The 72,089-nt window shown below is 42.2% G+C and overlaps 1 protein-coding gene and 1 long non-coding RNA gene across 3 annotated transcripts; one reads left to right on the plus strand and one right to left on the minus strand.

Moving 5' to 3' along the window:
- Positions 1–20,046: 20,046 nt before the first annotated feature.
- Positions 20,047–41,445, minus strand: LOC149868614 (uncharacterized). Its single transcript, XR_016441294.1, has 3 exons — positions 40,674–41,445; positions 22,228–22,287; positions 20,047–21,445 (listed from the first exon to the last, which is right to left on the minus strand). It is a non-coding gene; the product is annotated as an uncharacterized LOC149868614 (long non-coding RNA).
- A 120-nt stretch (positions 41,446–41,565) lies between these two features.
- On the plus strand, positions 41,566–46,213 carry KLF4 (KLF transcription factor 4). Of its 2 annotated transcripts, XM_090038900.1 has the most exons (5): positions 41,566–41,725; positions 41,829–41,946; positions 42,027–42,855; positions 42,949–43,113; positions 45,009–46,213. In XM_090038900.1, the coding sequence occupies exons 1-5, from the start codon at positions 41,721–41,723 to the stop codon at positions 45,182–45,184; spliced, it is 1,293 nt and encodes a 430-aa protein (XP_089895026.1). In that variant the 5' UTR covers positions 41,566–41,720; the 3' UTR covers positions 45,185–46,213. The 2 variants fall into 2 exon arrangements, with proteins under 2 accessions (XP_089895026.1, XP_089895025.1); XM_090038899.1 differs by having other exon boundaries at positions 42,027–43,113.
- Positions 46,214–72,089: the final 25,876 nt, after the last annotated feature.

Below are 72,089 nucleotides of genomic sequence, written 5' to 3' on the forward strand. Positions count from 1 at the left end.
CACAGAATGTGTACCAAGAATGGTAGGCGCAGCTGCTTGGTTTGATATGTAGCAGATCCAGTAGGGAGCAAGGAGAACAGCAGCAAAAAAAGGTGCTGGCAGGAAAGAACAGAGCACTAGATTGGGCAGGGAGGAAAGTACAGAGCTATGGATTGGGCAGCAAGAACACAAGCAGACAGGGCAGGGAAGAGAGAAGAGTAACAGATCAGACAGGAGAAGGGAATCTGGCTCTTTTGGAACTAAGGCTCTGTATGACTCTAAGCCTACCTTTGGCAGATGCTGCCCCAAATACTGTGCATGGACACATCTGGCAGGCAGTGCTGGAGGGTTCCAAAGGGCCACACAGAGTAGACAGGGAGCACTGAAGAGATATGAAATATCTGTTATCAAAGGAGAGAAAGCAAGGTCACAAAGCAGAAAGTCCCACTGCCATTACTGAGCAGGCAGATTCAGGAAGAAGAAAGAAACCTCCAGGAACACAGCAACCTCTGCAGGGTTTTCTGGGTGGGTGGTTGGGGCCACACCCTTTCTGATTTCTTTTTTCATAGTATCTTCATAGTGGTAACCCCACCTGGAGTAAGAAGCATCAGGGCATTCAGAGTGCCTTGGAAAGGATAAGAGAACTATTCTGAATGAGCTCCCTTTCCTATCTTCACCATTCATTAGTTCCACAGTAGCCATCCACAGAGCAGCCACCCAGTCTGACCTGCTATGGACTGGTTGATCCATTGCAGAACTAGCTTTCCAGGAAGGAAAGGCCTTATGCATTCCTTATTTCAGTGAGATTCTGAACCAAGATTTGGCCCTTAAGCAACTATGACTTCAACAAGAGTGGCTTCCTGGAGGTTAATTACTGGGCAGGAGTTGACAGCCTAAATCATAGTGTAAAACCATGGCTATTAATTCCTCTTCATAAATGCCCCCATACAGAGGAAGTAAATGGTGTTATTTTAAAATAGAAACAAATAAGAGGTATGTGGATTTCTGTAATAGCCATTGCAATTTCAGTTCAGTCTGTGCAGAGCATTTCTGGGGAAGTAATGACCTTTACATTAGCTAGTTAGATTGCTTGAATCATCTCTGAGCCCTGTATTCATTTTACAGGTCCCAATCCCATACACGAATCAAGTAAAGTAGCAAGAATAGCATTTTAAAATGTGAATCAAGTCTAATGACTGTTTTAAAGGTTTTGTTTTAGCTTTTCTGTAACATGAGCTTGGTTTAAATTGATGAGCTGGATAAATTTGCAGGGTGTGGGTGGGAATTGAGATTCCTCACAGCACAGAACTTCTTGGGACTCCTGTTATCAAATCCTTTAACTATGAGATACCAAATATGATACTGTAGTCTAGTTGCCATGAAGTAGGCAGCTTGGCCTGACAGCTATAAAAATGGCTGCTAAATGTTTTGTTTGAGCATTACATAGAAGGGAAAATACTTGTAATGAGCTGCAATAAACTAAATGAAGTGCAAGAGGAATTCAGAGCGGGGTTTTAAATCACTAGTTTCATTCACCAACATCAAAGAAACAAATCATGTCTTCTTCCTTTGTGTCATTTGGTATTTAAAATCAACTAACTATGGTTTAGTTTAAACATATTGAAAGGAACTGTAATCTTGCTTCTTATTATTTCTTATATTTCTTTATAAAATAAAGATTAATTCATAGATATGCGGAAGATTCAACTCCCTGCTGATATTTTTCTTTCTTTTTTATACGTCGGTAGACAGTGTCTGAACTGCTGACCTGGCTGTATCTGTAGTCTATAAAATCCTGAAAAATGGAGCAATTATTAATAATTTAGCTTAATTGTAGACCAGTTTCTTTGACTATAGCCCACTCACAGAATTTCAGTGAGTTTTAACTATATGGAAAGTTTTGAGAACTTTGTATTATTATCAAGACTGGTCAGGATTTAAAAAAAGAAAAGATCTGACAGAGTGCCAAATATAACTTTGCAGCTAACCAATTTTTTTGGTCACTGGCAATTCTGAAAATGGATTTAAATAAAATAATGTTTCCAGCTGGCACAAAAATGGCCATATTGAAAAAGAAAAAAAAAAGAAAAGAAACATGTTTTAGTCAAACAGAATTTTTTGTTTGATCCAGAGTAAAATGTTTCATTTTGAATTTGAGCAATTCTTGAAAGTGCCTTTTAAAAAAATAAAATGGGAGGAAATCTCCAAATTAAATGGTTTCAAATAGAATAATCAGAACATTTTATTTTGACTTGCCTGAAAATGTGTGTGCTTTTTCAACATGAACAACTCAGCAAAACTGAGACAAATATGGAAAATGTCTTGTTGAATCTGTATTTTTCACGGAAACAATGAAACTCATGTAAGTGAAACTTCTGTAAATGATTCTTTTTAAAATCATTTTTACCTCATAAATTAATTAATTGATATACTTGTTAATTGTCAAAAGGTTCATTCTACACTAAAAGAGTAAGTGCTACAATGTTGTAAAAGTCTCACTGGATTCTGGGGACTTAAGAAACTGATGCAAAATTTGGTTCTCTCTTAACTAGGGAACAAGGACTGGTTCTTTACAATGCAGATGAAGATGGAGCAGGGTTGTCCAACTGGTGGCCTGCAAGCTACATGCAGCCAGCAGGGAGTCAGCATATGGCCCACAAGCCCTGGTGGGCATCTCTCCTGCTTCTGTGCACAAGGAAAGTCCTGGGGGTCCATATATGCCATCACCACAGTGGGGTGCAGGGGGATGGCAGGGTGCGGTTGTATGCAACTGGTGCTGCCTTAGTCGGGGGGGCATGTGCCCCTCCTGCAACTTGCCAACTGGTGGGGGGGGTCCCCCTGTGGCCGATCTCACTGCCAGCAGGGGGTCTCCCCCACAGCCAATCCCATGATGGTCAATCGCTGCAGCTGCTTCCAGGAGTGGCTGTAGCTGCATCTGGGAGCAGCTGTAGCGATCAGAAGGGGGGCACCGGTGCTCCCGCCTGCCCCCCCCCCACCCATTGCCTAAGCAGCGAGTGCAGCCAGTCAGGGGGTGCACCAGCACTCTCGCCACAGGGGGCCACATGCCATTGGCACAGCATGGAGGGGCAGGACCATGTGCCACTGGGCACTTCTAGGGGCTGCCTGCCACTGGCACAGCCTATACAGCAGGTTCAGGGAGCTGTGTGCTGCCACTGAAACAGGTCGCCTAGTAGGGGGGTCCTGGGGGTCTACCCCCACAGCAGTATGCAGTATGCAGCACAGGAGTCACATGCCAGCACCATGTGTGGCTGCCAGCCATGCCAAAGTTGGACAAATCTAAGATCTAGGGCTTGATCCTCATTTACAATAGATGTCAGATCCTATGCCAACCTATTAGATATATAAATGGACTTAGGTGCCTGGTGTTCCCATCCCATCCTGCTTAGGTTCCTGAAGAAATATTAGCATACTTATTTTTGTAGCATACCATCATCATGGCCTTAAGGCTAGCTCACACACAGCAGCAGGAGGCAGACCATTTCACTTTTTGTCCTGCTGTTTTTCAGGAAGGTGGAAGGCAGGGGAGAATCCAGCCTGCTTTGCCTATGTGTAGCTCCTCCTTACTGGTTTATAGAAACCAGAATCAGGTAGTCCAGCATAGACTAGTTTATACTGCTGCTATTGAGGAAAAGGACAAAGTTTAACATCTCTTACTTGTCCTACTACCTCACTGACTCTACCTCACTGACTACCTACCTCCCCTTATTCATAATACAGCAGACGACTGTGAAGTGCTGAGTTTATGGTTGTGCTGAGTTTGCCACCTCCCCCTAATGAATGTTATCATAAGGCAACGTAGCATCTTGCACCTAACGCTGATAGCAAAGAAGACTTCAATTCAGATATTCATATTTGTCTAGACAAACTAATAAGGGCTTCCATTTCTTGCAGCCCAGCCTAATACAGCAAGTATAATGTCATGAGCTCTGGCATGCAACATGTGGCTATTCTAACAGCATGTGGCTATTCTGATTTTCAGAGTGGTGTTTCCTACCTGCAGGCAGGCAGCCCTATCCCTGTACACCATGATATTGTCAGATTGCAGCAGAGGAAGGGGTTCACTACATGAGCGGGATACCTCGTGTGCTGTATTAGAAAGTGCTGTTAAGAGATTCAGTAGAGTCCCAGTATCTCAGCATGGTACTGGCAAGTATTACACCTCTAAATATGCCTTTTAAATGAGTCTTTACACTGAAGTAGTCAGGGTGGTTGACGCATATCTATTACCTTCAGTCTTTGCATTGAATTGTGGTAAGTTTTAACTTTGAAAATGTCCTGTGTTCCACAGAAGCCACGTCAGAAGAGACTTCTGATGAGGTGTTTTGAACCAGAACATTTCCCACTTACTGTGGCCTCGCCCATTTTCTGGCCCCTTTTTTCAGAGAAGTACCAGCTTTCTACAAAAAGCCCCTTCCCTCTGAAAAAGCTGGGGTATAGGTCTTTGTGCCTCTGCAACGTCTTTCCCTGCCACACTTGCTGCCCCTAAGAACCGACGCAAAGCACTTCAAGCTGGGAACATATTTGGTAGCATTCCTGTCAGGCTATTGCCCAGCCTTAGTGCATAGACTATAATACATTTTATTTACACAGACATTTTGTTCCCTGGTTTTATTGCCTATTTTATATTTTGTGTGAGGTCAGAGTCATGATTACAGTATGTGCACAATTGTCTCCCTGACTTTAACCAAGAGAGGACTACAGAGGAGAGAGACCCTGCATACATAACAGTATACAGGGTAACCAGTTCCCTCTGTTAGGACACATCTACACAAGACGCTTACTGCAAATTAGCCTAAGAACACTGTGCAGTCATGTGGTGGTTAAAAACTATGCTAATAGCCTACTGCGCAGTTTTATTAGACTAATGCCCAGTAAACATCACAAAAAAACATGTGCCAGTGCTACTGCAGTAACTCTAGTTGCTGCAAATGTAGTTAGTACTTTATTAAGCAAGTACTAAAGTAAATGCACAGTACCTAAGGCACATTAATGAACATGTAGGCACCCCATTATTGTAGGAGATTCCAATAAGAACATAGGTAGGCATCGTCAGTCTGGACCACCGTTCTGCGTCAGTTTGTTACCTGCCCACATATTTTAATTGCAGGGGGAGAAACAGCAATTTCATCTCTTTTTTTTCTTTCTTTCTCTTTTTAACGATTTCAGCTGCTTTTCTGCCCCAAATCCTCTAATGACATATAAAGAGTTTCATTGTTTAAAACAATATTTTGTGGGACTCTAGTGTGTTATGTGGATTATTACTGTCAGTGGTTAAAAACATTCAGCTACATTAAATTACCTTGAAAAAGCCATTGCTGGGCAGCTTTTGACAAGATTTAAGTATTAGAAATGTTGCCCAATGCAGCTAGCTTAATCTTGTTAAATCCATGCAACACTCTCCTCCCCCATGTAGATACATTTAAATCACTTTGGTCTTTCTTTAAGTTGATCTAGCCTGTGTCGGTAAATTACTAAATTAAACTGTATCCATTTAAGCAGTGATTGAATTGAACACTATTAAGGATTTTCACCAGTATCACTTAAAAATCATTTCAGTTGAACATTGAAGTCTTTCCCTGTAAGGGCCAGGTGAGCAAAAATAGCCATAAGAATTCCAACCACAGATAGACCTGACACAAAACCCCACAACATGCCAAACCCAAATACTGCAAAACTTTGTGAGCTGATAAAGACAGATTCGTAGCATGAAAATATCTTTAGCCTATAAGGGCTCAACAATCCCTCAACTCTGGAATGTATGAAACTGGAATCCCTGATCTGAAAGTAGCAGTCTTGGGCTTTTACACATTTCAGTGTAGTTCTTCCTCTGTCTCCTAATAGGGATCAAACCGTTTTGCAGAGATATAGGGACACCAAATAAACCTGCACTTCATGTCTCCTGGACACATCAAGATAAAGTGACTTAGATTAGTCACCCCTTATAGTCAGAGAACATTTCTACTTTCCAAAGAGATAATAAATTAGTAATAGCTGTTTATGACAAAGTTAATCAATTCCTTTATATTGTTGCAGAGTTCTACAGATCAATAAGTTGTCTATATTACTGTGCCTTATTACTATCTATAATACCTTTTACTGATGACTTTATAACCTTCTGTTATACATAATACTCACGCCTGTATCATTTTCATTATGTCTGTTAATCATTTTTTAATATGTTATAAGCTATAAATACACTGTTAAAATACAAGGTGACTCATAAATTATCACAGTGATAAGCCTCGGAATACTAAGGTTTAGATCCAAAATTTAACTGACACGTTGTCTTGTTGTATATTAAAATCCAGTTACGTTTTAGACATATGGAAGTTTCAGAAGTGAATACATCTATTGTCTTCAATGTCCTTTCCCTTGTGCCCAACTCTCCTTTTCTCACAATCATGATGAATTTATTTATTCATGTTTCATAGTTTCATAGTTAGTAGGGTCGGAAGGGACCTGAGCAGATCATCGAGTCCGACCCCCTGCCATGGCAGGAAAGAGTACTGGGGTCAAACGACCCCAGCAAGGTGTTCATCTAACCTCCTCTTAAAACCCCCCAGGGTAGGAGCCTGCACCACTTCTCTTGGAAGTTGGTTCCAGATCCTAGCTGTCCTGACTGTGAAATAGCGCCTCCTAACATCTAGTCTGAATCTACTCTATGCCAGCTTGTGACCGTCACTCCTGGTCACTCCTGGTAATACTTGGGGAAACAGGCACTCCCCCAATGCCTGTTGGTCCCGTCTGACTAGTTTGTAACAGGCCACTAGATTCCCCCTCAGCCTTCTCTTGTGGAGGCTGAACAGGTTCAGGTCCCGTAGCCTCTCCTCATAGGGCCTGTCCTGCTGCCCCCTGATCATGCGGGTGGCCCTCCTCTGGACCCTCTCAATGCTGTCCACATCCCTCCTGAAGTGCGGCGCCCAGAACTGGATGCAGTACTCCAGTTGCGGTCTGACCAGTGCTGCATAGAGGGGGAGGATCACCTCCTTGGACCTGCTCGAGATGCATCTGTGGATGCATAACAAGGTGCAGTTGGCCTTCCTGACCACGTCCTCACACTGCCGGCCCATGTTCATTTTGCCATCAATGGTGACTCCAAGATCCTTTTCTGCCTCTGCACTGACGAGAAGGGAGTTTCTCAGCCTGTAGGTATGGTGCCAGTTCTTCCTCCCCAGGTGCATCACCTTGCCCTTGTCAGTGTTGAAACCCATCCTATTCTTGTCCACCCACCCCTGTAACCTGTCTAGGCCTGATTGTAGCCTATTCCTTCCTTCTAACATGCCCACATCCCCCCAAATCTTAGTGTCATCAGCAAATTATAAAGAGAAAATAACTAAAAATATATCTCACACTAGTATCTTGGCTTTATCAAATCTACAAAGACATACCCTACTGAGTGGATCAAGGCATTTTATTGTGATCTCCCACAATGAAAATGATAGCCACAGAACATAAAATTTGAAGGCTTCACTGCTATGAAACTCCCATGCGTGTCAATAGAAGGGTTACATGAGGAATGGTTGGAGGAATAAGCTTGTAATATTGTTTTCCCGTATTTTTCTCATGCTTAAAAAGACACACTGGACCTGGCAGTTGTTCAGGGTTTGACTTCAGCTCTGAGTCTTCAGCAATGCTGAGCAGGAGCAAGGTGACTTGAGGACAGAGCGGTAGCCTGAGCCCTGACTCGTTGGTGGGAACCAAGGATCGAATCTGAGAGTCTAACCCTGCTCCCCTTAGAGTCCATTACAACTTCTTTTTTGATTCAGTGTTCCATGGCCAAATCTTTAACATTCTTTAATTTGTCTGAAAAAGTTTGTCTGAGGCCCATATCCCCATCTCCCTTCCATAGGAAGTAAACAGTTCTTTTATTATACACACACTTGACCCCTAGGGATGACTGAATTTCCACCCTTCACCTCTCACTTAGGTGTATGTGGATTTCCAGGGGCACTGTGTGTCTAAATGTCCTTCCTTCTCATGCTTTATGCAAAGTCCCTGTCTGCCTGTACAAACCAAGTGTAAGTATTTTACAACCCCTTTGCAGCAGTAACAGTGACTGTCCCTGGTGTAAAGCAGTGCAAAACTTGTTTCTATCACACACAGGGAGCTGTACTAAAATCTTCCAGTTCTTCTTCTTGAGATGGCTGGAGTTAAGTTGCATTTGAGGTCAGAGCATGGAACTACCTACAGTTCCACTGAGATAGATCTGAGCCACAAGAAGAAAGCTGTTGGACATGATAAACTTATAAGTGGCCATCAGATCACCCCTGAGCCTACGCTTTTCCAGGCTAAAGAGTCCCATGTCTCTCAGCCTATCATCGTAAGATCTGTTTTCCTGACCTCTGATCATGCGTGCGGCTCTCCTCTGGACTCTCTCAAGCTTCTCCACATCCTTTTTGAATTGTGGAGCCCAAAACTGGATGCAGTACTCCAGCTGCGGCCTCACCAAGGCCAAGTACAAGGGGAGAATGACGTCCCGGGATTTGCTCGAGAAGCATCTATGGATGCACGCCAGCGTTTTGGTCGCTTTACTAGCCGCAGCATCGCATTGCAGGCTCATGTTCATCTTGTGGTCAATGATGACCCCCAAGTCTCTTTCTTCTGTAGTGCTATCCAACGTAGCACTGCCGAGCCTATAAAGATGCTTCAGGTTTTTCCTCCCAAGGTGGAGAACCTTGCATTTTTCGGTGTCAAACACCATCAGGTTCTCAAACGAAATGAAATAGGACAGTGTTTCAAAATGAAATGAAATGAAACAAAACACTGTCCCTTTGAAATGGTGAAATGGACATCAAAACAAAATGAATGTGTTTCACACAGCCCTACAATGTGCACCCTCCATAGGGCCATTGTTTCCCTTCACGTGCCAGCTGCCAGTGTTGAGGAGTGAATGAAGCCTTGGCATAAAGGAGAAAGGAGTTTGCTCCTGTGATAAAGCAAGTATAGAAGGGCAACGCTGCTGACCCTGAGCCTATTCCTGGGGGAAGTGCAGCTACGTACTGTCTTTTATTCAGTCCTGAAAGAAAGATACGAATGAGCCTTCTTTCTTACTACAGCTCCAGCATTCTCCACTTAAATGGATCGTCATTCCCCTCCCCTTAAAATGTAAACTTTTGTTTGAATTAGCTTACAAGGCTTGACTTAACCAGAAAATAAAGCATCCTACATCTTCTTTAAGCTCTGTGTTAAAGATCTTCCCAACTGAAGGAAACACGGCTGAAATGCCAAATACATATTAAAGGAGGCAAACACTTATTTGCACTTTACTTGGGTTGGATTTGCATTACAGTTGGTAGAAGGGAATTTTATGACATGTAAGACATCACTACCAAGAACACTTGTTCTGTTTCCTTGTCTACTTTGTAGAATTTCCCTATATGAGGCTTCAGGAAGGCCCTTATCATTGCAATAGCTGAGTGACTCACAATTATTATTGTATTTAAATATTATATACAATAACCCTGTGAGATAGAGAAGAGAAGTGCTATTATTTTCCTTGTTTTAAAGATAGGGGAGCTGAGGCACATACAGACTAGTGGTAACATTTCTAACTAAATTTCTAACATTTCAACTTTTATCATGGGCCCTAACTAAGCAATGACCAAGTGAATGGGGCTCCATTTCCTTTGTATCTAAAGACCAGATCCAAAGGTTCTCATTGCAGGACCCCTGGCACGGCTCTATGAGCACTCGTGGTGCTCTGGCGAGGTGCCGGAGGACTGGAAGAGGGCCAATGTGGTCCCTATCTTCAAAAAGGGAAAAAAAGAGGACCCAGGAAATTACAGGCCAGTTAGTCTGACCTCAATCCCGGGTAAGCTCTTTGAAAAAATTATCCTGGCACACATCCAGGAGGGCCTTGCGGGGGAATGCATGCTCAGGGGCAACCAACATGGGTTTATCAGTGGCAGGTCTTGTCAGACCAACCTGGTGGCCTTTTACGATCAGGTCACCAAATCATTAGACGCAGGGGTTGCTGTGGATGTAGTCTTTTTGGACTTCCGGAAGGCTTTCGACACTGTCTCTCACCCTGTCCTCATCAAAAAGCTGGGAGACTGTGGTGTCGATGCCCACACGGTCAAATGGGTCGCCAACTGGTTGGAGGGCCGCACCCAGAGGGTGGTAGTGGATGGGTTCTTCTCGACCTGGAAGGACGTGGGCAGTGGGGTTCCGCAGGGCTCGGTCCTCGGGCCTGCACTGTTCAACATCTTCATCAGTGACTTGGATGAGGGGGTAGAAAGCACCCTGTTCAAGTTTGCTGATGACACTAAGATGTGGGGGGATGTGGGTGCACTAGAAGGGTGCAATAGGCTACAAGCTGACCTTGACAGGTTGCAACGGTGGGCGGATGAGAATAAGATGGGGTTTAACACTGATAAGTGCAAGGTGTTGCACATGGGGAGGAAGAACCGGCACCACACTTACAGGTTGGGGAACTCTCCTCTTGCCAGCACGGAGACGGAGAAGGATCTTGGAGTCGTCATTGACTCCACGATGAACATGGGCCGGCAGTGTGGGGAGGCAGTCAAGAAGGCCAACCGTACCCTGTCATGCATCCACAGATGCATCTCGAGCAGGTCCAGGGAGGTGATCCTCCCCCTCTATGCGGCACTGGTCAGGCCGCAGCTGGAGTACTGCGTCCCGTTCTGGGCGCCACACTTCAAGAGGGACGTGGACGATATGGAAAGAGTTCAGAGGAGGGCCACTCGTATGATCAGGGGTCAGCAGGGCAGGCCTTATGAGGATAGGCTACGGGACCTGAACCTGTTTAGCCTCCACAAGAGAAGGCTAAGGGGGGACCTTGTGGCCTGCTACAAACTGGTCAGGGGGGATCAGCAGGTATTGGGGGAGTCCCTGTTCCCCCGTGCGCTGCCAGGAGTGACCAGGAATAACGGTCACAAACTGGCGGAGGGTAAGTTTAGATTAGATATTAGGAGGCGCTACTTCACAGTCAGGGTGGCTAGGGCCTGGAACCAGCTTCCAGGGGAAGTGGTGCAGGCTCCTAGCCTGGGGATTTTTAAAAGGAAGTTAGATGAGCACCTTGCCGGGGTCATCTGACCCCGGTGCTCTTTCCTGCTAAGGCAGGGGGTCGGACTAGATGATCTACCTAGGTCCCTTCCGACTCTAGCTACTATGAAACTATGAAACTATGAAAGGTGGTTTTTAGACATCACATTCCTCACTTCCACAGATATCTTTGTTGTAAGTCACTTTTGAAAACAAGGACTGATGCCTAGGGTGTTAAGCAGCTAATTCCTGCTGAAAAATGTTCCTAGGCACTTTTGGAAATACCCTTAGGCTCTCTCTGCATCTTTTAGCATCTAAATCCCTGTACAGTCTGGCTTTGAGCAATTTGCCAGTGATTTCACACAGAGTCTGTGGCAAAGGAAGGAACTTAACCTGGGCTTTCCAATTCCTTAGGAACTGCCAGTGTAACCAGCTATAATTTCCACCTTTGTGAGGAGTCCCAGCAACAAAGCCATGAGCAGAAGGACAAAGAGACTGAAGTATTCTCTCACACCTTGAGTTGTCCCCCTGAGTCAGCAACAGGGACCAATGCTAGGGCAAGTCACTGTCTTTGTTTCAGCTGCTCTGCAGAGACAGACGATTTCCATCTCTAGAGTAGCTTGCAGATATTACACTAAAAATGTCATTAACAACTTAAACTGAATGTGTGGCTGGTGTGCTCCTGGGGCTGAGAGCACCAAGTAGCTTATAGGTGTATCTTAAGGGCTCTGGGGCACTTGTGTGAGGCTGGGAGCACCAGGGGTGCACCAGACACCTGGCTTGATACTTGTTGGGGCAAGGAGAGTCCAAGATCAGGATCCCAGGCTCCCCCTGTGCCAGCAATAGGGCACAGTTAGGATTGGTACCTTTAACTGAACATCTAAGTGCCAGCTCACCCTGGCCTCTGGAATACAGGGTGAATTCATCCCAGAGTTTCTGTAAGCAAAAATCACCCACAATGGCCCCTGTGCACTCCAGCTGCTTTCAAATGATGTCTCCAACACTATATAACATCCAGCTAATAGCCTCATGGTTAATGGAGCTGCACTGGTAACTGAAAGCTCCCTTTGAAAGACAGAGTAATGTTCCTGGTGATGAAGCACTGGCAAAAAGAGAAGCCAGCTTGACTTTCAGAGCTTGAATTGAGTATTCCAGGTGGGAAGTTAGAATAGTTCACAGACCTTGCATGCTGTATCCATGGATCAAGAGACACCAAGAAGATGCATCCTTTCCACCCACATAGTAATGCTGTTTTCACAAATTTGCCCTCCAGAGCAGAGACACATTTTTAAGGGCAATTTTTTAAAAGTGAAGTAACAACCTTCATTCTGAGGTCTTATGTAATTCTGCTATCCAATGTAATCCCATCATTAAAAGCATCTCAACCCAGTTGAACTAAAGCAGTCTGAAACACATACAGGTGATTCAGTTGCTTTACATCTCATCCAATCTACCTTCTGCTGTGTATTTCAGGATGGGTTGTTTCCAACACTACTGCACAGTAGTGTTGTCATCACCGTTCATGCCCAGTGACACTCACTGTGCCCATAGCTCATCACTATGGCAACACAGTGTCTCGTGTAGATGCGCCCACAGGTTATCAAATGGAGTCACAATCCCCTGAAGTCAATGGAAACTTTCCCATTTATATTAATGGCCTTTGAATCAAAACTTTGATCTGCTGTTGGTGGTATCTTCCTTGGCAAGCAACTACGTTTGCAGAATTTTTTTTAATTAAGTTGTTTCTTCAGCTGCTGTAATGCCATTCAGCTGCATTTCTGCTCAACTGAGCACTCACTGTGAGCAGAGAAACATCCAGAACTGGCACTTTCCAGCCTTCTGTTTCTTTATAAAGATATTCTTGAGGATGCCTCCCTGCAACAGCAGCAATGCATCTGTGAAACTTATCGCTGACACCTCCATCCATGAACTGGCCTAAGGAGGTGACTATACAGTCATCATTATTGTCCACTCCTTTGCCATGAGAGAACATGTTGGATTAGGCAGGGTTCTGGTTATGCTGTCTTGCAAATTAGGATTTTTGGAGCACATGCCCTCAGCATCCTGTAAAGGCACTTTGCATCCCAAGCTGGCCTCAAGGAGGCTCTAGTGGAGTAACTGAGGTTTTCACCAGTGTGGAGGAACTAGCTGACAAAACTGAGATAATGTCTCCTGCTTCCCAGACTTTCCTTGACATAGTGGGCATGGAGGGGCTGAGGGAGTGGGGTTGGAGTGCACAGCTTTGCACTAATCCACAATTAGCAACATTGTGTATAAGGAGTAATTTATGGCCTTCTCAAACCTTATCCAGGGAGTAGAAAGGGAAGGGAAAATCAGTACAATGTCCCAAGTACCTCTTATATATGGCAAACCCAATTCAAGGTCTCTTGAGGAATGGGCTGATTGTTACTCAAGGATTCCATTTCTAAATGGATATAAAAATTGTCTTTGCAGTCTCTAATTTAGGATTAACGTGGCCACCCAAACCCTCTTAGTTTGGCCCTGCAGCTATTAGAAACAATGTAGTAAAAATGCACACACTATTGTATGGGAAAAGCTGTGAGGATTGTAGGATATTCTGTGACTTTCACCATATTTTGTTTACATCATTTTTATGCTGGTAGTGCTTACCAGCCCCTAAGGAGACCAGGGACTCACTGCGCTCTGATCTGCATTAGAACACAGAAAAAGAACGTTTCTGACCTGAACAGCTTAGAGTCTAACAAGCAAGACAGGCAAAAGGAGGGAGGAAATGTTGACACACAGAGAGAAGAAGCGACTTGCTCAAGGTCATGCGGCTGGTCAGTGGCAGAGCTGAGTCTCCTATGTCCTAGTTCAGTGGTTGGGGTGGACTGAAAGAGGCAACATATGTTTTTATCCTCTGGTCAGAAGAGTGAGGAACTGTGCTTCAGGGTCTTCCCTTTCCTACTCCCCAGCCCAGGCAGAGCTCAGCATATGCAGCCCATGCAAGTGTTTGCCATCAGAGCACAAAGCAGCCTCTAGCTGGAGTGCCAGTGCCAAGACAGCACGTTGTCCCAGGCCAGACTAAGTCCTTTGCCAAGTGTCCCTCCCACACACCAGTGTCCACTGTGACAACACATACACATTAAAATTTGCTTTCGCCCAGCAGCCTCCACAGGACTCATACACGATCTAACATGGGGAAATGCTCTTGTCCAACTTGTTTTAATTAAAACCAAATCCCCCTCCCCTACTCAGACTCCCCTCTCTCCAAGTCTCTCATTCTCTGAGCATCTGACGCATTTTAGTAGACATGCCATCACACTCCAGATTAGGGGAGGAGAAGCACCACCTAATGCTGCATCTCGCATCAGCATCCCACCCTTCTCTTGGGAGGCTGGATTTGGCAGGCAAAAGAAGCCATTTAGTGCTACGGATGGAATGTGCATGTGTGCACAGACGAGACAGGAGGAGCACGTTTGTGTGAGTAAAATGCCTGCAAACAAATTTCTGCTCACTCAAGAACTGCGTCTGGCGTTCCAAAACCAAACAACGTTGTTCCAGACACCAGGCAACGGTGCTTCAGAAAGGTTATTGCTGTTAAGACACACAGAACTGGAAGGGACCCCTTGGACTCCAGGCCCTTACTACTGCAGGGAACCAAGTTGTATATTCCATTGTGTAAAATGATCCATCGCCTTCTGAAAAGTAGTTTGGTTTTCTCCTGTTCCAGAACCTCACTGCTGCACTAGCTCACAGTATGCTGCTTACCTATAACCGAATTTGCAAAACCCACATATTTTAATCAAAGGCAAGGACACTAAATCCTAAATACTACACTGTAAGTGCATGAGCCAAGATTTCCACTAATAGGAGCCTGAAGTTAAGCTCCCAAAGCTCAGATCCTGTCTAAAAGTCCCTGTTTAGACAGACATTTAAATTCCAAGATCCAATTGACCTATGTAGAAGCTGTTGATGGTTCAGTGTTTTTGAAAAATCTGGCTATTTATTTATATAAATTTATTTTTATATATAAATATAAACTTAACCTTGGTGAGGCCACAGCTGGAGTACTGCATCCAATTCTGGGCTCCACTCTTTAGAAAGGATGTGGAGAAGCTTGAGAGAGTCCAGAGGAGAGCCATGTGCATGATTAGAGGTCAAGAGAACAGGCCTTATGAGGAGAGGCTGAGAGGCATGGGACTGGAGAAGAGAAGGCTCAGAGGTGACTTGGTGGCTGCCTATAAGTATATAAGAGATGTGCATCAGGAACTGGGAGAACATCTGTTCACCAAGGCACCCAAGGGAAGACAAGGTCTACTGGTCACAAACTGCTGGAAGACCATTTTAGACTGGACATAAGAAAAAACTTTACTGTCCTAGTCTCCAGAGTCTGGAATAGACTCCCCTCAGAAGTGGTGCAAGCACCTACTCCGGATACCTTTAAGAAATGCTTGGACGCTTCTCTTGCTGGGGTGACCTGACCCCAACTGACTTCCTGCCCGTTGGGCAGGGAGCTGGACCCAATGATCTCACAAGGTCCCTTCTCTATGAAATCTTATGACCTTGCACAGCTGCAGCAGCAAGCCACATTCAGGAGTCTTGCACTGCCTCAGCACTGGCAGCTCCTGTGTGAGGAGGTAAGCACATGGCACCTGCTCTCACTCAGAGGACATCAAAATGTCTAGTTACATTTTTAGTCATCACTTTGATCTCTGTTATTTTGCTTTTGTAAAGTGGAAACATTAATATATCCATTAACTAATGGGGGAATTCTTGCATAAGAAAGTTGTCACTGTAGTTCTGTACATGCAGTTTAATAAAAGGAGTTAAGCATATAAGACTATCGATTTTTGGAGGTATGATGCATGCCTTGCATCTGAGGTTGATCAAAAGGTTTCACTGAGGTATGACAACTACACACACAGAGGCAGGTCTTCCTGGTATGAACTAGCCTATGGGACTTCAGTGGAGTGAAACAGGTTTATGCCAGCCCATGCTTTTTATATTTCTTTTTCAGAAGCTTTTTGTGTTCAGTTTCTATTCTGAAATGCAAGAGGCAAGGATTTCTCAGGGTGATATCTTTTATTAAACCATCTAGGTAGTTGTGATAGTTAGACACCTTTCGAATGCAAGACATGCTTCACCAGGTCTCTGATGAAATGAACGCTGAAAGAAGAGCATTTACTGTAGATCATAGCTGAGGTTGTGGTGAGATGAAAAATGTTAGTGTGATAAGGAAAATAAGCTGTATTTTTAATCCCAGCACATTGCTGAAGTCAATGAAGTTACACTTAAACTGATGCTACAGTCAACAACTTCTTTTGGAGGCCAACCGCATTTAGATCAGGAATAATTTGTGTCTAAGGCAGGTTCTAACTTAAATAAGGAATTGACAATCTTTATCACGGTCCTGTGGAGATGATGCTGAGTATTGTTTCTGGAGAGCTGGATTTAATTTCATTTCTAATTCCCTTCCACCTTTGTCTTGTCAATTTAGTGTGCAAGCTTATGAGAGCCTGCACTATCTCACTTATTGTTTCTGTGGTGGTCAGCACTATGGGATCCCAAATTCAGTTTCAGTTTCTGGCAGTAGTAATACTAGCAGGATCAGTAGTAGCAGTAGTCGTAGTAATTGTTATTCTTGTTGTTGTTTAATACCAGAATCCCTTTTTCTCTTTTTTTAATAAGAAAGAGAGTGGCCTTGCAGGGGTTTTTTGCCCAAAAACTCTATTTAGGTCAGGGTTCAAATAAATATCGAAATTGCCTAACATTTTGAAGTTTGTCCATCATTAATCATAACAAGTTTACCATCACTGCATAACTAATAAACTGAAGACTGTGTGTCATTGCCTTCTGGAAAGAGCACATATTATCTTGCCAAGCATTCAGGAAGAGCTAATTGAGTCCAAAACCTCACTCAGCAGCAAACTTTATGCAAAGGATCAAGAAGGGTAAGCACACACATATAACAAATTGGAAAGCAAGCTGGTCAGGGGCTTTCTGTGTGTGTTTGTATGTGTGTGAGTGTATGTGTAAAGTTGAATACATATATAACCAAATCAAGGGGTCAAATTCTCCACTGAAGTCATAGAAAATTGGAGAGCTCATGTAATCATTGAGCCAGATAAACCCAGTTAAGAATCTATCCCTTTTAATTAAGAATATATTCCTTATATTTTTAATGCACCAGGTCTGAACCCTTGGTGGTTAGAAATCAGAATTAAAAAAGATAGAATAAGGAATTTGACTAAAATTTCCAAAGGAGCATAAAGGAGTTGGGCACCCAGGATTTTGATCTCTAAATTCCTTATATCAGGGATGCCAAACTCATCTTGGCCCAGAGTGGCTGGAGTGCATGCTGTGGGTGGCATAGTCCTGCTCCACCTACTTCAAGGCTGTGTTGCACATGCTAGCTGCTCTGCCATTCTGGGATGTGAATTGGAGCAGGTGCTGCATGCAGTGTACAAGGCCATCCAGTGTACTCTGCATGCTGCCTGTGGGTCCGAAACCCAGGGGCAGCACCAGGGCCAGATGATAGGACTCCAAGGGCCAGATCCAACTCAGATCTGGGCCATATCTTTGATACACCTGCCTTATAGTCCTTTGCAAATGCCAGCCCAAACCTTTACTTGAGATTTGAAAAACTAATTTAACTCTTTATAGGACACTAAAGAGATCATCAAGCAACCTCATTTTAGCACCTCCCACGTGTATTCCACATGTAAAAAAAACCGCACAAAGCAGTAGTAGCGTATTCTGAGGGTCTGACAGATGGTAATAATATATAATATAGTGTACTGTGATTAAAGAATCCATTTAGTTACTGAAAGAACATTTAAATGGAGGCAGCATAGCCTATGAATAAAGCACTAGTTTGGGGCTGGGTCCAGACCCTGACTTGTTTTGACTGATCTGTTGAGCAGTCCATATCAACACTCTGTGCCTCAGTCTCTTCAGCTTTATGAAGGGAATAATGACACCTTTCCATTCTTGTAACATCCTTTGAGATCAAGAGGTAAATAGGGTCCCACAAGAGCTAATTATTATTGTCAAAAAAGAGAGGCAATACTGTGTAACCCAAATGCTATCATAATAATAACCATAACATTGCAAAATGTGATCCATGTGCCTGATATATATTTATAAAAATGTGTAAGGCTCTGAGGATTTTATATTGTACAAATAAGATAATAGCAACCATAAAGTTAATGTTGTCTCCAATAACTGTTACAAGTCCAATCACAAAGAACTGGGGTTCTTTGACCTGTGCTTTCCAGATGGTCAGACTAGATTGCTATAATGTTCTTTGATGGCCTTTAGACTTCTGAATGACTCTGGGAAACACTGGAGGAATAGCCATAATAAGGATATGGGCTTGAGTTTGAAAAGCATCTCTACTCAGCAAAGCACTTAAAAACACCATGTTTTATAGAAAACTCCTGTCTCTATTACAATGAAGCCAAATGATATGTTAATACCACTTTTCTGGAGCTCCCATTTTTACACATGCAAGCGTCGCAGTATCAGGCACTTTGAAAAGTGTCTGGCACTGCAACGCTTACAGTTGCATAAGTGGCAAAACGCATATCAGCACTGAGAAAATGGTAGCAGCATGCTTTTGAATTAAAACACATCGAAAGTGCTTTCATTCAAAAGCGCACTGCCCCATTTGGTGTACACTGATGTGCATTTATCCGCATATACAATGCATGCAATGCAACGCAGTGTGCATCAGCTCAAGTGCAGTGCAGACTCGGTTAATCAAGTCTTGCTCCGAAGTGGCAAATCTCCAGCGCATCGCAGGACCAAAAAGTATGTGTATAAATATAAATGCGTTTAGACTAACTCCAAGTGTATCCTTCCCATGCACTTGCTCTGTGTATGCCAAACTCAGAGATGAGGTGAAGAAGCTGCCCAGAGGGCCCCCCACTTGTTGCTTTCAAATGTATGAATGTTCAAAAGTGGCATGCCCAATGGGATTAAATCTACAAGTGATTTAGCAGCACAGGACTGGAAAGGGCCACTTTGGACATCAAGTTCAGTCTCCTGCAATTACAGACAATTAAAAATGTTGACTTCATAAGAACATCACTCCAGCCCCTCCCACTCCTAGTGCCACAAAGCAGCCCTAATACCCTTTAGCAAACATAGGGTCCTTAGTACAAACAAAACAGAGCCTCAGAAAAACTACTGTATGCCACAGAAAAAGAGCAGAAGAGCTCTACCCTGTGGCCCCTGAAAATAGACTGCAATAATAGTGTAACAGCACTGCATAACACATTCAGGTCAGTTACATTTAGATTAAAATATGAATTCAACAGCAGTGTAAAAAAATTACTATTCTTATAAAGAGACCCAGCACAAAGCCTGTCACTGTAACTTCATTGGAAAGTTTTATAGACATTTAATTACCTTCCCTTTGGGGAGCAGTCTGGCTTGACTAGACCAAAAGAAGGCTAAAAAAAGCAACAATAAAAGGGAAAAAATAAAAGGATAAGCAAAACGTGGAATAAGAGGAGGTAGGAAAATTGGCAGAGGCAGCCAAACAAGGGTAAGGAAAAAAATAGGTGAGAGAAATTTGCAGGGCAGCGCATAGGAAAAAGAATCAGCTAGCTTTATGGTTATGGTATGCACAAGGAACCCCAAATATCTGGGCTCGGTTTTATCACAACCTTGTTGTGTGGCCTTAGGAAAGTTATTGCAACCCTGTTAAAAGGTATTTAAGCACCTAACTCCTGTTGAAATCAGTAGGAATGAGACCCCCTAAAAAGCCCTGAAAAGCTGGGTGCTTTTTCTATAAAGAATCAAAAAACAGTATTTCCCTTCACCACAGGGATGTCATGAAGACAAATGCATAACTACTCAGAAAATTACTCAGATGCTTAGTAATTGGGACTTTATAAGTATTCTGATGGTCAAAACAAAACCTGATAGGCAATCTTGGCCAAAATGGTACCTGTGGTTATCAAGAGATGTGCTATTTATTTTCAAAATCTTCAAATACCAGTAATATCAATGGAAACACAGACAAGGAAGGTTATATAATAATTCATCAGCAAACTGCTCTAGTATGAAAAAATGCTTTAATTTATATAAACAAATTGAAATACATTCGTAATCTTTAAAACATCCACTGATATAAATCTTAAGGACTGTATTCCCTCAGAGAACATTTTCTTTCACAGTTGTTATCCAGCTGGAGACCTTTAGTTCTGATTTAATCAAAAACTTCACAAGGTTTATCAAAGACAAGCTTCTATATCTATCCAAGAAATACCCAGTCTAGCTAAGTACTGCAAAGAAATATTGCGAAAATTAGGTTTTATTATTTTAAAGCAGAATTTATTTTTCTTGCTTTCTGGCTGCTATTGAAGCAGTTCTTTATATACAGAATTAATTAATTAAACTACAACTGCTCCATTTCTCACCCTTTCTGGGCTAGCCATTAGGAACTAAACCAGTAGATAAGCCTGAACCCTGCAATTTTATTCATGGTGAAAACCCTGCTCCACTGAGAGAGCAACATTAACAGAGTTCATGCAAGCAAAAGGCTCTGTGCCTGTAGCTATGATTATAGGTTTGGGGCCCTTTCTATAATAAGTGTACAGTGTCCACCACCTATTTGAATTACACTGGGTGTAACACGTGATACTAATAACTGGTGATTCTATTAAGTTGTGGCAAAGTAAAGGGAGCAAAACATAAAGCCTGTGCAGATGCTCAACAGTCACTGGTCGTATAGTAATCTAACTGTGCAGCAAATAGGCATATGCGTTGACTTGTTTTTAATAGTCATGGAGGGAAAAAAAGGTTTGCATGCATAGATGTGGATACCTGTAAGTGACTGAATTTGTTAACTGAGATTCTAATAAAAGATAGGATATGTCTGCAGTACAATGCTTTCAGCATTTGGTTCCTGGAGTTTGGATGCTATTTTGCAGTTGATTCTATTTAGCAAGATTCTGCAAGCCAGGGGACAATCTTGAACAGTCTCAAATACTAGTTACTCTTATGTTGGAGCTCCTGTGGCAGTTTCCCAGGTGGTGAAGTTTCTTCAGGTTGTTTCTTTTTATTTTTCCTTCATTCTGATCTGAAATATCCTTTTCCTCTGTAACACTGGTCTTCTATTCAGGTGTATTTTTTCAACCTGAGATGTACTCAAGCCAAAGTCTTCTGCTGATTTCCATTCAGCTTAAACATGAGTGTTCCTGATGCTTAGCCCTCATGGGGATTCCTTTCACTTGCATCAGGATCCTAAAGCCATTCACTTGAATTCTCTTGAGGCTTTGATCTCATTGCTCTACTGGCTTGTAATCCATGTTTCAGCAGCAAGGTTATGAGCACATTTTGAGATGTTGCAAAAGCTGTCAGAATGATCAGGAACAGTTTTACGCTTCATGGAAAATTACTGATGTTTACAGAGTGTTACAGAGCTATCAGGTTTTGGCACAAGAAGGCTTCTCATCCAAATTTTTATCTAGGATAAAATAGAGTGTTTTTGAATTCAGTACAGCTATTCAGTGAATGACACAGGAAGATACTTACCCATCTTTAAGAAGGCCCATTCTCTTCACTCAGGAAGGAAGAGACTTTAAGAACCAACTTCCAAAATGTGGGACATGTAATTACATACACACAAATGTGCATGTAACTTATCATTGGATTACTGTGACCATATATGCAAATCAGTTGTTCATAGAAACCTTTTGTGCACCTTGTTGACCATTCACAATCAGTGCTCCAACTGCTCAACAGTTTTTGCCAGTACCACCGTATATAGCTAATTTTGAAAAGAAGGCCCAGAGCATTTGCAGAACTTTTCAGCAGTGATTTTGTTCAAAAGGTTCCTAAAACCATTGTTAGTCATGGCTAAAGAATCAATAAATATTCCCAAAAGAACACTGTGATAGAATTCTGTAATTGTAGTAAACCTAACATGTAATATCAAATCTTTTGCACCCTTTCTAGTGACAAAATATGCTTTTACAGGCAAGGTTGCTATCAATGTTTTTTTTCTGTACGACAAGATAGTCCTGTAGCAAACATTAGGAATGTTCATGAACTTTTTATCATAACATTATAATTATACATAGTGACACCATGTCATTAAGCCACAATGCAACATCATTCATTATACATTGACACAATATCTCACACTGGGAAGCTGAAGTGTTGTCATATTAAGATGTTCCTGAAAAAAATAAAGGACACTTTGATTGTCCTGTAAGTTACTGTAGACTTAAATGATCAGGGACATACCTGTGGAGACCAGAACTCTCTTATTAATCGTGAAATATATGGCAGGTTTTCATTGGAATTCTGTTGGGAAAAGGGTACAATGTCATTTGACTCCGGTAGTTTATGGCTTGTGCTTTCAACATGACCTTGATGTTAAGACCTATAATTATTAAGCATAGCGACAACAAACATAATTTTGTTGACTGTCATCTTCATTGTAAAATACAATAACCTAAAGCTGGAAATGTTTGATGTTAAGTTTGACCATTGTTTTATTGCAGAAAACACATTTGCTTTACAATATCAACATTAATCTTAGGCCTTGTACTCTAATAATTAGAAATGAGCCTGAACCACAAACTCTAATCAAGGTCTAGAACTCAGGGTTGTTCTGACGACCCGTTTACACAACCTATTATAAAACAGCAGCCAACAATTATATTTAGATTTCAATCAAGACCTTCCCAAAGTTCAGGAATCTTTCAATCAACAATCAAGTTAGTGTCTATCTCTAGTAATACTGCCAAGTTTTGTAAGAACTACTGTACAGCTTTTATAAGAACATCCTTACTAAGTCTTCCATGCTGCAACATACAGAACAACCTGGTCTAACAAATGCACTTAAGTATATGTTAAAGTCAAGCTCATACTTACATGCTTTGCTAGACTGGGGCCAAAAAGCTCAGCCCCCCACAGCATCATGCCCAAAATAAATAGGAGTTAAGGAAGCAGCTGGCCTCTGCTTTGTGGGCTTTCGTGTGGAATTGACTCACAGGTACCTTAAACTAACTGAAAAATTGTTTTATGTATACAGGCATTTAAGAAGCTTTGAATCAATGCTGTTCTGTTTGGTTATTATGTTACATTCTTTTGTGTTGCAGACATTTTTCTAGGACATTTTGTCCCACAGGCTTCATTAGTCTATTTTTTCCTCTGATTGCATAACTTTAGCCAGGAAGTTAACTCTCTTTCAGACTAGTTCCACATAATCCTATTTACTTTCATAATTTCATATGCTGGTATGCAAATGCATTACTCATTACCATAAACTGGGTGATCATCTTCAATCTAAGCAAAACTATTTTAATTTTTGTAGATAATAGTTCACTAGACACTGTGAACTGTAATATTATGGCATCAGACAGCAAAATGTTCACGTCTAGCTGAAGGATTACAGTGACAACAGACCTAGGTATGGCTAGGATTTTCAAAAGGTTCTGTGGAAGTTAGGCACCCTCTTCTCATTAGCTTTCAACAGCACCTTAGACTCCTTTGAAAAGACAGTCTGTCTTATTATATCGTAAGGCAAGCCCTAAACAACTTTCATACTAGTTGAGCAAGTAGGATCACACTGTGTTAATAAACAGGTTAATGCCATGCTGATGAGCTCTGTATTCAGCAATAGCCCAGTCAATTCATGTCCTCACTTCAAATGAGAAAGGCTATCATTAGGGGACAGCCACCATCATACTTCCATGAACACAAACCTCCAGTGTACACAGGGACAACCACCAGCAGCCATGTTTTGCACAGGCATAGCTTGTCTCTGGTTGAAACCAGGATGAGCTGCACCGGTGAAAATAGTGACTTGCTGAGTCTTTTCCTATCAAGATTAGTGGTTTGTACTATGGCAAGTATACCAGTGGCTGTACCTAGGACAAATTCCCAGTGAAGAGCAGACCTAATTGTAAAATATAGAGCAAAGAGCCTGATTCAGCACAGGGCTGCTTCAGTTTTATGCCAGTGTAATTCTACTGAAATTCCTGGCACTCAGTCTACGCCTGGCAAAATGCAACAGAAGGACAGACCTTATATGTTTATATTAGGATTTTGCTTTGCATTTGATTCAAAATACACCCAGCCCTAATTTTGTCTTTTTGTTTGGGAAAAAAAATGTATTTAAAGATGCATTGGGGAAATGTTGAATTTGATCCCAGTTCTTAGATGCATCAAAAATGCAAGCCAAGCCAAATACCAAGCATTTTTCATCCTAAACAAATACAAATGAAACAGAACTCCTCTTGCTTTCAGAGCACCCTGCTCCCAAGCTCCTAAAGTACCAAACCTGAATATGAACGAAACCCCGGGGGGGGGCAAACGGGCTTATGTCATACCTTTTCCCTACATTGTATTGTACCTCTGACACAGGGAAAGTGCAAGAATCACAGCCTCATTCTAACTCATGGCACATTACATAGGTGCCATGAGTTAGAGCCCCTCCCCCACCAGCACCCAACCAACAGACATTGGCTAGTTGGGGTGGGGCTGGAGCCTGCCTGCACCAGCCCTGGCAATCGGTTTAATTTTTTGCATGAATGGCCGTTTTAAAAGCACTCTACAGCCATACACGTGTGCTAAGTCAGAGCTGTAGAGTGCTTTCAGGGGCCCGATTGCATGAAAAACATCACTTGTGTAAGTATCCCAAGCATCGTGTAGCTCATATGAAGAAGTGGAAGATCATGGACAAAATGTTTCCCTTAGAAAGAACCAGTTTTTATTTCTTTACTTGGTCCTCCATGTTGAACCAAGAAATACAGACACATAAAAATAAGGACTTCTGTGCACAATGTAGATGAGATTCTTAACAGACCATTGGGGAAAACCCTGTTCTTTTTAATGAAGCTGTGACTACTGACATACCTGAGGACATGCGCCTGTATTCAGTGTCATATTCCACATGTTAGAACTGTCATAATAAAGTGTTTCTGTTGTGTTTTTAAACTATTTTTCATGGTAACAATGAAAAATGAATTTAGAAATAACAGTCTTTTAAGACTGGAATTGTCTTTACTTCCTCTCAGTCTGAGGGCATTTTTTTGTAGTTTCTCCCTTTACTTTTTATATCTTTTTTTCCCACCATGCCATATATTTGATTAAATGTAGTTTGGATGTTTTTTATATAGTTAAATGCCAGAAAAAAAGTGTAGCACTGTCTTTTATTCTCAAACAATCCAAAACTGTATTTAACAACTGAAAGTTGGCATGCTCAGCAATTTTCTATGAAGGCTACACATGCTTTGCCAAGTTAAAGCAGAGATATTTGGTGTTGGCTGAGGCATCTATCACTGCAAACTGAATACTAGGCATGTATAGTGTAGCATTTTCAGTTTCATGTTCTCTTGTCAAGGGACTAGAGAGGACAGGTGACTGCTTTCTCTAACAGATTGAGCATTATACCTCAGATTGTTTTATGCCTGACGTCAAGATAAGCAGAAGAGTCAGGGGAGGGGGGGAATTTTAGACAGAAGTCTTAAGGAGGGAAAGCAGACATCCCTCTTTCCATCAATTACAGTGTATTAGACTAGAAATTTTAACAGAATTACAGTAATTTTGAAAAGGCACTGCAAAGTCCTTTATATTTTTAACTTGATTTTTTAAAGGTTATAATGAGATACAGAACCAAAGCAAAACCTTGGATCCAAACACCCCACAACTTTGGACAAGTGAGATCTACATCCAAACTTCCAGAGTTTGCCCCCTGCCCTATAATGGATGAGAGAAAAACCCAAGCTTTACAATAAAGCTCAGTAGCTCCCATGGAGGAAAACGTCCTCTTAACATTACTATTCAGCATTTACAGAGCACTAGCGACATTAACTAATCATAGTTACAACCCCCCATATCAGGCCAATGGAGAAAGTAAAACAGAAAGAAGCAGTTTCCCTGAAGCTACGCAATGAATCAGCAACAGACCCAAGATTAGCATTCAGTGTCTCCTGACTCTCAGCTCTTTGCTGTTCCCCCAGACCACATTGCCATTCAACACCAGCTCAAAAACTTCCACCCCCTTGGAAATTTAGACAACATTGAAGTCAATGGAGCTATGATAATTTCCACTAGTCAAGGACATGGGCCATTGACCTGAAAGGTTGTCATGTGTTTAAAAATGCACAAATTTACTTAAAAATGAAGGATTAGAATCCTTTCCTTTCCCCTTCACCCATTCATCACTTTGTCACTAATAAATGTTAAGAAATATTTCATGGATTTTATAGACATTAGGACTGGAAGGGACCTCGGAAGATCATCAAGTCCAACCCCCTGCCCAAGGGACCTATAAAAAATAAATATTTTTGTTTCCATCCTATGCCATCCAGCAGCAATAATGAACTTACCTACCAATAAAGTTGGCACAATTGCAAACAAGGCACTTTGCCAAAAAGAGTGTTGTGCAAACAAGAAAAGAAACTGAAAATTCTGAGTTGTCTTTAAACACCTTCCAACCATGGGGAGAACCATGGTGAGGAGCCACTTCAGTGCAGGGTGACTATATGTCCCATTTTAGCTGGGACAGTCCCAGATTTCAGAGGCTGGTCCCAGCTGGCTGTTGGGAATATAATAGGTGTCCTGGAAACACAGGGGCATAGGGCACAGTCTGGCCAGGAGTTGGAGTAACGTAGAGTGCTTTGCAGAAGGGCCAGCAGGCATCACTGCCTGTTGGCATGCAGCCCTGCCCTCCACCTACCAACTTATGAGAATGGGGGTTGGGGGCAGTGTCCCATATTTCTGGGATTTCCATATGGTCAGCCTACTTCAGTGCCACTGGGGAGAGAGATACAGGCCGCAGCTACATGAGACGCTGACTGCGCAGTTGCTACTGAAGTCATTTAGTACTTCTATACACAAATACTAAATGACTGGGCAGTAACTGGAGTTACTGCACAGTAGCATCCCCGAATAGCTTTCTGATGACACTGACTGTACCGTAGATAATCACTACTGCGCAGTAGCATCATGTCACACTTCATGCCACATGACACTACTTGTTGTAGTAACAAGCTACTGCACAGTAGTAATGAGCTACTGAACAGTCAGCATCTTGTGTAGCCGTGACCACAGATGAGGAAAAGTGACAGCTCTTTCTCCTGGCCATGTCTTTTCTCTGTGCCACAGAAGTCATAGTAAAATGATGGGCTTGAACCTCAGCTAGAATAAATCAGCCCAGCTTCATTTACTTCAAAGAAGCTGCATGACTTCTGGAACACACAGCACCACTTCTGCCATCTTTTGCAAGCAGAATTCCTGTTAACTTCAACCATGAAGATTTGTAGGATGAGGCTGAAGATATGAAATTCAGAAGGATTTTCATGGCAGGACAAATGTGAGTGGGAAAAGAAAATATTTGCACAAAGCGCCTTTGCAGTCATTTTTCAGTTCTACCCCTGCTATTATCAAAGCACAGTGGCTGAGTAAGAGTGCTCTCTCCCCAAATGGCTTGAAGTGGCAGTGAAATCATAGTTCTGTGCTTACTCCATCCGTCTATTGACATGGAGATGATTGTGAGTCACAGGTTCAACACTGTGACTTGACTTCTCTGTGACAGTCTGGAAAGTTCTCGTTTTTCCCAGAGCATCACTAAACGATGTTTGATATTAAAGCAAATGCTAATTCCTGGAATACATGATGCTGGCTGGCCCTCTTGATTTTAATCCCCTTGTTTGTGTTACACTTAAATCTGAAAGAAAGAAACAGATGTATAACTACTACCTGGATTTATAGCTTCTTATGAAGCTAAAAATTTTGTCTTTTTCTCATAAATGCATCTAGTTCATGTGGACCCAGAGCAGGTACTTAGGTTAGAGCTACACTATGGATGTAACTATATAGGCCAGGGGTGTCAAAGTTATGGCCAGCTTCTGGTGCTAGCCCCACATTGGACAACTCTAGGATCCCCCTCACATGCCAGATCCAGCATCCACAGTGTCCAACCCAGCCGATCTGAGACTGTGCCACACATGGAGCCTGCTCCAACCAAGCCAGCGCAGGCTCCATGTGCAGCACAGGTTCTGGAGCAAGCACTGCATGTAGCGCAGTCCTGGACCATGCCTGATCTGGCATGCAGGGGTGGGGGTGAGGGTGAGCAGGGGGCATCTGAGACCCCGATCTGGCCCATGGGGCCAACCCAGTGCCACTCATCCAGCCTATGGAGGGGTCCAAGGCCACTTATCCAGATGAACTTGACAGTCCTAATACAAGCAAACTCTCCCAGTGCAGATGCAGCTTGTAAATCTAAAGTGCTCTAAGTAGTATAGCTTATGACAGTGGCCCAAGCAAAATAAGCTAATATTGGCAAAATTGCTTTTACTAGGTACATGAGAGCATTTGCTGGTGTAAGAATATCATAAATAAATCACTTTTCTCCACCGATATTGCAATACCAGCATCATTTCTAGTGTAAATCTGGTCTTAAAATAAACTTTCAGTTTAAGTATTTAAATTACTCATTTTAGGTATTTAAATTTATTATATGATATTTATAAGCACTTCAGGCATTTTTGCCATACTAGGTCTCTGAAACTGGCAGAGGGACGATCCTGCCTTGAGCATGGGGTGGGATTAGATGACCTCATTAGGTCCACTCCAACCCTACTTTCCTATAGTCCTACAATCCTGAATATCTGGCCCAAAGTAATGCAGCCTTCCCTTGGTGCTGATTTTCAGCCAGTACCCAAAGAGTTCATTCTATTCACTGCTGAGTGGCAGATACACAATGTAAGAAAACCCTTAATTTCTTTGCTCAGTTGTTCCTTTCCTGTAGTTTTCAGCATGACTCCACTGACACCAGTTTCCAAGAGATTCTAAGAACTGTGAGTGGCAAAGGAAACAGTACCCAAAGTGTCTTAAAAAGTTTTCTAATGATATTGGGGAAGCCAGAAGCACTGGCTAGTAAATGCCTTCTGTAGATGTGTATGTGGAAGCATTGTCACTTGCTTGGAGCCTTGTAAAAAACCCTGTTGTTTTGAAGCAAGGTTTTTAAATATGCCTAAGGAAGTGTGATGCCCAACTCCTATTAGGAGAATTTAGCACTTAACTCTCTTAGGGTTGTTTTTTTTTTAGTCTTGCCTTTGAACACTGTAAGTTAGACTGGAGATCAGGACCATGACTGACGATTACAGAGCTATCTTACCTGCTAAGTAAGGATAAATGAACTATCATGCTAATCCTCTACAGTACCTTTAGTGTAAATAACAAGGAGGGAAGGGATTTGGTTGCAGTGGTCCAAGGGGTGTACTGCAGTAATGAAAGGAAACTCAGTAAAGGAAATTTTAGGGTGACTATCAGGAAATATGCCCTTAGTTTAAGGTTCACTAGACTATGCAAGTCTTCCAAGGGAAATGCAGGCAACCCCATCTGTTGAGTCACTGGGAACATCTACACAATTACCATGGAATTGCCTAATTAGCTTCACAATAAATGTCTCAGAGTTACACATGTGCCTTTATTAGTCCATAGGAAACCGATAGCAGGTTAGCACTTCGAAATACAAGTACTATCCTTCTTCAGAGTGTTATCATGTGCAGTAACACATATGTAGACACTGGCCCAGCTAGGTGGGGCACAAGGGGCATTTATACACATACTGTTCTATCCCATAACGCGCCAGAGATCCACTGCAATTAATTGAGTCTGCCTCACTCGTGAGCTAAGGTGAACTGTGCTGCGCCACGTACGGTTGTGTAAGTGGCAAAATGTGCGTCAGCATGCAGAAAATGGTAGTGGTGTGCTTTTGAACTAAAGCACCTCCAATGTGTTTTAGTTCAAAAACATGCTGCCACCATTTTCTCTGCACTGATGTGCATTTCACCACTTATATAACTGCAAGCATTGCAGCACTGGACGCTATGGCACTTGCACATGTAAAAATACCCAAGGATCCTTTAGTGCAGGGGCTGCCTGCTGGCTGACCTGGGCCTCCTGTCAGTCAGGGCTGCTCTGACCCAGCTCAACATGCTGTGGTCCCAGGCACTCAGGAGTAATAAACTCCAACACCACATGTGCCAGAGTTTATTGCTGCACATTAATATGCATGCGTAGATGACCCACTGAAAACTGCATAACAGTAATACAATAAATTGGAGAATATGCTACTAGAAACAATCCAGAACTGACAGAATACACTGCCCTAATGAAATGTTTCTCTTTGTATGGACCTAAACTGCAGTCCTTACTCAAGCAAAACTTCCATGGTATTCAGCTGGGAAGCTCTGCACGTACTGGAATTCAGGACTGGTTCTTAAGAGTGAATGGCATCATGAAGCCACCTTTCTGGCTGGCCAATATAGAAAAGAGTGGTTGCAATTATATTGAGACTGTTAAAAAATCTGGCCCTAGACATTGGTGATGGACTCAGCTTTTGATGCTGTGATGTTGCCATTTCTTTCCTATTGGCCTTTGCTTGTGATAAATTGGCCCTAGAGATCCAGGCCAGTCACTTCAGGCTGGAAAAAGGGGCTGGTCTCCTGATATTAGCAAATCCTATTAGTCTCTTTTTTCAAACCATTTGGAGACAAGCTATCAGAAATTCTGCTTGGCTTCATCAGTCAACAAAGGTGGCCACTCAGGCACCAAGAATGGGACCTGAAAGATAATGAGCAAAAGTTCTCTTCAGATCTACAGCTGGGAAAGAAAGGAAGGAAGAAAGAAGCTGGGGGAATAAAATAGGAAAAAAAGAACATTTGCAAAGAAAACGTTGAATGGAACTGATAACAGAGACACAAGAAAGGTAGTTTGAGAAGAGGTGGGAAGAAAAGTGCATTGTTTAAAACACAAAGATTTACCAGGATAAGGTTACACTGATTAATCAGCCTCCACCCATATTTAAAGTGTGGTGCTGAGTGTTCTGTGCTTGCTCTTGGTTTTCCATTTCAAACATGATCAGTGCAGGAGCATCCAAAGACAGTCTCCATATCTGCCAGCACTACATGTTCAGCATGGAACTATCCAATTTAGAATTTTTAAACTAGACAGAACCACATCGGACCTCATGCATGACAAAGATCATGAGTTTGCACCAAATGGCTCCTTTATTAAGCCCATAATATTTGGTTTAGCCACAGCATCTTCATCTTTAAAGCCTGCAGTCGTGATTTAAAGACTTAATGTGATGGAAGCTGCACTACATCCCTATGTTGCCCCAATTGTTAATTCTCCTCATTCTTATAAATCTGTGCCTTGTTTCTTGTTATTCACTTTTGACTCCAGCCATTGGATCTTGTTATGTTTTTGTCTGCTAAGTTAAAGATCCCATTATCCTCTCAGAAATCTTCTTCCCATCTTCTTCCTGACTGGGATCAAGTGACCTCTTAACATTCTCTTTGTTAATAAACTTGATACATTCTGCTTCTTTAGTCTCTAGCAGAATTTCCCAGACAGGAACTTAAACAATTCTGAGAATGATTCAGGAGATTTAAAAAAATGCACCTCATTCCCCCAAAGCTGCAAGGCTGAAAGAGGAGCCAAAACTAGCGGTAACTTATTTTGCCAATGAAGTTAGCAGATACAGCTCTGCATATGCACAGAGAGCAGATTTATGGAGTGAGAAGGTGCCACTGACGATTGATAAATCTTCTTGGAAGTTTTCGTTCTCAGCAAACCCAAGCAGTTCATTTAAATTAACTCCTTGACCAGAATCCAAGAACTGACACATTTGTGACATGCCATGCTGTATCCACCAGTTGAGAGGTTTTGTAACACAAGAGTGCAACACAATGTAGAAAAATTTATCTATGGATGGAAGCATTCTTTGGCAATCAGGCTTCAGTCTGACAATAAAGTCACAGATTCAGCTGACAATGAGTGTTTGTTTGCTCATGGGACTCTGGCTTCTGAAATTATTAACTGGGGTGAGTGTCCCACTGTATCTTATTTGATTCTTTTTGGTCTTGATTTGTTATGTTCTTGGAAATACATGCATTACAAAGAGGTTCATACTAATTAATATAAATCCATTGTGAAACTATTTAGCAATAGATCAATAGATATTTTTAAGTTAATCTATTTGCATCTATGCCAGTATATTACATGTATATTAAACATACATATCTATTAATGTTGCAAAATCAATTCCTCAAAAATGAGGAAATGCCAGAATGAAGGTTGTCTGTACAACCTTAATTTGAATCCCTTGTGCAAGTGCACTGAAATAGCAGTTAAATACATGTCAACATGTTATTTTTCCCCCTGGACTTCTAATAATTCAACACACAGGATGGGTGATGCTCACCTAAACAGCAAATTTTATTTTCAGTTCAATATTCTGTTTTCTCTTCATTGTTCATTGTGTAGCTCCTAGGCCTTAGTGACCAAACACTATTCATAGCCTGAGTACAGGGTACAGAATTACTGATTTCCCCATTTTTATTCTATAAAGGTGATATTGCTATCCACATGTAACAGAGATTGTAATCAGAAGTGTCCATTAATTTTAGGTGGTTAACTTGAGATGCCTATGAACTTATTTTTTCAGGGTATTTAGCATTTTATAGCACTTCCAGTAAGGGAAATTTGAACTCCTGAGTCTCCTGCCTAATAGGCATGAAGGGAAAAAAATCTCAGGCCTGTTGTCATACATGGCAAAACAACCATTGTGTTCAGTAAGGTTGGGATTTTACTCCATGATGCCAAAATCTGTCTTTAGTAAAAGCATCAGTGAAGAATATGCAGGATCCATATCTAGGATTCTAAAGTCATTTTCATATTGCTCTAATTAAGTGATCATGTCTGTGCAAGGGGATGTTATCTTAGGATAATGGTCTCCTGCTGCTACACAAATGTTGAGGCAGAGCTGGAGGCATTTATGGAAAAAATGCTGGAGCATGATATTTACTTTCAAAGCAGGAGGCATCGATCCTCTCCCTATGTTCTGTTTCAGAGACTTTGTTTCCATACAGATGATCAGAATATTTATCTAATAATTTCCTGGGCTGGATGTTGGTGCAGCAAGGTAACAGATGTTTGCCATACATCTATTGACCTGCAGCACAGTGATTAGTTTAGAAAGATGTATTATGTGATTCAGTCAGTCAGAACAGTTTATCCATAAATGTGTGTACAGGGAAAGATGGCAGTGGCTAGAGGGGGGAAGGACCTGCTTTTTTACTAAATAAGTGTCCCTTCAGCATCCCATTAATTCACATTGATTTACCTTAGCATACTTTTCATTAACAATCAGAACTTTACTGTTTACTCCTTGCTTTCTCTTTATATGAATAGAAGAGCTTCACATATGCAAGCATGATGCATTTTTCTTGGGCCAGGACAGAGTGACAGGCCTTGAGAAGTCCAAGTAGTTGATGGGAAATTTTCCCTGGGGAGACCTAATGCATCGATTTCTGCATAATTAAAGTTGGCATTGACAGATACGTTTCTGATGCACATATATGCAAAGAATCTTCAAACTGTGTTCCAAATGTTAAGTGAAGTCTTTCCTGAAGCTGCTGGCAAATCCAAATAAAGGCTGGTGCCTTTCCTCCTCCTCCTCCTCCTCCTCCTCCTGCTGCCGCTGCCGCTGCCGCTGCTGCTCAGAATTTGGCCAAGCAACAAAAAAAATTTAATAAATGAAATCAATCAGTATCATTTCTCGTTTTCAGAACTGTGTGGACAACAGTGTAACAAAATGGATTTCCTGCTGATGCTACTTGGGGAAGCTGTAAGAAACAACACAGCATGGCAATAGAGCTACTAAAAGGAGGGGAAGCCTTAAAAAGAAGAGCTCAGGGGGAAAAAAGAAAATAGTAGAGCCATCTTCTACGCAGCCTTTTTGCAACAACCTAGGAATCTGGGAGAGGGGAACAATAGTGGAAATCCTCTCTCACCTCAGACAGGAGCTTTTGCTGCAGAAGAGAGAAGTAAGAAGCTACTTTTCCTTCCAGAAACTATACAGTAGGCAGTGTTTAAAACATTCTAGATGGTAAATCTGGGGGGGGCACCCACAGAAGCCACCGATGGAGGTGGCCCTGTCACGTGGGGCACCAGCCCTACCAACAGCATCAGTGTCAGCTGTCGGGGGCACTGGCCCCATCAGAGGGGGCACGTGAACCCCCGAGTACCCCCTACCAGTCGCCTATGGAAGCAGGGCTACAGAAAGTCACTCTTCTCAAAATCACAACACTGTTCCTTTTCCTAACAGCTAAGAAGGGTGATGAAGCTTTTCACCAGCGTACAACCTACAGTTCAACCCCTCATATTTTATATCTGCTACTGGTTGGTAGGATTAGACTTCCAGCAAATTTACCAGCTGGAAATTTGTCAGGCTCTGCTGTTTTCTCTGATTACTCCATCAGCTCAGGGAAAGCATAACAAATGGCCTAACAAAAAGGGGACTTATGATAAAACATCTTGACGTTGTTTTTCTTTGTCCCAAATTAATCACTTTATGATTTTCTTTATAGTTCATATATTGTTAGTTTATAGCACTGCCCCAGCCTTTGAACTCAGCTATTCCTGTACTTTAACAATGATTTAATAGACATGAATCCCAGATGGGGACCTGTACAAACAAAGAGTAAGTAACAATTATATCTTTTAAATGTTCTTTGAGTATTTTTAAGACAGTGGTGAGAATGATTAAAACAAAAAAGCCACTGTTTGAGGTGGTTCCCTGGATGGTTCGAAAAAGAAATACATTTTTGCATGAGGAAAATCCACTGCCCAATACCTAGCTGAGCAACTTATGGGTCCTGGGAATCTGCAGGGGGAAGATGTTAAAGTTTCTTCTTTCCTCAACCTGAAAAGCAACAAGAGACCACTGGCTGGAGTAACCTCCATCATTCTAACCCCCAATTACAGCCAGTGAGAACCAAAGGATCTCAGTGTCTCTGGATTTGGGTGCCTAATCATAAGCACTCAAGTATAAAACAGTCAGCTTAGGTGACTTAACCAAAGCCACATAGGAGTTGGTGGCAGAGCTCAGATTTGTCCCATGTTCCAGGTCCACAGTACATTGTGGGCCTCGTTGCCCACCTACTTGGCCTCCCATTCTTGTGCTTAGTGTTCATGTTAGCTGCTCAGCCAAAAGTGTGGCTTGTAGCCTCAGATGATCCTTGAGCCAACAATGATAGCCTGAGTGGCACTGCACCCCACAAATAGCTTAGGGTCTTCCCATAGGTCCTACGGCTGTGATTTATCCTCTAAAAGCCAACCCTAATCAAGTTTGAGACAGCTGTGGAAATATCAGGGTCCAGATTTCAATACTAACAACCAATCTGTATTGTTTCTAGTTACAAAGCCATCTTCTCCAGGAAAAGCACTTGACATTCACTTCTAAAAATGCTCAGTTTCTCTTCTATATTCCCGGCAATCTCCAAAATTAGGAAGGGCTTTTGTCCACAGGATGTGCAATATGCAAAGGATGGGTCAGCTTTCCTTTCTTTGAGCAAACTCTTCCCTACTACTTCTTCAGGTGCAGTGCTGCTACAGGTCAACAGCCTCCTACAAAACATCATTAAAAGACACCCCCCACACACACACACTCCCTCAGCAAGACACTGAGGGCTGTTATGTAGTAAGAGCTGGTAAATGTGAAATCACAGATGAAAGTGGTGGTGGTGGTGATGGACAGTATACTCAGTGGCTGTAAGTGGCATATAAGACAGTATACTTAGTGGCTATCAGCAAAAATAAGACATGCAGCATTTTCTGACTGCAATGTCATTTCAAGTGGAGGGTTTTCCTTTAAGAACCATGAAGAGCTGGAGTTGGGACACTGTGTCTTCAGTGTAATTCCATTAAACTTGGTACTTTACCCCATAAGGTCTGGAATATAAATCAGTGACAAGACTCCTACTGTAACAAGGAGTTCTTTAATACAGGGTTTTAAGTTCTTACATTCATGTGAATATTACTAAAATGGCCTCAGGATCTTCTGTAATCACAGTTCAGGACAAATGCCTTTTCCCTTTATCATTCTATTTAAAAACAATAGGATTTTAAGGAAGAGCAGTTTGTGCTATGAATTGTTTAATTAATTAAAAGGTGATCTTCATGAAGGGGGTGTAGTGGCAAAGCAGCTAAGGTGTCTCACTTTTAGAGAAATGTAAGTTCAAGCTCTGCTTTGGACCTGTGGCAGAGGCTGCCCCTAAGTTCACCCAGCTATACATGGATGGATGGTCATTAGGGTGACCCAAGAGTCAAAGGCAGCTGGATGTGATGCTGGCCATGTCACTCCTTTGTGTGCCACTGGCTAAACTGGGGTGACTTAACCATATTAGGCTCAGGTGGCTCTTTCTTAAACAGCTATATACACCCTTTCTGAGCAATAACATATGGACTTGTATGTATGAACTTGTCACCTGCTAGCACAAGTACTTGCCAGTGCTGGAAATAAGCCTCTGCCTTTACATGCACAAATAATGGAGGATCCTTTGAGAAAGTGACCTTTTGATTATATTTAATATTCCACAGCAGTCATCTAAAAACAAACTGGGACTTTATTTATATGAAAAAGCCACACTCTCAAAAGAAAAAAGCAATGATAAACAGAATTCAGCTGCACTTTATAAAGAGAGCAAAAGAAAATATTCAGTTAACATAAACTCAGCAACAGATCCATCACATTTCAGATTTCCCCAGGCACTAGCTCATAGGCCAATTTTGCATTCAAGATTGTGGCAATTCTCTCATCCACCTCATAATGCGTTGGAAGGGAGGCAGAAGAGAATAAATCCTCATCCCTGCATTTCCCCATACTGTGTGCATCTCGTGTATCCAAACTTTCCAGCTGCTAGTTGCTTCTCAGACCTTCCCTCTAAGTCTTGTCTTCAGTGAATGTCACTTCATTTGGGTTCTGCAGGGTTTAAGGCCCACATATCAACTGCCCTGTAAACCTAGTACAGCTGCCCTTCTCCCCCAACTGCCTCCTTAGAGGCAAAATCTTACATGACTTAAGTCTATGGATTGTTTTTGTCATTAATTTAAATTACAGCAAAATTGGACCTGCCAAGAATTTCCTCCCTGTTCTTAACCCATTTATATTTGTGCTATTCGGGGATTAGGGCTTCATTATTTCAGGCATTGTAAAACAAAGCAGTGGTCCAGCCCCAAGCACTCTAGAGCACAGACTCAAAGAAGCTAGAAATGCATCCTGGCGAACTACCTCAACAGCCCCTCAATGCAGTCTGTCTTAATGTCTGCAGTGCCTAATTCTTGCAGTTCCTATCCAAGACAATTAAATTAAGGAAGATAAATCACATTATGGCTCCAGAGAGGCAACAGTTTGAAAAACCATTTTAAAAAGCCATTTAAAACAAATGCATTAGCTTGATCTCTTTCCAGTGAAACCCTCCTTCCCATACCTGCACTTTTTCATTTTCCCCATCCCCTTTCCTGTTCTAAGTTTGCAGGGTTTTGCCTTTCCTCACGAACTAAATGCCCGATCTCCACTAGAAAAACTAACCGTTGCTGACAAGGGAATTCAGCACCAGTTCAGGTTAACCTGGTTTAAATGCAAGTGAAGACTGGGATAAACCACATCCTATGGTCCCCTGTTTTCTGAAAGGTGTTCTATCCAGCTCCACACCTGCTGTCAAAACACGCTAGTGAGATTCTGATGAATGCACTGTTGATACCAGTTGTCAGCAATGGGTAATTTTTTGAGAGTAGATTAAGCCTAAAATGGGTGAAAGACTCTCACTTCGGAGCCAAACCAATGTTGTTCTTGAAATGACTTAGCACATAATCACAGAGCAAATGACTGAAGGCACTTCATCTCTTTTCCAAAGGAATAAATGTACTGCCTCAACAATGTTGCCACACTGTTAGTGGTACAGCATGAATCTAAGCAGACACAGGAGAACCTGGGAAGATGCCACGACATGTCCAGATGCAACAGAAGCACAAATTCTTGCAATGCTTTATGTGAATTAAGCAACCCCAAAGTCAAATTTGAGCTGTACAGAAGCATCCTGTGCTCAGACATGCTGAATAGTGGAAGGAAAGTTTTAGAATGGGCTAGGATGGCCTAAGCAGACATAATAACCTAAGACTGGATTGCAAGAATGACAGGCCTATATAACAAAGGACAATGTAGATAATATTAGAAATGAAAAAAAAAAACAGTAAATGTGTTTGTTTAATTTTTGCATTTCTCCCATTTTAGGAAATGAAATACTTTTCACTTTTGTTTATATTCAAGTTCTCAAACTTTGGATTGCAAATACTGAAGCAGAGAGGTGTTCTTAAAAGAAATAATAAACCTGGGGTTTTTTTTACTGATTTGTTCAATTTGTAAAAACCTGGCACTGGGTTTTGGGGGTGGGATTCTCAAGAGGACTCAGCAGTAATCTGATTCTTCTCCATTGAACTCAATGCCAGGAATGAGTACTTCCAAAACTCAGCTTTACAAAATTTAACTTGTGGAGCAAATTTCAGTTGACAGTGAACCTTCAGTGTTCATGTTTATGATACTCTGAGTTACCAAGCAGCAATGCACCAATCTGATATCCATGAAAGCAGCAGAAGAACCTATATTAATTCAAACTATTATTCTTGTCATCCTGAAGTCAGGAGAATTGTCCTTTCCAGTTCAAAGGGATCAGATCATTCATCTGTGCTTGAAGTTTCTATCTTGTAGTTTTAAGAAGGAATTCAATTTTAATTTTTGCCTAGAGTCACTTCCAATATCAAATGATATTTAAGTACTAAAATGTACTATTTGGTTTAGAAATATAAACAAATGTGCATGTACATATATAGGGAAAAAAGATAAAGAAGTATTTGACAAATACACAAAAAGACATATAAGTATTTCATCCCTTTTACAGGAAAAAATAGAGAGGCCTGGAAACAATTTATGTTTCCTTTCATGAATTTTCCTACAGATTGAAATAGAAGGGAGAGAAGTGTTTTCTATAATTGTTTTAAACAGGGAGAAGAACCTAATGCGATCCCCCTCAGTTAGCATATTAATTATATTGTATCTTGTCTGAGAGAAACTTCAGTGCTGAAGAGAACAAAATAAGGGAGATCTCATGGCCTAAACAAAGTAATTTAAACAAAGCATTGTAAATGGGGTGTAGGGCAACAAACCAGCAAAAAACCTTGCTATGATAGAGATGCACCTATCTCTCTATATAAAATATTTAGACAACCTCCTTAATGTTTTACTACCTTTCACATCTCCACATTAATCCTTTTCATATTGATAGTTCCCAAACACATCCTATACCAAGACACGGACTTTGTGCAGAGAAAATCCATTTTCTAGCGCCAAAGATATTAATAATTAACGTATATACTGTGAAACTGGCAATACCAGTTTGTTAAAATAAAGGCTGAGCATTTTATTATTATTTTAGAATTTAATTTAGTCATCACAGGTTACTCAGGCTCATGTTTATAAATTATACAGGGCAGGGACTTAACTCTGCTGGATCGACCTGTTTTGGAATAATGACTGTACAAATAGGGAGGTTCATAACCTTGTTTGAATATCTGGCCAACCTTGAAAGAAGATGATTTACAAGATTGACAAACCCTCATCATTTCAAGAATCTGTGTCTGAGAACAAGATTTCCCTCTGCAACACAAACAGCAGAGCAACTTGGTAATGCACTGCTAGAAGTGGTAACTTTGGTTTATCTAAGAATCATACTTACAAAAGGTAAGAGAAAACTCTACCAGTAGGGCACAGCTTCTAGGGAAAAAATTAGTTACACGCTGCACAAAAATATGAGTATCTTAAAACTACCTAAGTCATCACTAGCCACACTATAGCACACTCTAGGTTTGCCTTCTGGCATGTGCTTTTGGAAAATCCCAGTCCCATTTTAGAAGCACATAACTAGGGTCACCTGAGCGTCAAGCATAATTTTAAAGAGCTTTAAAAATTTCACCTGGCACATAAGCGATTTTGGAGAACAGATCCCGCTGAAATCAGAAGACTTACATTCCTGTACCACTTTGATCCTTTTGAAAATCTCAGCAAGACTACTTTCCAAGACTACTGCTGCCAATCACCAATATTATATAAGGCAGTACCTTTTTTGTAATTACTTGACATAAAGGTAGCCAAATTATTTCCTGGCACTTTAAAGTAACAGACAAAGCAATTAATGAGAGTTATGTGATCTCATGCCACAGACAGAAGAACGGGTCAGAATGAAGCTGAAACCCCTGGAATTTTACAGCACAGCATTTCTGGTCTCATTTCTGATAAAATGTCTCCAGAAATCAAAGACGTGTCCAGAGCAACTGTTGCCAGCTGTAAAATGACAGAGCAAATAAAAACACTGGGCTGTATATATTTGTGCGTGGAATAGCTTTTGCGTGCTACTTCCCAAGTCTGCTCTTTGATTCTTGTGCCAGTTCATTGGGAGGGAACAGAGCAGAAAGAATTTTGAAGACAAAAAGTCAACTCTACTGCCACTTCCATATCGAAAGGTTTTCACTATATCACAGTGTTTCCCTGCAATTATGTACAAGTCACTTTTTACTTAGCATCTAGATAATAGCTTTCCTCTGTGAAAGAGAAAAAGACCCATGCAAAACCAAGGTACGCCAGTAGTGCCATGATGGCAAGCTCGATGCACTCGAGGTTGTTGACTGTGCAGCAGCGGTAGGGAAAGGACATCTGCGCAGGCAACAGTGCAGAAACAGGTAGTGTCACGACCGAACACGCGGAAGCCCATGCAGAAGAGCAAGTTATCGACCCCGGTGAAGACAAAGAAGTGTGTCTTTGATTTCTACCACACCTGCAATTTTCAGTCTCTGAAGTTAACCTTCCAGACATGAACTGACGCCGAACTGTGGTCCTGAGCCTGCAGGCAGGGCGGTCCAGTGACTCCACGATGCCGCAGAGCGGTGCCAAGCACTGGCTGAGGAAGTTTGGTGATGGACCTGTGATCAGCGTCAGCGACAGCAGTGAGGCCCTGGAGGGCAGCAGGGAATTGGCTTCTAGAGCAGGAAGAGAAGCAGGAGCCCGCGTTATTCCTAGGAGAGGAGGCTTCCAGCAAAATAAAGCTGAAGGGGCAACAAGCACCAGGCAGTAAGGGGCAGGAGACTTCTCCAGCCAGGACTCAGTTTAAAAGCCGGTGTTAGGTGGCAGTGGTGCTGCACTGGGACAGGGCTGGCCCGGCCTCAAGTGCCTCTGGGGCGGGGGTCGCACTTCCCCGCTGTGGCTCTGAGAGCGGGGGCAAAGCCCTCGGACACTAGCCCCGTCCCCGGGCCTGGGCCGCCGCTGCTCCGTGGCTCGAGCCTCAGTTCCCGCTTCCCCGCCCGGCGACCGACATGGGGTGCCGGGGGGGGCTCTGACGTCACTCGCTCCGCACTGGACGCGGGGCCCTTTGCCCAAAAGGGGGGATCCCCTCCCCCCGCTCAGGTGCGCGAGTCCCTACGGCGCTGGGGGGGAGCCCCTCCCCCTCCCTCCCCGCGCCTCGCGGGCTCCTCCTGGCTGGCGTCACCGGCGCGCGCTGCCAGCCAGCTGCTCGGGCCTGCGTCACGGCCCGTCACGGCCCATCCCTGCCCCCCCCCCACGTGTGGCCCGACAGTTTGTTTTCGCGGTCGCCGTGGCGACGGGAGGGGGGCGGGGCCGAGCCTGAAGTGATAAAAGGGGCAGCGGCGCGCGCGGCTTGACAGTTCCGAGAGGCCCGCGGCGGAGCGCAAGGCGGCCCCTGTCCTGCCCCGGCCCCGGCTCCTGCGCGCCCCCCGCACGCACCTCCCCCATGGCCGCGGCGCAGCCCCGGGAAGCGTCTCGGCGCCGCTGGTAGCGCCCGGGGCGCCGCGCTGTTCGCCCGCCGCGCATGAGGTGGGTGCCGGGCGGAGTGGAGTGAGGCGGGGCGGGGTGGAGGAGATGGCGGGGAAGGGGCGCAGGGGTCCCCGCCGCCGGCTCTGACCATATCCGCCTGCAGGCAGGCCCCCGGCGAGTGCGACATGGCGCTGAGCGGCGCGCTGCTCCCCTCCATCGCCACCTTCGCGCCGACCGCGGCTGCCCGCGAGCGAGCGCTGCGCCAGGCTGGGATCAGCAACGTGAGTAGTGGGACGCGGGGCGGGCGCGGGGCGGGGGTCCCTGCCGGGCCGGCGACTGACGCCGCGTGTCCCGCCCGCAGCGCTGGAGGGAGGAGCTGTCCCCGCTGAAGCGGCTGCCCCCTGGCCGCCCCTACGCCGAGCTGGAGGGCGGCGGCGGCGGGAGCAGCCCCGGGCCGGGCGCGCTGGTGCCGCCGCGCCGCGACGCCGAGGAGTTCCACGAGCTGCTGGACTTCGACTTCATCCTGTCCAACTCGCTGGCGCAGCAGGAGCAGGAGCAGGAGCCCGCCGCCGCCGCCGCGGTGCCCGCGCCGCCCGCCCCCGGACCCGGCCCCGCCGCCGCCGCCGCCTGCAGCTTCCCCGCCGCCTTCCCGCTCTACGCGCCCGGCCGCGAGCCCGCGCCGGCCGCGCCCTTCGACCTTGCCGACATCAGCGACGTGTCGCCCTCGGGGGGCTTCGTCGCCGAGCTGCTGCGGCCTGAGCTGGACCCCGTGTACATGCAGCAGCAGCAGCCGCCGCCGCCGGCCCTCGGGAGCCTGCACGGGAAGTTCGTGGTGAAAGCCCTGGGGGACTACAACCACCTCAGCCTGGCCGGCAAGAGTGCCCCGGCCGACAGCCCCACTGGGCCACCCTACAGCCCTCTGCCCAGGATGTGCCAAAAGATCAAGCAGGAGGCCGCCCCCTCCTGCCCCATCGCCCAGCCCCACGGGGGGCCGCCGCCCCCCCACGACTTCGCCCTGGGGCGGCCCCTGCCCTCCAGGACTACTGCCGAAGAGATGCTCGGTAGCAGAGACTGCCATGCCTCCCCTCCGGGGCTAAGCCACCCCCCGCTGCCTCCTGGATACCACCCTGCCCCTGGCTACCCACCTTTCCTGCCTGAGCAGCTCCCGCCCGGTGCCCTGCAGTACCAAGGTCAGTCTAACTATCTTGGTGCTTTCGGAGAGCCCGGCACGGTGCCACAGTTGGGGCGAGGGGTGATGCTGACTCCGCCCTCTTCGCCCTTAGAGCTGATGCCGCCCGGGAGCTGCCTGCCCGAAGAAACCAAGCCAAAGAGGGGGCGCCGGTCGTGGCCCAGGAAAAGGACCGCTACACACACCTGCGAGTATGCTGGGTGCGGCAAGACCTACACCAAGAGCTCTCATCTCAAGGCACACCTGAGGACCCACACAGGTAAAGGCCAGGGCTTGATATGCATGGGGCCAAGAGGCAGGTGGTAATCCACACTTTGTATGGAAACGAACCCTGCTCTGGGCTTGTCAGGGAGGAATGGGACAGACAAGGTGTTCAGCTACAGCAACTAAAGACTAAACCTTTCAACCAGGAAGAAAAGGGTTAGGTTCTTGTGTGAGAAACCAGGTTTGTGAGGTGAGGTAATACATATTTTATTGGGCCATTTTTGTGTAGCAGGGAGAGATGAAAGACAAGCTGTCAGGCTGCAAGCGCCCTCCATCAGGCATAGGAGAGAAACTTGATGAGAGTGACTTTTTTTTTTGTTCTAGCCCTAGTTAAAAAAAACCATGCAATTTATGGCTACCTATTGGATTGGAAGGTTACTTCATGGATCAAAATGACTCACATGAGAGGGTGTTTTTGCAGACACCAAGTTTGTTTGCATGTCTATTGCTATGTGGCTAGTTAATTGGCAGGTAGCTGAAAGTCAACTGGATTTGTGGAGCTGCATAGCACTAGCCCAATTTTGTGACAGGAGCAGATGTTGCAGGCCTCTTAAGGGTTTCTTTTTTTTTTAACTTGCTTTGGTCTTAGTTAAGCTTTTTTTTTTTTTTTTTTTTTAACTCCTGTCTTGGCTTGCTCCTGTAACTTGAGAGATTCTATTACAAGCAGTTCCCAAGCCCTCACAATTCAGCAAAGGCCTGAAATTGCTGGGAGTGGCTGATAATTTTTGAGGGAAGCCAAATCAGAGCCCCACAGATAACAGAATTATAAAATACTATGTGAGTGACTCAATAGCAGCTGGACAATCTGTATCCTACATTGGAAAGTTAGTCTTGCCTTCCGTTTCATTAGTTCTGAAAGAAATCTAGCCTAAGATTATTTGACTACTGCTTGAATAGAAATGAAATAATATATTCATATTTACATTTGAGCTTCAGCTTTGCCACTGAAGAAACCCTTATCGCAGTCAGAGTTAGGGAAAGCACTTGTAGTCAAATGGTAGTCATAGTTTTGACAGTCCCTAATAATAAAATGATAACTTGGAGCTTTGAGTAATTCAGGACCCCTGAATGAAGCTGCCAGAAGTTGATTCAGAATGTGTTCTGGGTGAAGAGGGGTTGCGGAAGAGAGAGAGAGAGAGAGTAGTTCACGATTTAGAATACAAACTAGAAAACAAATCATTTTCCAGCTCATATCAGTGGGAGCAAAACTGGGTTCAGTGTTTCTTCAGAAGTAAATGGCTAGAAGCAGTTCTTTTGGTGTTTGGTAACTGTTTCCAAAATGCTTTGGTGCTTAGTTGATAATTGCTGGGGAGGAGAACTTCTTGAAGCCAACATGAGTTTAGCTTTAGTAAAGACAGGGAGAATAAGCTCCTAATTTAACAAAGTTGATCTAATGAAAGTAGTTTCCAGACAGTTCTTTAATTTTCAAAACCTACAGTTACCTAAATCCATGATGTCTACCAAGTGATTTCTGGTTGATATTTGACTGTATAATACCATCATCAGCCGGCGAAATGCGTGCAGGTCCTAATACTATTGTCTGGATTTAAGTGTCATACGTTCAAGACAAATGATGGAAATTAGCATTCTATTTAAGGTTACAGTAAAACAAACTTTATATAAATACATTTCATAACTTTGTTGTGCAAAAATGGGCATTTCTTTTATTCTGGTTTTTAGATTCCATTTGTAACTACAAAATATCACAGCCTGATTTATCTTATTGAACACAAGCAATTTTTGTTCTGCATTTCAAAGCATTCAGAGTTCCTGAATGCAAGATGTGAAATTAAGGCTTGAATCCTGTTGTTGCTGAAACAAGCTAATGCACCTGCCTATCAACTGACCCATGCCAACCTAACTGATGTGATTCTGTCTTATTTTTTGAAGGAGAGAAGCCCTATCACTGTGACTGGGAGGGCTGCGGGTGGAAATTTGCCCGCTCTGATGAACTTACTCGGCACTACAGGAAACATACTGGCCATCGCCCTTTCCAGTGTCAAAGATGCGACAGAGCATTTTCCAGGTCAGACCACCTTGCCTTACATATGAAGAGGCACTTTTAATTGGAAGCAGTGGATTTTTTTTCCTATACTGCCATAAGAGATTCAGTATTCACAGCACAGACTGGCTTCCGCAGGAGGGAGTGACACAGCTAAAGCACTACAAGGAATCATGGTGAAGTCTTCCAAAGAGTGGGAATCAACTGAAAATTACACATGTTGGAACTCTCTCTCTGTCTCTTCCTTTCTCTCTTTATCTGCCTCTATGGTATAATGGTTCGCACTCTGGACTTTGAATTCAGCAATCTGAGTTCAAATCTCTTTTTCTGCCCTTTTTTTCTTTTTTTAATAAATTAAAGAAGAACATTGGGGTCAATGACTGGATCTTCTATCATTCCATTTGTAAATCCAACTTGAATTTTTCTGGACTACAAAATGCCAACAAACGACTGGAAGTCAAGGCTATCAGGGTTAAAGAGACTGCTTTTGGGCAGGGGTTGGGGGGGGCGATTACATGGGGAGATCACATTCCCTTAAATTTTGGCTCAATGCAATATTAGATGTAAATGTCATCTTGTATTTTCTTTTTCCTTCTAAAAAGCCATTACTATGTTTAAAAGAGGAGGAAAAAAATTCAGGTACAGAATTTATGTTTAAAAGCCTATTTCATGGTGCTTAGTGACTGTTGGTTCTAAAGGTACCAAAAACAGGAAGCCAAAGTTCTCAAACTGCTGCATATCTGACAAGGAATTATTTTTGTCTTCCGATCTACAGTTATGACCTAAATCAGGTAAATAAACCTGGTTTATTTTCTTTTTTTTTTTTTAAGAAAATAACTTTTATGCAGACAGTCTGTAATGCACTGTGGTTTCGATGTGCAATAATTTGTACAATGGTTTATTCCCAAATATGCCTTAAGCAGAACAAATGTTTTCTATATAGTTCTTTACATAATAAATATGTAATATAAATTTAAGCAAACTTCTATTTTGTATATTTGTAAACTATGAAGTAAAAATGAACATTTTGTTGGAGTTCGTATTTTGCATATTCAAGCTGAAAATAAGTTTTAAATAAACCTATAATATTTTATCTGAATGGCTTTTCCATTTTTCTGCACACTGTTCCTAAAGAAATCATATTTTCAAATGTTCAGTGACCAATAGTGTTTTTAAATGGCTCGGGATTATAGGTTCTTATTCAGGCAAAGCTGTAGAGTGAAGACTAAAGTTAGGTTCCTGTTCCAGTGCCGCTATGAAGCTTTGATGTTAGGAAGAGAAATGCACTGGAAATTACTTGCTCTGACTATTGAGTTGCTGTTCACCTCATCCTCTCCATACTGCAGATTCATGACTCTCCATTTTTTAAGTTGATATCTTTTGAATTATTTATGGGTAGAAGACCATTACCAACTAAAAAGTCAGAGACATATGCATTCAAAATTTTTAAAAAAGAACGCTTTAGGATCTCTTTAGAAACTAGTCTGTGTTTTAATAGTGAGCAATCTCTAGCTTTGTGCCTTCCGTGCTATACCCACATTAATACTTGGTCCAATCTATTCATTGAGAATTATTTTTAGCTTCATGAGCTTCTATGTTTACATTGTTTAACATTTTATATTGCCAAAAATTAGTGTTGTAGCATGAAAAATAAACTCTATTTCAGTGATAAACTTCGGGGTAGGTATCTATAATAGTCATACATTATGTTGTGGGCGTATAATCTGAGGTCTGTGTCCTGAAAACAACCTAAGTGAGAATTTGGGGTCTTTGAGGAGTGTGTGTATGTGTGTGTGCATGCGCACATATGTGTGTGCGCACATGCGTGTGCTTCCACATGTCGTTCAAGACACAAGATGCTGCTAAGCATAACTGCTACCTCTGCATGGAATTCAATAAGTTGAGCATTAAACTACCATCATTGTAAGAACGTACAGAGTTGCTGGTTACAGCTAAAATGTTTGAGCTTGCATATCTTGCAACCTGCATGTGTAATGTTACATGCTCTAATGAGGTGACCAGAACTTGTTTCATGAATAAAGTACTTATTTCATTGCAACACTGCTGGTCATAGCTCAAGATCTCCATTCAGTGAGGCTCTTTACCATTACAGTATTACTTAGGATCATAATATTCAACAGGATCTGTCCAAAATTTCTGAGGTTTTTCACTATACAATGTAAATGAAAAGAGAAAAATTATCTCCTTTATACGGGTTTTTCCATCTAGGAATTCTTTAATATAGTTTATGCTGTAAACAATAAAGCAGAAAATGGAAACTACGTTGCAGTCAGTTTAGTTAATATTTTGCTCTTTAAAAAATAACAATATCTATTTTTCCCAACTCTGTCTAAAGAACACAATTAGACTTCACATTTTCTTTGTGCGGTGTGTTGTTTATTGGTGGCATGAGTGGTCACATTTCTTACCAAGTCAAAGTAACATAATGGAGTTAAAACTATTCCTTACCTCTTGTCTGCAATGGACATTATTTGGTCAACTGAAAGGTGTCTGGTATGTGGGAAGGTGTTTAGGATTTGCATATAACCAAAGAACTAAAGCTAAACTTAAGTTATGAAGTATTCTTTATCCGCTGGATTTTTAAGATTAAAGTATTTTAAGGAGAAACTATCCTTTGTATTGCTTTGCTTCAAATAATGATGGAGCACTTTAGGGAGTATCCAGTGTCAAACCCGAAACTGTTTGACTTTCAAGCTTTGTTATGTTCTTCATGTACTTGCCAACAGTGTTGAAACTATACTTGCCTATCTGTAGATAAAATGAATGTACAGATGATTTGACTATGGATTGGAACCTGTTGAAATACCTTCAGAATGAAGGGCTCCGATTTTACACCAGAAGACTTGATGTAAGTGAATTGTTTTTCCATTTTTATAAAGAGGTAAAATAAAGATGTCTGAACATTTGGAGCAATATGTTTTTTTAAAAATACCTTTTTTTTTTCTGATGCTTTTATAGGTCCCAGCTGTATAGGTGTACAGATGATTAGGTTTTGTTTCCTAACAATCTATAAATTACTGTTTTGCTCATTTTGGTAACTAACAAGTCTATCTTTCCAAAACTAAATAAAAATGATTGAGCTCAGTATCATAAAAAAAAAGACTTTACTGCATTACTTTAAACACAATGCCCCTACATATATATTTTATGGCATGTGCCAGCTCACAAGTCATACTGTATGTAACAGCCCATGAGAGGTCTAAAAGAGATCTCCAGGGGGAATACTGAAACAAGCAGTTATACCAGTTATACTTTAATATGCAGGTATAGCTAAAAATAGCATATTGTGTTAGCCACCTGTTCAATTATGTCTTGGATCCTAGAGCTGTATTTAGCTGAGAGAATGTAAATGAATCTGGTGGAACAATACCTGCTATAATAATAAATTCACCTCAAAACATATGTAAAGCACTAAACAATTATACAGGCTTTTATGTAAATGTTTTCTTTTCTGAACTGGGTATTTCTAGTCAGATGCCTCCCTCAAACCTTTCTGCGTCATTTCAAGCAAGGGCTCAGCACCTACAGCTGTCCCTTGAGACCACTCTTCCACTTGATCAGAGGAAATGTGTTCACAGTCAAACACAAACTACAACTGTGATAAGTGCTATTCACCCTTAGCCCCACCATCCATTCAACGCGGTTAGCGTGTGAAGATGAGCAGCTTAAAACAAGATGACACATGTCTGTCTCAAAGGTGCCAAGTTTTCAAAATGGGCATTTGAATAAAAATACTCAAGGCAATAAGTATGATTACTACATATGGCTCCTTTGTACTTGCCTGTCACAGAGCTTGGAGTGGAAGCTAGTATGGTTTAACCTATTTCATTATTTGTAAGTTAGTGCAGATGATTTCAGTTTCTCCATCAGACATATTCTTAGGAGTGTTGTTCCTTCTCCTAGTGACCAAATCTTGCTACCTCTAATGTTGCTTATAAAACTCACACTAGTTTCAGTTAATCTAATAGAATTTGTTCCCTTTCACCTTCAAAAGGGGAGATTAGAGACCCCTGTAGATAATCATCTCTAAGGTAATAATAGCTCCATTGAAAAACCATAAATGTGAGACATTGGACCTTTTTCCACTGAAGTCTCTAACAAAACTCCCAATTGATTGCAATGGGAATAGGATCATGTACCTTAATAGTACTCATAGGGTGCGTCTACATGAGATGCTACTACAAAGTGTGTGGTTACTGCATGTTTATTTAACACTTAATTATGTATAATCAAGTACTAAATAAATGTGCAGTAACTGGAGTTACTATGCAGTAGTGCTAGCAAACACCTTCTAAGTGATGCTACTGCACAGTAGCTGAATAATACTACGCAGTAGCATATTAATACCACTGGTGCTGTGATGCGCTACTGCGCAGTGGTGTTTGGCTCCTGCGCAGTCAGCATCTCATGTAGATGCACCCAAAGAGAGTTTCAATGATGATAAAAAGAGCTTACTGTAAACTGTATTCTTTAGATTGCTAATCTCATCTTGCCATTCATTGACTGACTTATTTTTGAGCAACAGAAGAATCTGAGTGCATTATAAAATGGTGCAGTCTTTCAAATGGAAAGTTATATTGCAGAAGCCTAGAAAGGAAGATTCTAAACAGTAGGAGTCTGTTCTGGGAATGCAGATGCCACCTACAGTATGTGAAATTGTCGATGAAACTAGCAGCCAGAAACCTATATAGATCAGCCGCAGCCTGGAATTGTGGGTATGGATTGCTGCCATCACTGAGATGATACCTCTGCAGGGATTGAGATTGTGCAGGCATGAAGGTGCATGGTTGGCAGCCCAGAGAACAAATCTGCAAATTCTGATAAAAACTTTGTCACAAGGGCACAGGAAAGAAAAGGTCAGCTCTGCAGGTGAACAGATCTGTTGCTGACCACTGCTTAATTGAAGCCATGGCTGCTCACAGACATGAAAAAACCAGCACTTTAAGCTCAGTGCATCCCCGCAACAAATGCCATTCATGCCCAGAAGTGGCATCACATTAGTTGGATCCACTCGCCCAACTTCTTTATAGATTGGGTGCTTCAATAGGGCTTTTTGGCACTTTTATCTAACAACTTAATGAATCAGCTTTAGACAACGTGCCAAAAAGCCCCACTGAAGCGCCTGTTCTATACAGACACTGTGGAGCCAGGCCAAGCTAATACGCTGCCTCTTCTGATGAAGCTCTTTTGCTTTTTTCCACGTCTGTCAGTGGCTTGTGTTGCTTTCATGCTGTGCTCCTAGCTTAGGGGTGGCACACCCACATTTCTCACTCCCTAGTGCATGAAGCTGACTTAAGTACTGTCTGCTACAGCTCCCCTTTTGTTAGCTCTGTTAGTCTTGAACGAGAAGTATATGATATTAGAGAGAAAGCACTAGAGAAGTTTGACATTAGAGAGAAGACCAACTACAGGTCTTCTTTAGGGCTTGCATAGGATATTCACAGCCTTGGTCTCCCCTATTCTTTAGATAGGCATCTTCTGGGCTGCTTTTCACCTTGTTAAGTTTACATAGAGATCCTCTGAATTGAAATCTTGTGTGTGGCAAATGCTTGATGTTGCAAAGGGAAAAATAGTTTGTGTTTTATTAGCATTTCTTGTATAGAGTGTACATGTTGCAAATGGTCTGATAGGCTAAAAGCACTAGGAGCTGACCACGGCAGGTGTCAATCTCATTCCTTTAGAAGTCAGACAGATTCCCTTAGGTGATGCTGTCCTTGCTTCTGGTGTTCTGACCCTTTCCGTGATAGACTTATTTAAAAATTCCACTCTCTATATGGCAAACGTTGGTAATATGAGAGGTTATTTAAAAGCAATTAAAATGAAAATATCAAGCTGCTTTTGTGTAGGAGCTTTATCCAAGTCAGAAGAGGATAATAATGTTCTATCAACTCAGCCATCTAGCTGCAACTTGAAATATTTTTGCATTTTGGGTACAGCAGGCTTGTTTATCAGGCACAAGCTAAGGCTTGCTAAATCTTGTTTTTCAAGTTCTCCGGTATTAAGGGTTCAGACTTATTCATCAAAAATGATACAGCCTTTTTTTTAGTAGTTGTTTAAAGATTCTCAACCAATTTTAGAAACAGGTATCTGGCAGCTCTTCAGAACTACCACTGCCCCCGGCCACAATTTGCTGCTGATTAGAGAGATGGTTGGTGTTTAAATCCATACCATCAGAACATGATTTTATTTTCTGTACCATATTTAATCACTAATATAAACTATATTCCATGTAATGGCTGACCCAGCACCCACTAAAGCCATCAGGAGTTTTGCCATTATCTTCAGCGTTAGCAGGAGTAGATCCTAATACATGTTCTTATCTTACAGATACTGAAATAATTTGACTTCTTCAGCATCAGGATAAGGCCCATAGCTACCATCATAAACTGATGGCTACGATGGTAGTTTTGCCATTGATTTAACCAGGGTCTGAATTTCATGTCATCTGTTAGACACCAAGAAGAGTTTTGATCCCAGTAAACCTCTGTATTTTAGATTTTATCATGGGAATCTGATTTGCAATCTATACCTCTGCGAAGGGATTAGAATAGACCTTTACTTGCTTGATGTTTGGTTCTCAATTTGTATCTTGTAAAATGAGCTTCTTTTTCCAGGCTTATAGTTCATCAACTTTATGTTCCTGTTCTGATAAAATTGATATTGCATATTAATAAACTGATAAACTACAATGTTGAATGTTTGAATTGATTAAGGAAGAGTGATAGAATTTACTTGCAATCTTTTTGTCAAGGTTCAAATTTCATGTTTAGGCTCCAAACCCTGAGTTAGTAATCTCATTAGCTATCAGAAGAAAATTATTCATGAAGTTTCCTGCACTGGAGTGAACTGGATTCCCACAGTAATGTATTTCAAAAACAGGTTTCCACTGCTCAATAAAGAGTAGCTGAAAGAGTCAGCTATTAAATAGAGCTTTTAAAAAGTGGAATAACAAAATGATTGTTTCTGTAGATAGTAAAAATGTTAGTTTTCTCAACAATTGGCTATTTATAATAGCGTCTCTATACATGTGTTCCATACTTTAAAGAATATTATCATGTTACTGGCACCTGTAAAAGATGTTTACCTACCTTTCCTTTGGTAAACATTTCTACACATTTGTTTTGACAAAGTTCCCATGTTGGTAATGTAAAATCTACTAACAAGCTTTTGTAGGCAGAGGTTGTCCCATTGACTGTTATGGTTCAAGGCAACTTGGCTTTTCTTTTAACTCTTTTGTTTGAGAGCACAAGCATACAGAGCAGAACAGTGGTCCTTCTGGTATACTATCTGATGTGGCAGATATTGGAAACCTAAGAGGAAGGAGCAAGGAAACTTGTAATAGGTAAAAATGAAGTAATTTTCCCCATTTTTCATAACCCCCACTGATAAAGAGTTTTACTTCACCTCTGAATGTTGATCATTTAGAACCCTACTAAAGCTCATGTTTACTTTATAATATTACTGTTACATAAATATTTGATTACCTCTGAAGCCCTCTTCAAAAATACCTTGGGGCAGAGTTCCACAAGCTATGCTAAAGTGTTCTATATGAAAAAACAAATGTCTTTTAATCAGTTCTGAAATTGCCCTTTCTCAGTTTAAATTGAACACCCTTTTGCCTCTTACATAAAAAGACATGAAATACAATTTCCTTGTCTATATTATTCCTAGGGTTTTTTTCCATTTTATATCTAGGTTTGGAAGGATTAAACTTTGTACGATTCTTTAGCATGGATTTTGATAGAGAGTAAATATTTTAAGTTTTACATATGTGCCTGTTCATGAATGTGGTTGGTCCACATTGCTGCTTGCACAAATTAGGTGTGGTTTGGCACAATTTGATAGTTCAGAAGGTTTTCCAGAATGATTTTTCTTTAATTTTGAAATTACTAGAATGTCTTTAAAAATTCAAATACCAACAGTTTTCTATTAAAAATGTATGACTTCACATTGACATTAATAAAGAATTAGTGGAAAAAAAACTGAAAATCATATATTATGATCTTTTCATATTTCTTTACTTTGTCATCTCAGGCCTTGTTGAATGCCACATTCTTGCCTAGATTAACTTGGATATGTGGGCGCAAACGTATACAAATGGATTCTGATTGTTTCTTAAGTAATATATTTCTTTTATGAAAAAAGACAGACTCATTCTACAAATATTGGTTACTAAAGGTGGTCAGTTGCTTCAATTCATTTTTAGCAGGAAAGGGAAATTACCAATAGCAACATTTACCAATGCAAATCAAATCTTGCCAATATTAATTGTAACCTTTGCTTTTGATCATTTCCCCACAAATGTTTTGCCTGTTGCCTCTGCTTTTCAGGTTTTCTTAGGAAAAAAGAGAGAGATAAGCTAGCATTCATTTGCAGTGGGTTTTGAACTTAATTATAGATGACCAATTCACTTTCTAAGAAGTCATTAAGGAGTGGTTTAACAGTCTAGGTATCTGAGAATTTCATTAGCAAATCAAATTCCAGTAACCGCAGGTAAAACCCCTTTCTCAGATTCAGGTACATATTAAGTTTACTTAGAACTGGCAAATGAATCATATGGAGCAAAGCCAAGCCAGGGTAGGTTGAGTTTTGAAACAGTTTAGATCTTGGTAATCCCAATCCAGAAGATTTGTTACTGTGGAGGGCCAATAGGCTAGGCCAGAGAGGAGATGGAGAGTCAAGGTACTGGAGAAGTCTGAAAACTTCTACAGCTGGTTTTGATTATCATTTTTACCTTTTACTAGAGTTTACTTTTAATGCTAGAGTTAGTCATTTAAATAAACATTGACTATCTGTGGTTGCAGTTCACTGGGGAAAATAATAGAAAAAGACAGAAAAGCAATCTCTTTACTTTTTGGTGTATATCATATAATTTGATAAATAATTTTGCTGTAAGCCATGAAAGTCACTTTAATGATCATACAAATGTTAATCCATTTACTGTCTGTTCTTTACATTGTCTGGTTTGGTGAACTAAACAAATGGCATTAGAAAAGCAAGTCTGCTAGAATGGATGCAACAAAGTTACATCAGGGCTGCTGTCCATCCCCACCCTCTCCCTGAGTAAGGAATAAAAATGACCCATCACATTTAAAGAAAAAAAAAGCTGCAAGAGAATATATAGCCCAAGAAAGCTACCAGCTGTGACTTGGGGTGGATTTTGTTGTCTCTAATAAGATGGCTTCCAAAGCTGGGAGTGGAGCTGAGTTAGCTGGAAAGATGTCTTGAAACAAAGTCTATATACAGTCAATGTTGATTTAAAATGTTAGAGATAAATAACAGAGCCAGCTATTCTGATTATCTCCCCTTGACAAATGGATCAAAAACCCAGCCAAGTCTGAGGAAGATCAGATCACTGGATCTTTCAGTGTATTTACTCCTTTGTCTCCACTTCAGTTTCAGTTTCTGCATTGTGTGCCATGTGCTGCCATGAACCACTTACAGTCCTTCTGGGAGTATTTATTTTATGCAGTATGGAGAAGTAAGATCTGGGTATCCTTTACCACAAATATCTTCAGTACCTAGGCATCTGTCTAAAGTAAGGAGATTTGCAGTGGTGTAAGTACACTGATGGTGTCATATCTCTCTCACATCAGCACAGTGTTTTCAGAGAGGAGTTTGGATCTCTATAACCATGTTAAGAGGTTTCATCAATAAAAAATTCTCTAATCTAAAAAAGTGTTACGCTCCTGCTATCCTGTATTTGAGTGACTGCTGCAGCTTGACCCATGCAGATCGCAAAGATACCTTTTGTTTGGAGAGAGGTAGTCTGATGTGAAATGTAGTTAAAGTACATCTGGATACATCATATCTGCAATGGAATGTTGTCATTTTCATGATGGCAGCAAGAACCCAGTGGCATTAAGGATACAGACATAGGAACAATTTACCACAAAATAAAAAGCAGCAGAGCTCTACCATATGTCAGCTACTTCACAGGAACTGCCCATGTGCACGCTCTTATAATAAGTGAAAAGCTAACCCACAGTAATTTCCCCCTCTTTCACTGAAGGTGATGGGCCTGCTTTTTCTGGAGAACCACCTGTCTATAGAAGTTCATCATTTTTCTCCCAGAGTATGTGTGGTGACTCAGGGAGAAAAATCACTTGGGAACAACCCAAGTGAAGTGGCTCCCCAGAGAATCTCTTTCAAAAGACAGAACTTCTGTACAAGCAGCAAAACCAGAGCTGACCTCTGCAATGCCAGTGTCCTTTGCCACTTCTCTCTCCTAGAGTTGGAAGGGGAAAGCTTATGCCAGTTGCAGCTAAGCAGGGAACATGCCCCCTGAGTGGTTTAGGCTGGAAAAGCTAAGGTATGGCAAAGTCCCATCCCTTTTATCCTGTGGTAAGTTGTTCATATATCTATACCCCTTGGCTGCATCCAGACAAGTAGGGGTGTGCGGTTTGTGGTGCCACAGACCTATTTGTGGCACTACGAATGGCAGCATAATTTGCAACTGAGATTTCCTGTTAGCAAAAAAACCAAAAAAAAAACTGGTGGTAGAAAAAGTGGTTCAACACATGCAAAAAAAGTGTGCACTGGCACAAATGGAAATCAGGCCATCCACAGCAATGCTCTGGCTGCCAGCCAGGCCTCCATGCTGCCACTGCTGCTCCAGCACACCACTAGGATACCAGATAATACTGCTGGGGCCAGCACAGGTGCTGGCCCCAGCTTCCAGCTCTCCCATGCTGAAGAGCCAGGAGGAGCTGGACAGTAGCTGTTTGCCCGTCACAGGAAAATTTGTCCCACAACAAAGGGCATGTGCAGAGTTGTGCAGTGAGGCAATTTATGATGCTGCGAGTGCATCCCCCTGCTTGTCTGGACACGGCCCTAGTGTTTCTCCTTAAGTCCTCCATTCCTGGGGTTATCTGATGAGAATCTTAGCTTTCTTTTAATGAAGGACTACATTTCCAGTTTTCATGGGTAGGGCACAAAGCTTGTAAACATACTCAGAGTGCAATGTAAAGTTCAGAAAATCAGATGGCAAAATAAAAAGAATTTCATTACCATTAACCTCATGATTCTCTCAGCCAGTCTCACAATTTTGAAGGAACAGCCACATGACTTCTTTGACCAGTGGGGTTGGTGTTCCTGCACTACCTCAATATCTAGAATCCCACCATAGAAAATGCTGTGCTAAGCTTCTGTGTTTTTCTAAAATGATGGATAATGAGGATGCTGAAGAAAATCCCAGGAAAAAGTATTAAGTTAAGTTTTCCTTTTGGAAGGGATTTATTGTTCTGCAATTAACCATGACTGTTGTCTCTCTCTAAATGCTAGACCAAGCCACTCTTAAAACTTAAAATTTTTGTTTTGATGACTTTTTCTCACACACATAGATGTATGTACACACACACACACACGCATACATAGTCTTGACTCATGGCCTGCTTCTGTTGCTAATAACTTCAATGGAAGTTGTGCAATTGACTTCAAGGTTTGGAGGAGTTCACCCTATAGACGTGAAGAGTTTGGCTTTTTTGCTGTCCCTAATTCTACTTCCTGTTACTGCCACACGCTGAAAGGTTGGTAGCAAAGAGTGAAATAGGGAAGAGCAAGAATGCTAAGATAGACACAGGGCTATTTTAAAATAGGTAATTTTGTACCCTGGTGGGTTGTGTGAAACCATGGGTGCCAACCACAGACACTAAGCACAGTTCCACTTAGAAAGTGAAAAGGACTTGTACTTCTCAGTCACTTGGGAACAAATACTTGTCAGAAATTAGACATTTCTCAGCGCCCTGTGAGAGTGCTCAGATATAGAAATGATAAAGCACGGAGTAAGAATCAATGCAGATTAGAAGTTTGAAAATCTCACCTAGCTTTATTCATTCCACTGTGCTTGGTTGCTGCACACTGTAATGTGGTTAATACCAGCTAAGGGGCAACTCTAGCACTAGGATGCAGTCAGAGCTGGGCTAGTGACCTAGAAGGACCTATGAATGACAATTCCTAGACACACATGTCTTTACAGAAACAAAACTGAAATAACTTGTATGAATGAGGAAGACTAATTTTCAGACATCTCTTTTCTTCTCCGTATATGAAATTTGCCTAGGTGCAGATGGCTTGTGAAGGATCTGTCCAAGGCTCTGGTAGGGATTTAATAGCAGTACCTTGCTGTGAGTATTTGTGCAAGATAAATTTCATCACACATGAATGTATCTGATGTTCCAATATAGGGGGGTGAACCAGACTTCTTCTTTTTTTTCTTTTTTTTTTCTTTAGAGATGGCATGGCATTTGCACTGGAGGAAAATTAAATGATGCAATATCTAAAGGCTTGACAATATCAAAGTTAAGTTGCAGTGCTACCTTTAAATACATTGAAAGGCCTGAATTTTAGAAAATGATCTGAAAAAAAATGCATACTATCAGAAAAGCAGGCTCCATCTAAGTGTCTTAAGTTGGGCACCCAAAAAGTCAAAAGCATTAGTCACCGGTGAAAATTTTGACCCATGGTTCCATTCCATTTATATTGCATTTTAGCAAGCATCTGCCTGACTAGAAAGTCATTCTTGCAAATATTTGACAACCCAAGTGCCTTGCTAAATCAGAGCCTCCAGGCACACAGCTCCCAGTGTTTCCCAAAGGTTAAAGAGGAGAATTTAGCCCAGCACAAGTTCCAACAACTAAGCAAGCAAACAAAAAAATAACGGCTCCCCTGCTGGGTGTGAAAACCAGCATGCTGATTTACAAGGGCTAGCAGCCATGTCAGAAATTGAATGCTGGGACTGGACATGTGGGCCGTCCCCCCACACTCCTTTTTATACCAGTGTTTATATAAAAAGAAATAATACTACATACAGTTGTTTGAAGCTAAAAGAAGACATTATTATTAGGTACCATTTGTTGGTACAATTTAATATACCTGTATCAAGTCTCTTTAATAAACATTAATATCTTAGCGAGCCCTTTAGGTTCACATCTGCCTGTATTAGGAAGAAGTATGAATACTCCAGCAGTGTAAATGGATTTTAAAGTGGGTGCAAACTACACATTAATGTCACTTTATGCTGAGAGAGCAATGTAAAATAGCTGGAGTGTAAATGAGCCTCAGGTCTAGAGTGTTTAAACTAAATAGTTAAGTCATTATAGTCTAAAAGGAGTATATTTGTTTGTCAAGTTGATGATGAATTGTTCTCCAGTGCCCCCATGAGGCTAGAGGATAATTTACTCCCTGCACACACTCTCCCTCTCTCTCTGCACATGAAGGGCCAATGGTTTTTCTTTTTCAGAAACCCAAAATAACTAAACAGGGAGGCGCTTTAGCCAACAAGAGTCAAGCATGCAAAGGAACTTCCAGATAATATTCAACCAAAGGAGTGTTGATTAGATTTGTAGTTTCTGCTCCAAATACATGGTGGAGGGCACAACAGTTGTGCAAAAGAGGAGAGGATTGGCCTCAGAGCCCTCTGTTTGCATTAGGTAAAGCAGCTGGGGATTTTGATATTCATTTGGCAAAGCACCATGCTTGATTCCAGGCATATACTTATGTCCTGTCCTGATTACAGCCTGGGTTGATTAGAGGTCAGATTTTTCAAAAAGAGTTCAGTGCTGAGCAGTTCCCTTTTCAGATGACGAAGTGTGTAGCCAGATTTTCATGACAGTTCAGCTTCTATTTAGATGCAGCCCCCAGATTTTCAAATGAATTCAGCAGCCAGCTGCTTTGATTGTGAAAATCCAGTTAAGAGTTCTGAGTGCTTTTACAAATCTAGCTATCGCACTTTATGTTTATATCACTGCCTAGGTAAGTTGCTCTTTGTTTTGTGCTGAGATGAGAAGTCTCTGTAAGAGTGTGTCAAAAGTACCCAGGAACTGGGAGGGACCCTCTTTTATTCAGTATAGATTATATTACAAAATAAAAACAGAAGTCTGGGTTTGATGTAGGAACTGTTGGAGAGAGGAAAGGGGCCTAGGGCCCGTGTTTTATAGGAGGTCAGACTGGATGGTCCTAATGGTCCCATTCTGCTTTTAAAACCTATGAAGAAGATCCCGGATCAGTAAAAGTTTTTCTGAATATATGCAATATATACCCAATAAAAATTGGGTTGTACATGAGAAAAAGAAAAGGAATAAATGGGGCATAAGGAATAAAATTTGGAGTGCTTCTATAGTTATATTTTATGTGATGCTTGCTTAAACATATTCAAATGTTGCCTGGGAGTCTAACAGTGACATTTATGGTTTTATCTGACTTTCCAAAAACAACTGAAATAAATATCGGCCTCAGGATTATTAACATGTTTTGGTTGTTTCTAAATATATAGAACACCTGGGGGGGGGCAACAGGCATCTGCCCCAAGCGCTGATTTTGAGGGTTTGCAAGGATGGTGGCCCAGCCACCGCTACCACCCAAGTCTCAGAAATTGTTTGTTATGCCTCTGCAAATACCATTTTGGGAGGAAAATCGAACCAGGCCAAGCACTGGATGGAGACTTGGGAGAGCTTCTTTCAAATCCCAGCTCTGCCACACTCCCATGTGTCATTGAATCACTTAGGCCTCAAATCAGCAAAGCCTTTAAGCACATAAATAGTCTCACTGGGTAAATCCTGGTGCACAGGAGTTTTGTCATTTACTTCAGTGGAGCAATTAACCTGCCTAAAATTAATCATCTGTTTAAATGCTTAGCTCAAAAGAAGCCATAATTTCTCTGTGTCTCAATTCCCTACCTGTGAAAAGTGAAGCAGTTTGAACCCCTTGCCTGTCCTACCTGTTTAGATCATCAACTCCTTCATACGGGGATCAAGACAATAGAATCTTTTCCCAGAGGTTATTTCCTAAAAAACCCTCTCATGTTTATAAAGAGAAGTCCAAATTCTTAGACATCTTGACTTAGTCACTCATATATACATTACACATTTGCACTTGCAGGGCATCCTATTCATCTCATGCACAAATGCTGTTTGTATCTAGAAAGTTTGCATCTAATACTGCTGAACAACTTAGCTGAATAACTTGCACCTGCCAGTTGTAGTAGTGCTAATTAGGGCTCTGCGCAACAGCACCATTTTGTTTCGATTTCCATGTTGCCGTTTTGAAGAGACAGTGTTTCATTTCACTGTTTCGAAGCACTGTTCTGTTTCGTTGCATTGAAACTGTTTCGCTGTTTCGATGCGCTTTGATGTTTCACCTGTAGGCTATAACAGGGAATCACAAAAATGCCTATAACTTTGTCATTGCTTGCCTGATTAGGATGCAAATTGCATTGATGGTGGCCACTTCTGAGGCCATGAAGTTTGCCAAATTCCAAGGAGACAGGTGCAGGGTTTGTTGTGAAATTGCATTTAAACTGTTCAAAGCAAAACTAGTATCACTTGCTAGCAGTGGCAGCCTGCTGTCATCCTGCACACAGATCCAGGGGTCTTCTCCCCACAGGAGGAATCTGGCACAGTCCCACAACCCTCCTGGGAGGCATGGGCCTATGGATCTGTGTGCGAGATGACAGCAGGCTGCCACTGCCAGATGGGGCCAGTGCCAGCACTGGGTACTTCTTGGCGCTTGGCTCAGGCTGCACTGGACAGATTTGGGTGCTGGTGCTGGCCCCAGCCAGCAGCAGCAGCATGCTATCATCTGCATGCTTCATAGCTGGTGTGGAGCTTTAAAACAAAAAAGAAGCCACACACTCACCAGCTCTGGTAGTAGTGATTGGGGCCTCTGGGCACTCGTGGCAGAGCTCCCCCCATGCAGCACAGGGCAGTGGGGGGACCAGGGATCACCCTCCCCACCTGGCACCCGCGCAGCAGCTGCCCCATGGCTCAGGTGACCTGCGGCTTGGCAGGATGCTATGTGCTGTCACCCAGCTTTCTGATAACTTCCCCCAGCTCTCTGATCATTCCCCAAACTCTTCCTGGGGAATGCAGGACCCTGGATCTGCGCACCAGGTTTCAGCAGGCTGCCGCTGATCCCAGCCTGCAGCAGCAGCATGCTGAAAGCCTGCACACAGATTGGGGCCCCAGACCCCTAGGAAGAGCTGGAGAAATGATCAGAGAGCTGGGGGGAAGCAATCAGACAGCTGGGGAAGTGAACTGTGAGCTAGATGTCAATATCTGAGCAGTCCTTCCCCCTTCTTGCCCCTCCCTCTCCTTAGTTTCTGTTTAGCTGCAAGCAAGCTCAGCTTTGAAACTCAAAACTTTTTGAAAATTTTGAAACATTTTGCGTGCCCTCATTTCATTTTAAAGCTGTTTGAAGGCCTTTCGTTTCATTTCAATTTTGCTGTTTCAAGCTCAAAATGTGTAGAAACAGCTTCGAAATGAAACATCCGTCAAGATTTCACACAGCCCTAATGCTAATATAAAAATTAGCAGCTGAATGTAGATGAAAAATCCCACCTCCCGCCCCCTTAGTGTGTTTAAAAATAAGGGTTTTAAAGTAATATATTGTTATAAAGATCTTTGGGTAAGCTGTAAAATATTCTGATATGGCAACACACAAATGTGAACTTGGAGCTGGCACCTTGTAAAAGAAAGTTCCTATAAACAGGATATTCCTGTTGGCAAAGGACATTGTATTTACTTAACGCTGCAGTTGTAAACTTCAATAATCCCTGACAGGTACAAATAAGGAAACTTACTGATAACTGAAGGGGAAAACATAAACCTTTTATCTAATAGAAAATATATATAATTGTCATATACCTCTGCATTTACATATATTAAAGCTTCTGTTTGAATATTTAAATGATTTGATCCTTCCCTTTATCCTAATGTTTCTTGACACAATAATCAGTCTGTAATTCTCAGTTTAATCTAGTAACATAAAGAATTTCTTTCCACTTGCCTACCAGAGGCATTTCTACTATGTTTTTTCTCATCTGGTTTTTTTTTTTTTTGTACATTACCTTTCACATTCCCTGAGAATTGTTTGAAGTGAAAATATTGAATGAATCTCATTTACATGGAAAACCTGTTTACACTGTTCTGGCAATGCATGCTGGGCCTTGAAGTGGAAGTAAATAATATTTGAAGGCCCACATGGACTGAGAGGACTGCAGAGGGATCATAAATGTAAATTAGAATGTGACCATTTAAGTATGAAGTATATATGGTTCACTATATCTTGACAGTTACAGTCAGCATTAAAACTATAGGCATTGCTCATCCTTTTCATGCTTCTCAACACTGAGAAAAACAGAGTCAGGTAATTCACCCTCTATAGTAGGTTTTCATATTTCACTATTTAATATCCTAATCAGTTTGTTAAGTTTCTCTGAGGAGTAAGTGAAAAGCCCATGGGGAAGTGGAAAGCAAATAGACAATTCAATTAAGCTGGCCTCCATGATGTGACTGTTTATTAGAAAGGAAAGTGAGATGTCAGCAGCTCATAGATTTTGACTGTTGAGTGGTTATTGTAGGTTTCTCAGTAATTATAACAAATTGGTTCCAGTCATGTGACAATATCCAGCAAACTGGATTGTAAACAGCAGCACATCCCCTATAACACCTGTGGTAAATAACTTTGCACCAAGGCATAGCCAAGAGAATAATTTTAAATGAAAAATGTACTTAATAAATGTTTACCTTTTTTTCTGTGTGACATTCCAGGAAACTCACTTCCAAATTCTCATATATATTGACTCTCAATTTCTTCGCTGAAAAATTCTCAGTGTGCAGATCACTTGTGAGTTATGCAAAAGATGAAATATGTGCTGTTGTGGTACCACTTACTAAATAAGCCACATGGTACCACTTTTGTTTCTTGATTGATGGCTTATATAACAGGCCTTGAAGGGTGCAAATTTTGATCTATATGTTTGCATGTAAAATTTGAAAACCACAAATTGATACTTGCGCAGTTTGTGTGGGGAGGGGAAGGGTGAAATTTCACTGGCAAATTGTCAGGCGAACAAGCAATTTTTCCCCAAAAGTATTTATGCTAATGGAGCATATTCATAGAGCATGAACACAAAAGGATCACAGATAACTTGTGAAAGGCAAACTATTTTTCATATAACTTGTCTTAATATCCCAGTCTAGATGCAATAAACCTGTGGAAATTGTGGGCACAAGATTTATAGAAAAGGGGGAAGGCAACTTTGTGCTACTCTTCTAAGAGATAGAATTGAAAATGTACAGCCTATGCAGAGAAAGGGAGAGGAGAGGAGAGGTTAGTGGCATAAATTAGCCTTACACTTTCAAACTCCTCAGCTGTTCTAAATGCTGGAGATGCTCCTGGAATTTGTCTAAACTACAGCTGCTTCCTGAGGCTGTTGCATGACCTGTAATATTGCCAGAATGCTAGCAACACTGCACATCACAGCCTACCCTGAGCATGACCCACTTGTGAAGGGAAGGATTCATGGCAGGAGGGGAGCAGGGGGTGTTCTCTTGGGACATATTTATGGATGTCCTGCTATGCCCATTTCTGGACTGCTGTGCCCCTTGAGCTTTTGGGACCTTTTGTCAGCGGGGAAATACAAACAAAACAGAGAAGGAGGTTAGGCTCTTACCCCTGATATCTGAAGTTAGCCATTGTTCGCCACTTTAATTAATGGCCCAGTCTTTCAAAACTGATGAGCACCAACTACTAGCTCAGCTCTTTGAAAAATCAGGTCACTTCCTACTGAGATTGCAAGCAGGGTGTATGGACAGTGCCTGCCACGATGATATCTTTCTTTGGATTGGTAGGTACTACTGTAATCTGCAACATGAGCAAACATCCCGGAGCCCAAAATTCAGGGCCTGGTGGTTTCACATGTTTTTTAACCAGTCTATCCATCTTTTATTAAAGCTCTTGGAAGTCTCACTAGCAATAATTTAAATAGCTCTGACAATGATGTCCTTTCTCTCTTTACTTCCTGGATAGGAAAAGGTATAACCCTTGTCTCCCTCTGAATCTGTTCCCTTGACAGACACTTACTGGCAAATTATCTCTATTTTTCTTTTGTTTGGATACTGAATCAAAGTTATAACTTGTGAACATCAAACTCATTATATCCAGCAAGTCTTCGAAGATTCTGCTTTAAAATTTCTTTCCAGTCATCTAGTATTTTTTATTAAACTGAGAAAGGGATATTATCATACCCCTCACTGGTGCATTTCTACTGTCAGGCAAATAGTAATAAAATATTATGAACATTTTTGCTCTTTAAAAGCCAAATTGCATTGTGTGCCTCATCATTTCTTAGAAGTGACTTGTGATTTCAGATGGTTCAGGTTTTGGTAGCTCAACTTGAAGCCACTTCAAGGGACTCACCACTTTCTTATAATGAGATCCCTTTCAGGTGTCTCAAGTCAGATACCAAATAATGGAGACACCCAAAGTAACTCCTCACTGTTGAAAATCTTGGCTTAACACTTGAAGGGAGGAGAGGCAGGTGCGGTGACATCTGAGTGAGCAATGCTTCATATATTCGTAGAAAATAAATTTCAGTCCAGTTTCAGAAACTAAATAATCACAACTACATGACAGTTGTTTGGGGTGGGAGCAGAAATAGATTCCTACTTTTTCTGGTCAGTTTACCTCTGAAAAGATAGCTATTATTCTACAGCCAGTTGCCACCAGCAGCCATGCCAGGCTGTGTCAATAAAGGAGTGCTGGCAGTGCGTGCCAATGTTTGACCAGCCCCTGGCATCTGCATTAGGCCTTATAGGCAAACAAACATACAGCCATAAAAACTATCATTTACTGAGTCAAACCATAGGTGCATCATGCCCAGTATCCTGTGTCACACAGTGACAGAGAGTGGACCTGGGTATGACCAGAGTTTTTTCCACTGCTGCTCTCTCATTTGCAGCCTCCTACATTTAAAGTCTAGGAAGTTCTGATTCAAAGTATCCCTAACTCCCAATACTTTCTCTTTCAACAGCTACCCCTCTCCATCTTCTAAGACTTAGCAGCTGCAGAAGAAAAAAGAACACACATGAGTGTAGCATTGCAAAATGTCTTGGTTTTTTCCAGGCTAATTATAGGTTTATAGAGAAAAGATAGAACTCATGTGGAGTGAATCATTCATTTCCATTATTTTAAAATCTGTACTGCAATGCCCTCTAGAGGAATAAAGGTGCCACTGGTAAAGCTGAGCTACCCTGTATTATATTTGGGAATCACTGTGAGTCAGTGGCTGACATAACACAAGGAATCATATTCAGGTAGCTATTAACATATTCAGTGTCTCTTCGTGACTGGGTGGGAGGGCAGAGGGGGAGAGGGAGAGACAGAGAGGTTTGGGGATTTTTTTAAAACATTAAAAGCAGAAAGGTGAAAGTGTATGTGAGAGAGACAGGCTGTGAAAATCAGAGACTGGTGAAACTGTAAATGTTTATTTTTACTTGTCGCTGTGTGAAAGAGAAAAGTTCTGTTTTGGGAAAGCTTTCGAGACATCAACATTTTGTTCATAACAAGGAGACAAGTAAACTTCTGAAGTGGTCCCAGAAAGAGAATTGAGAATTCGAGATCAATTAAAACATTTTGATTTCACCTCAACATTTTAAAATTGTACATCGTAGTATGCTTGTATTATATTGTCAAATTAAAAGTTTTAAAACTTCTAAAATGAAGAATCAAAGTATTTTGTTTTGAATATGTTGAACTAGGATATTTCAACATTTTTCTCCCTAAACAACATTCCAAAGAAATTGACCCACTTTCACAAAGGTTTTAGTACTGGCAGGCTGTGCCTAGCTGATATAAGCAATTCTGCTCAGGATGCTTCTCAATAAATACTAGGACAGTTTAAAGTGAAATATAACACCATTTACTCAATAAATGCGAGGAAGAATTATATGAAATATAAGGTTCTTGTGTGCACAGAAATCAGATCCAGAAATGTCTTCTCATTGTACGTTTCCATTCTGCTGCTGTGGGCAAATCCCTACAAAACACAGTACTCACATTAGCTGGGCATTCACTTAGGCTATGAGCTGCAGTAGGTTGTAAGCATGAAAGTGCCACTTTACTCATCTAAATCCAAAACTGAGACACCTCAAACTCCTATTCCCCTGGTGCTTTACCAGGTAGATGTGTTACCAAGCAGGGACCAGATCTAGATTACCAGCAGAAGCCTCCATGTCAGTGTTGTGACACCTAAAAGATAGACACCTTGCCCCAGAAGGGTGATCCAAACAGAGGGCTAGGCTCCCTATGCAGTTTAGAGGGGGACTTTAGGCATCTATGCAATTTTGCAGCCACTGGAGCAGGGCCAACCACAATCACTTTTTTTAAATCAGAAAGCCTAAATTCATGCCACTTCCCAGAAAGGCATCTAACTGAACAATTCAGATTTGGCCCCAGGTGCCTAAATTTCTCCCAGCAAACTTCCTTGAATGACTACCATCAGACATACGCAACCAGCTTTCAAGATACTTCAGCTGGGCATCCCCGTGTCTCCTCTGCAGGTCCCAGTCCTTGGAGCATAAGTTTGCAGAGCCTGCCTACCATACTGAGCTTCTCAAAAAACACAGTCAGTAGGAGGAGGCAGCCTCAGTAGGAGAAGGGGTCACCATAACCATTTTGTCTCCAGCCTCCTGATTGTAAAAGTACTAGAGCATTCAGATGGCATATTGATTCAGGTTCCCATCCTGGTTTGGAGCAGGGACTTTAACTGAGACCACTTGCCCCACCCTTCCGAAGTGAAATCCTAGCTACTAAGTTACAGGATATTACATTGTGGGTTTCTCAGGTTAAAACTGTTCCATATTTAATTATGAGAATGAAATCCAGTCTTCCTGAGTGAATGTAACAGCCACTAGGCTGATCAAACTCTTTCTGTTTCTGACCCAATGATTACCTTATTCTATGAAGTTGCTTCAACAGGAGAAAGAGAGAGACTTGTCACCGAGCATCCCATGGCCCAGTAGTTAGTGCTATATCCAAAAGCACCCTAAACATTGGGTATTAAGGGTCACCCATCCATTTGTGGTGAGAAAGGACTAAACTGCATCAAGAACCTAAATCCAAAATTATGGGAAAAAGTTATGGTTTTACATCCTAAACTGAAGGTGGCAATTGCCCCTAGCCAGGTGTCAGACACTTACTTGCCTTTCAAGGGTAGGGTTCATGCCCTGGCTTTTTCCACAACTTAAGCAGTACCCGTTTCAGTATGTGGGCACCATTTTTCTTAGCATGACCCCATTTAAACATTGGAAATTTTTTGCAACCCCAAAACGCTGCAAACAAGATCAACAAGTCATAAATATGGCATATGGCGTTTATATTTTTCATTTAATTTTTTAAAATCATTTCAACTTGTATTTATAAACAGAAAGTATATTCATCATAATTCAGACACTATCAAGCATCTTTGCGACCCCATTTTTTATCACTGCTACACCAAATAGGGTCACAACCCCAAGGTTGGGAATCATGTCCTAGACATTCCCCATACCTTGTATGAGAAGCCCAAGACTTGACCTCAGAGATAAGGGCTCCTCAAAGCAAGGAACTCTAATGTTAAGTCTAAGACCTGTTTGTGAATTTAACCCTGGAAGTTTTTGAAGATAATCCCCAAATCTACTCATCCTTGGTAGCTCAAAGTACACTTTCCAGATTTTTATGCTACACCCATTGCCAGTGTTGTGCAGGAAGTCAGCAGATCAAAATGATTTATGATGAAACATGTATGGAAATCTATTAAAAAAGACCTGCACCTCTTCCATGAAAATGACCAAGGAAAGGTAAGGAGCAACTTTTAAAGTCTCAAATAAAGGTTGCAACACTCTTTAACAGACTATGCCTGAGCTACGTAACAAGTCTGCCCTCAAGGTAACCTTAAGAGTCATCATGTGCTACTTGGGTGATGATTCCCAAAGAAGTTTGTTGTGTCCCAGGAACAAGCAGTTCAGATGGAACAGGTCTGTGCACCCAGGATTATCCAAATGACATATTGAAAGAATGAGTTGCAATATCCTTAGCAAGACTGAAACCCAAGTACTCTGCCGTATACAGGTCACTGTGAAGGATGACCAAGGCTTTTTTTAGGTGGGGGAGAGAATATAAATGGTAAAAACTCCCAAATAGCACCCTCCCATGGTACCAAATGAGACATCACTCTCAGTGACCTGTGACCCTCCATCTCTGATTTGCTTTCCCAAGGTAATTACACTCTATACATCAGCTACATACATTCTACATAGACTGCACAGAATGTTTGAGCTTGTGATGGTCAGAACTGGTTTTCAGACCTTGCAGAATAAATACAAGGCTTCAGTTCCATGAGGATGTTTGTCCCCATGATCAAGGTCCCTGGTAAACACCTAGGTAAGCAAGAATTGCACTGCATGAGTCCAAATCTTCATGACAGGCTTTCACGGGTCTGCAGTCTCACAAGAACAAGTGGGGCTAAATTTAATCTAGGATGTACACACACAATTCTGACCTCAGCTAAATAGATGCTTGGAAATGTATTATTGTTACTATTAATACTGCAGGTCTGTCCCTATTCATGGGGAAGAAGTGATCAGAAAATAACAATAATACAGGTTTCCCTCACCAACCACGATTTTGAGCATCCACACTTCAGAGAAGGGGGAGGGGGGTACAGTTGGAAAATCCCCCTGGCCCTGCTTATGCCTCTCATTCCCCACCCCCCAGCTCCATAGCCTTGCTGGTGTCCCTCACCCCCTACCCACAGCCCCTGCTCCCCCAGCCCTGACGATTTTTGCCAACCGCAGGAACTTTCAGGAACCTAACCCCCATGGTTGGCAAGAAAAACCTGCCAGCGATTCTCCGAGTTCGTGGCAAGGAGGATGTCAGAGACTGATAATGTAAAGTACTAGGCACCTGCCTGTCAAAATTATGCAGAGACATTAGCAAGGACTAAACTGATTTTTTTTTCCCCAACTGAATCACCTGAAATCCACCCTGGGTCTCTGAGGAAATGAGTGAAGCTAGCACTGCTGAGCTAATCTGTCTGATTACATGGGAAAGACTCAATCAATCAGCAATGTTGTGGGGGGAGAGGAGAGACCTTGTGACTTCCTCTTGTCATGTGTTTTAGCACAACCCAGCTGGAACTCCAAACACAACCCAGAGCCCCCTCTAAACTTTCCCGAACCTCTCAAAGGAGAGGCCAAAAAGTTCTTAGGAAGCTATACCATGCTGATAAATACAAGCCATGCTAAGACAAAGGTGGATTCAAAGCAGAGCTGCCATTCCTGTGCCAGATCAAAGGCTATCATTCTTTAGCTTATGTTCTTTGGGATTCTGTCGATCAAGTGGCATTTCGAGGAACCATCATTTTAAGCCAACTTGGAATTCTTCCAAGGGGAGAAGGACCTACGCCGAGCAATCTGCTGCGTACTGCAGGAACTTTTCATGCAAAGGCCTAATGCTTGTGGACTAAATCCTCAGCTGGTGTAAACCAAGATGGGCCCATTGGCATGACTGGAGAGAGGTCCATATCTCTAGCTGAATTCTGGTCCGGTGATGCAATTCTGCCTGCTAATGCTGGATGTTGCTTCTAATTCTGGTTTTATAAACATCATGCAACTCACCCAATGTGTCAGATTTGCGAGAGCACAGTACATTGAGTACACACTGAATTGTGAGGTCTTTTGGAAAGCTGGAAGGGTAGGGGGCAAGAAAAGCTGGTGAATGTTGAGTGCTTTGGAAAATCTGATCCTTATTTAGGTGTCTACTGGGAGATGAAGTTCCTTGAAAATCTAACTGTAAGATCTTTCAAAATCCTGGCTTGTGCCTACTACTCCAGTGCCATTGGGAGATGTGGTTGCCAAAGGCCCCTGAATATCACACCCCTATAGATGCCTCAAATTGAACATCCAAAACCTGAAGTGCCCAAATCTGGGAACACTTCTGAAATCTTGGACTCTGTCCCTTGACATCTTGTGTAAGCCTCCACTAGCCTAGACTGGCACAATTGTGAACAGTTGTCCTGCCTTGGGCTCAAGAGACCTTCCCTAAGACAGAAGTTGCCTCTTGCTTTTCACTTGCTTGCATGAGTTGTCATTTGCTATTGACCACTCCTATATCGACCAGCAGGTTGGGAAGGTGGAAACTAAGACCTGGCCTACAGTATTTTTCTCAGAAGAACTCTGGTTGTGCCAGCACAGGTCTGAATGGGTTCACACCCACCTCTCCTCAGCAGCAGCACAATCACCCTTTCTACCAAAAGAGTTATTCCACCTCTGCTGAGTTTCGCCCTGCATTCAGTTGCTGGCAGAATGTGCACGGAGATACTCCCAGGCCTTCTGCTGGTTGTTACAGTCCCTTCAGCAGCTGATGTCTTCCCTGGGTGCACTTCAAACCCTGGCAGCATAACTGCCATGTAGAGTTTCCAGAAATGCAATGGCAGATTCTTGGTGGTGACTGCTGCTTAGACAAGGCCTAAGATTTGTTCATTCCCTCCATTCCCTACCTATATGGTCAGGGGAGGTGGGAAGCCTGCATGCAGCACCTTCTTCTGCCTGCACACTTGATACTAACATGCAGCTAAGGGGAACCCATGCAGGGGACTCTTACTCCCTTATACTGAAATATAAGCCTGAAGTTAGGGTTGGGTATTTGACTGGTCAAATAAAGTTGGTCAGCTGACCAGTCAAATATCAATCAAAAATTGCCAATAGGTCCAAATAATATGCAGAAAAAGCATACATTTTCCATTAATAAATGTGTCAAGAAAACTATATAAAAATTTAGTTTTTGTAAAATTGCTGTAATCTTTGATCTGTCAGTTGACTGGCTTGCCAACCCTACCTGAAGTGCTCCCCCACTCACTCTGCACTGCAAACCTTTGCAGCAAACTTCTCCTCCAGAGTTACGCAGTCCCCACCCATCTCTTTCTGTCTCACCACTGAGTAGCCTCTGTCTATAAGGTCTGCCTATCTCCCACTCGCACACAAAAGCCTTATTGGAAATGTGCAGAACACACTATGGGAAGTTGAAAGAGAATTCAGTCTCTCTAGATTGCAGCCAAACTGAGAACAAAGAGCTGCGTTACTGCCCTGACTAAAGGTATCATTAGCTTTGATTTCCCCACAGATTTATGACAATGTTGCTGTCTCACACTGTATGTATCATATTTTAATGTGTGACGGGCTGGCTGGTGGTGACCTGGCCTGGGGTTTTGAAAGGGAAAAGATGGAGGACTTGGGATTCCCTTTCTGCACCAATCAGGCCCCAGAAACTCACCCCCTGTGTCCCCTGATTGGCCCCTTGGGTCACCTGGAGGGGGATAAAAGGGGCAGCATCGGCTAACTCAGGGGAGACACCAGCAAGGGACAAGGAAGGAGCTTCACAGAGCTGGCAAGAGCTGAGCCAGCGGGGCAGGAGCAGTGCCCCGGAAAAGCCTGAAAGAGCAGGACCTGCAGGCAGCAGTGGGACCCTCAGCAGCATGGCATGCGGCCAGCAGGAGATGCTCCCTGTTGGCCTTCAGGATCCCCTGGAACAGGCTGCAGCCAGCAGGAGAGGCTCCCCCACTCCAGGAAGGATCTGAGCAGCAACCTGAGGGGCTCCCAGCTCTGCTTCCAGCTCCTCCAATCAGAGGCCAGGCAGCTCAACATGAGTCAGGGATCCAGGAAGGTCAAGACCCCTAGCAGGCTAGAGCAGTGCCACCAGTGGTGGCTGCATGGCAGCATTCCTGCCTACCATGTGCAAGATTGGGGTTCAAGTCCTAGCTGAGATGACTTGGGGTGAGTGAGTTAACAAAAAGCAAATCTTGCAGTGGAAAGGGGCTATTGTGTTTCTCCCCCTCCAGGTACCAAAGCCCTATATTTCTTTGACATTTTGCGCCTTTTTTATATTTCACCAACCCATGTTGTTTGTTCTGCTGTTTGTGTTTTATATTTTATTAACCCTGTTTTTCTTGTCAATGATTGTAAGCAACTAACTTTGTTGAATCCTGCCCCCCTGGGGCACTGTAGTGTCCACTATACCCTCTGATTTATGCCTGTTATGTTCCCAGTATTAAAAGGTATATGGTTAAGTCCCCATTGGTGGTCTGGCTCTGCTCTATAGGGGAGGAGAGTCCCTACACCTCCCACAGTGCTCGT

This window comes from Crocodylus siamensis, chromosome 3 (genome assembly GCF_052110815.1).
Source record: "Crocodylus siamensis isolate JL-2025a chromosome 3, ASM5211081v1, whole genome shotgun sequence".
Lineage (NCBI taxonomy): Eukaryota > Metazoa > Chordata > Crocodylia > Crocodylidae > Crocodylus > Crocodylus siamensis.

Excerpts from the sequence above, each read along its gene's own strand:
- KLF4 (XM_090038899.1), top strand. Across the intron at positions 41,947-42,026 it reads GCCAGGCTGGGATCAGCAAC|CGCTGGAGGGAGGAGCTGTC; the intron begins GTGAGTAGTGGG and ends TCCCGCCCGCAG. Across the intron at positions 43,114-45,008 it reads ACACCTGAGGACCCACACAG|GAGAGAAGCCCTATCACTGT; the intron begins GTAAAGGCCAGG and ends TATTTTTTGAAG.